This window comes from Adiantum capillus-veneris, chromosome 23, assembly GCF_014529385.1.
Source record: "Adiantum capillus-veneris isolate H3 chromosome 23, ASM1452938v2, whole genome shotgun sequence".
NCBI lineage: Eukaryota > Viridiplantae > Streptophyta > Polypodiopsida > Polypodiales > Pteridaceae > Adiantum > Adiantum capillus-veneris.
In genome coordinates, this window is record NC_140953.1 from 16156434 (window position 1) to 16228522 (window position 72089).

At 42.2% G+C, this 72089-nt stretch overlaps 1 protein-coding gene and 1 pseudogene across 1 annotated transcript; one reads left to right on the plus strand and one right to left on the minus strand.

Annotated features, from left to right (window-relative positions):
- Nucleotides 1–16296: 16296 nt before the first annotated feature.
- Nucleotides 16297–17037, minus strand: LOC147427457 (uncharacterized). The gene has a single exon (XM_086496403.1). The coding sequence runs from the start codon at nucleotides 17035–17037 to the stop codon at nucleotides 16297–16299; it is 741 nt and encodes a 246-aa protein (XP_086352529.1).
- A 4911-nt stretch (nucleotides 17038–21948) lies between these two features.
- LOC147427458 (uncharacterized) lies at nucleotides 21949–25301 on the plus strand (annotated as a pseudogene).
- The last annotated feature ends 46788 nt before the right edge of the window (nucleotides 25302–72089 follow it).

Genomic DNA, 72089 nt, shown 5'->3' on the forward strand with positions numbered 1-72089 from the left:
AATCTATAAAAAGTCTTCTCTTGAGGAAAAAATGCAACAAAGGAGCTTTTGCTAACATTTTTGCATGACCGATTGGTGTTGTGCATATAAGAGGGCATGTGCAAGGGTTCTGTGTGGAAAAATTGAAATTCTGAAAGCTTGGACATCATATGTGTATGATGTCTCAAGAGGCATATGGAGATCAAATTTGAAAAATTTGAATGCACTAAAGTGTTCAGAAGGGGTTTTATCCTAAGTACACATCGAGACTAGAGTTTTGACCAACTCTTGACACCCAAAAGAAAAAAGACGGAGTGTTAAAAAAAAGAGAGACAAACTTGTGATTTTGAGCCCATTTTTGCAAGTAAATTAGTAGAAGTTCTAAAACTAGTGCTAGAGACTTGGGGATGACCATATATTCATCAACAGATATCATACGTGTATGATGTTTGAAGGGTGGATCTGGTAGTAAAAATGAACTTTTGACATTATACCCATCGTCTGCATGTTGTGTTGAGCACACACACCAAGTTTCACTTCATTTGGGCACATAGATTGAGGAATGGGAGAATTTTACTCTTTTAAGAGATTTCCTTGTCAAAAGTGATGATTTTGTGCATTTTTGAGTCCCAAAATTTACTGTGAGCACATATTCTTGTTGTACACATCAATGGGCACCTTGGGTAGAAAGAGTAGTCCATTCTGACCACCTAGACATCATACACGTATGATGTATTAGAGGCCAGATTTTGGGTCAAAAGTTACATCTGAGTGCACCCTTGTGATCTATAGAATTTAGGAAGCATATATGCCAAATTTCATTGAATTTGAAGCATTTTTGGGCTTATAAAGACCACCAAACACATCTAGACAAAGTGAGTTCTTGAATTGATCACATCTTGCACAAAATGTGTAGGATTTCAATTTTGAAGCTTGATGTGAGTTGCCACTATAATGAGGAACCTCTGATATGAATTTCACTTCATTTTGACCATTTAGACATCATACGCATATGATGTCTAAATGGAACTTTTAGGGACCAAAATTGACATTTGAGCTTAACAGGGTGTTTAGCACCGCAAAACAAGCTTACATACCAAATTTCATCCAATTCTGAGAACATAGACATTCATTATACACGTATGATGTCTCAAGGCAAGGTTTGAAAGTCCAATTGCACTTTTGACCACATAGGAGGTTGGGGAATAATGTGTTAAGCTTGTTTGCCAAATTTCAACTCATTTGGATACATACTTTTGCATTTAAGGAGGTTTTTGCAAATATAAGAAGATAAAGGTAAAAAACCAGTGATTTTGAGCAAAATTATGACATCTAAAATTTGAAGTGACCACATATTCTTGTTGTATGCATCAAGGAGCACCTTCGGTAGAAATCTAAGTGAAATCTGAGCCAAAAGACATCATACGCATATGATGTCTTAGAGGCCAACCAAATCAGACATCTGAGGATACCCTAGTGTCCTTCAACATAAAAGCAGTCCCTAGCCAAAATTTCATTGCATTTGGAGCACATATGGGTTAAAAAGTACCAAAAGATAGTAATTGGGCAAGGTTCATGCTTCTATTGACCATAACTTGCACAAAAAGTGTTCAAATTTAATTTTGAAAGTTGCTGAGAGTTGCTTGAGTGATAGAGATTCTTTGGGATAAAATTCACTTTGTTTTGCCACAAAAGACATCATACACGTATGATGTCTCAAGACCCAAATTAGAGATCAAATTTTACATCTGAGCTCACAAAAGTGTTTTCCATCACAAAATAGGCATAGAGACCAAGTTTCATTCAATTTGGTTCACTTCTGGCTTAGTTAACCTCCCCAGGAAGTTGCAAGCAACCAAACAGAAAAGACGAGCGATAGACCTAACTAAAAGTGTCAGAATCACAAACTGAGACTTGGAGCCGTTAGAGTATATCAAGGAGAGTCTACATTTAAAGTTTGGAGCAATTATGAACTAGTAAACATCATATGTGTATGAAGTCTCCATGCACAGATTGACTGTTTTGGCCATAACTTGAGCTTCTAGTATCGAATTCACAAACCTTTTTTATAAAAAAAAAGCTCCAAAGTAGCTCTACAAGATTCAATATGACCCCTTGAACAACAATCAAAGATCCTATGGGTTATTCATTATTGATCAATATCCAAAAAAACGTCGTTTAAGGCCTCAAAATTCATCTGGAAGTTAGGGGTGTCTAAAAGTGACATATTGAGAGAATTGTGAGGAAATGGTGGCGGTTTTGGACATAGTTCAACTTTTTCGTAACCAAATCACTTGAGCACATTGAAATAAGTCTCCTTGCATCAACCTAGAGGTGTTAAGCCCATAGATCATGTCTACTTTAGATTTGAACTCAGCTTACACAAGCTTTAGGATCCCAACAATAGAGGAGTATCTGCCCATAACGGATCTTCCAAACTTGCAGTTGTTGATAAAGACCAATCTTGTTGAGAGAGTTTGGATAACAGATAATGAGAGTGAAGGATTGTATAGATACAACAATGATAGTGAGGTCAATCTTTATAGGTGCTCAAAGTCATACCTAGGAGAGCTGACGGATTACAAGCTTTTATATGTCTATACATAGGGAGTCAACTCTCAATGGAAATCCATAGTTGTTGATAATTATAGACAAGAATACAGAGTTGTAGAAATGGGTGGATATTTGGTCAATGAAGGACCACAGATACCTCCACCAAACATGAGGATTCTACAATAATTTCAAAAAGAAGCCACCTGGATTCCCTTCTAGAGTGATAACGAGAGATGAATTGATCATAGAGATGGTAGACATGCCTCCTGAAGTGAATCTCCCCAATAGACCAAAATCCAAGAGAACGACCAATCCCTTCAAAGAAGAACCTAGCCATAGTGGAAGGCTTGAAACAAGAGAAGGATTGGGAGAGTCTATGATCAAACTTGTAGATAATCAACGGGTTAGACCATCTCACATCCAGAAATGGGTAAATAGGAAATACTTCGGGGATAAAGATTTGAGAGATCACGTAGCGGCTTTCTGAAGAGTAATCAAAGCATAGGAAGGTTTATATTTTGCAACACAGTTTGCGGGATTTTGACTAACTCTGGAAGATGACGTAGCTACATGGTTCGACTCAGTTGAAAGACATGATTATGAGACTCTAGATTAGCTATTTGAAGAATTCATCGAAGAATTCTTGCAGAAAGGCATAGCTCACAATACGGTCTCACAAATCCACATATTCAAATAGAAAGAGAATGAATCAGTATGCAAAGCGGAATTATGGCTCAAGAGATACATCAACTTCTGTGTGAGAGCTAAACTACCTACACATGCACGATTGATGCTGATATTTATCCAGGGAATGAGACATGCGGGTCTTCAAATGGATCTGCATTTAATAAGGACCTTGATGCTAAACGCATTGAGCAAAGAATCTCTTTACCTAGTGGATAACTATGAGTAATATAAAGAAAAGGATTGTAAAAGTCAAGAGGACGACACATCCTCTCAGCACAGTGATTCACAGATGAGTGAGTACTCCCATTGCAAAACCAACGGCACTTGTCGATCAAGAAAAGTTTATCGACAAAATGGTCAAGAGGTTAAATTTTCTTGTAAATTTTGATCCAACGGAGCTTAAGTGGTGCAAAATTGAGAGAAAATGGACAAATCATACAAGAAAAGAGTGTTACTATAGCATGTTTATGCTTGGGAGAGGTATGTACAACCTATTCCAGTAGCACCTTCTCCACCTAGATACATTAAAGGGAATGCGCCAGGACTAGTATAAGTTTCAAGGCCATAGCCTGTCTTAGGAAAACAACCTCCGTTGCCAGGTACCAAAAGACCTGTAGACATGAGATACATGCCGATGATGGAAGCATCCAATAAACAAAAACTAGTACCAACTACAATGTGTTATAACAAACAAAGCGGGTACTACCCTTTAAAGCGATAGAAGATGAGGAAATCACATGGAATGGTGAGGCCGCTACAACCTCTACCTCCTGTGTTTCGACTTGAAGAAAGAAGGTATGAGATGGACGAAAGGACATTGCGGTTCATTGTGAATAGAGGCTTAGCAAGGTCAAAGCCTATTTATAGCCAAGAGGAAACTTCTTAACGAGAGGTAGATTTTCACAAAAGCCGTGACAACCAGTTTGGTCAAACAATTTCCTCAGACGGAGATCACACAAGTAAATGCCTATTGTCTTGATCCCCGACTGTCCAAAAAACCCAAACCGACTCAGAAAGATCACAATGAATGTCTCAGGAATCATTTAGCTACCTAGTAGCTCAAAAAATAAAAACGTTGTACCAGTTCAACTAGTTACAAGAACGCATGCTCAAAAGGAAGCTGAGGAGAACTCAAAGACATAGAAAATGAAAACTAACACGAGTCCAGAGACGAGTGAACCAAAGACCAACGCACCTAGTCAAAATACCAAGAACAAACAAAATAGTTGGAAAGCTAGAAAGGCTAGGATGAAAGCACGTAAGGAAGGAGAGAAGAAATCCCTAGCTGAGGAGCTCACCTAGGCTAAAGAGAAGACGTGCTAGGTCCGAGCCATGCGGTCAAGGGGGCCCTATATTAGCAAGGCAGGGCCTTTATAGCGCATGGTTGGGTGGAGAGTTGTAGGCTCTAATCCCCTCTATATCATATTGGTGCCAGAGCTCAGGGAAGGGGGAGTTATGGAGGAGGGGAAACTTGCCTTGCATGGCTGTGCATGCGCTCATGTGTTCATGTGTTCTCTCTCTCTCTCTCTCTCTGTCTCTCTCTCTCTCTCTCTCTCTCTCTCTCTCTCTCTCTCTCTCTCTCTCTCTCTCTCTCTCTCTCTCTCTCTCTCTCTCTAAGTTCCATGGAGACGGGTCGTGGGCAAGATCCCTTGGAGGGAGGACCAGCCAAGGAGGATCTGTTAAAGCCGCGGGCATGTGCCCTAAGCAAGAGATGGAGGGGTTGTGAAGGCTGCAGGGGAATCCCCCCTTGGATACATAGAGCTCAATCGAGGATTGTCAAAAAGAGATCCGTGGGACCAGTTTCTTGAAAGGGAAGGTATTCCATGGTGACATGAGGCATTTACAACAAGGCTGGCTCCAAAGAGGAGTGCCCTGGCGATTTGGAGCTTTTTCAATTCTGTAGCATGTGGAGAAGAAAACCCAAAACGGCCCTGCGAGCATATTTTCCCTATGCAGGCATCGACTGCAAAAGTCCACCATGGCTGCAAGGGTTGGCTGCATATTATTAGCAAAGGGGTACCCTATTTTGCGCATCCCTCCCCAATTTATGAGGCTTTTCCACAGTTCAGGGCAGCAGGATATAGAAAGCATGCATGCAAGAGCGAGGACCACATGCATGCAAGTGTTGAGGACTGAGGGAAGGATCGATGTGATCTGCAATGCCATCTAAGAGCTACAAAGAATTGTTGAGGTGCAATTTTCTATTACAATGTCAATTTCAACAAAGCAATCAAGGAATACACAAGTAATGCAACAAAGCCAAAGATAGAACATCAAATTTCTGTAATTTATCCAAAATAACAGAGATCTTGAGTATTTTCCAAAGGCATCACATGGTCATAGTTGCCCACTCAAGGTAATTGAAAGGATGCATGAAGACGTGTTGCACCAACCACGGACACGCAATACTTGGACTGTAAATTGGGCAAGGACCTAGGCAAGAAGTGGACACAATTACTTCATGAGGTATGCACTGATTTTGATTTTGTGATAATTTGCTGAATAGTTATGACATGCAACAAGTGTGTGCTGCCATGGATTTTTTTTCCATGTGCAATTTTAGTATTGCAAGCACAAGCAAGCCTTGTGGAAGTTACCATAAGCACTAACTTTTTGCTAAATATACTATTTGCAAAGATCAAAGCTAGGTTTGCAGATCACAATCAAGCAAGGCTTTGTGTTTTTGATGGCCTATAAAGGCACTTGTTTAAGCTACTATGTAGACCACTTAGACAAACAGGGTTGTTTAATGCGAGAAAGCTCTCTAGCAAGGGTTTCTAGCAGTGAAGTTTCTCTCAGCATAGCTCTCAAGGAGGACAGATCTTATACCTTTCAAGACAGATCGGTAAGTACAGTGAATTAGCAATTTTACTTCCGCATTTTAATACTTTTTGCATAATTATTCAAATTAAAGCATGACAAGGGTGTGGTGATGCAAAGGCAAGGCCTTTGTTACACCTGAGGTGAGAGGTGCCAACGGTTGGGCATCATGACTCTTTATTGTTCAAGTAGCAGGTAGAATTGGGCACCTTAGTATCTCCTTAATATATCCGTTTGTGCTATCGAGCGAAGGGGAAAAGAAAGGCTTTGTGGAGCATGGCTCCCTACCTATATTTATGCATGGGGGACATTGTTCCTCAACATAAATTATAGCTTGCAAGAATGCATGCAACATCTATACTTAAAGCACATGGGACATACATGAACATCCATAGCTAGGAGCCCACTCCATTGTCAAACATCATGCTATAGGATGCTATAACTTTTGATGTCACAAGCAGTCAGTAAGTATGTTAACTTTGAGTTTCAATTTTGAACTTATTCAGTTTTGCAGGAATTTTCATAATGCCAACTTGACAAGAAAATGTTGCTTCAATCAAGCAGTGTTTGGCAATAGATGACACTTGATAGCTAAGTTGTAGATGCCATCTCTATCAATATTGGGAAATCTCATGATTTTAAATAAGATGCATGATTCGGAAAGGTCAATTCTCTATGAAATTTTGACAAGGTTGATTCTTTCCTGCTTGGCCATATGTATGCCGATAGGAACACATATTAGCTCTATGAGCACTCAGGATAAATTCTGTTTCATCTTTTTGATGAACTTATGAGAAGGTAGGCTTCACTTCAAGGAATCTTGCATAGAAGGTTCCAAATTTTGGACTATGCTAGTATCATATGGACTTCAAGAAGCTTGGCACAATCTCTATTTGATTTTCCCTTACAGGTCGGTATGACCCAAGCCATGATGGCATGTAGGGTATAGCTCTCAATTTCTCATCATATACGGCTACGAGCCATTTTCAAGTGATGGATACTCATCCCAGAGGGGCAAAAAGGTTAGTAGATTTCAAGGTATGCTTGTTTTTTCTGCAATTTAACCTTTCATTTCAAAAAGATTTATCTACTATGCAATGCAAAGTGCTTTGCCAAACTTCATGTGAAGCAAGGATTTTGTTATGTGCCAAGAAACTTGCTAGGAGATAGGACGTAGCTAAGTAGATAGTATAGTAGCTTACATAATGGAGAGAGAGAAATTTTCACACTTGAGAGATTATAGAGTAGAGAGAGAGAGAGAGAGAGAGAGAGAGAGAGAGAGAGAGAGAGAGAGAGAGAGAGAGAGAGAGAGAGAGAGCACATGATATATGTGGTTCACCCAATGTGGGCTACATCCATGGGAAAGGAGCCACTCACAATGGATTTAGTACTTCAAATAAGAAGTAGGTTACAAAGGAATTATACCCTTAATAGAGCTCCCGCTTGCTTCACTCTCACCACCTCACACCCACCTTGTTACATCAACTTCACGATGCACCACAATGATTCACCTCTTCAATCCATTTTGTGTGTAGAAAAGGCCTCCTTTTATAGGAAAAAGGACTGCCCTCTCCCAGAGAGGCAACCGTGTGTATCTACCGTTGTGTGGACAAGTCTAAGTTGAATTCTTGCATGCGCCCATTTGTGGCCGTCCTTGAGAAGACGAGTCCGATTTAAAATTGGCCACCGGCCACATCGATCATTGACTATTGGCCATCGGCCAACTGACCAACTGACTGGTAGTTTTCCGACCAGTTTTCGGCCACCGTCCGGCCATAATATTTCGGCAAAAAGGAATATTACGACGAGTGATTTTTCTTCATGCACGATGGCCTCTCCTCATAATGAAGGCCTTACATATGTGCGTTTTTAATATTGAAAATTACAAGGGGTAAATTAGGTTCCATACTTAACAGAACTATCACTTGACTTTAGGTTAAGGATAAAATGGCATACATATTAGAATTAAGTGGATATAAGCTCACAGTTGAATCTAGCAACAATGCACTGTGATGTATCCATACTAGTGTAATCGTGCAAGGCATGTACCACAATAGCTCACAAGGTTGAGACTGTTATTGAAGCGAAGGGTTTACCAATCCATTTTTTTGATATGCATGCATGGAATGCAAATATGATGGCAGTACGTCTACTCCATCATTGTATACGCTTTCGCAATAACATCTGCTACTTTGTCCAAGATGATTGAGACTGATGGATGGGCTTCCGAACGTTGTATATGTATACATCGGTGAGCACTTTCCATTATTGGCTCTATGCACAAGGTGCAACCAATCCCACTAATAGTTTTTATGGGTAGTAGTAGGCATGGCCTAGATATCCAACAGGTGATTCATGGAAAGACATGCATTAAGAGAGACTCTACACAGGTAGTCTCTTCTGCAACCACGTGGAAAAATCCTGTATGACTATTTTTCTTTGGGGTATTTGACATCTTTCTCCTCGGTTCATAAAGAAAAAATATTATCTCATGAATTATTTGTGAATACAATTCCATATGCAGAAGATTTGTTGCTTAGTTGCAGCATCAATTATGTCTCTAGGAGTGGTTTTGTTAGGAGTATGACTCAGCTAATACACAATCACTCTGTAGGTGTTGAGAGGCATGATTTGAGCTCAAAACAACTGTAATTTCAAGGAAAGAAGTCTATAATCTACCCACGTTAGTGGAAAAATTCAACTTTATGAGTTGAATCCAAAAACTTTCGACCACAGTTGACTACGTTTGTCACCGTTGGATGCTAGTTTGAGCAATTTCCATGGAAAGTCTAACCTAGCAGTCTGACATTGCAGAAGCTAACCAAGGGGTTCGGATTGCAAAGGAAACACCCAAAAGCTAACCAAGGGGTTTAAATTGCAAAGGCAACACCTAGGGTTACCAGTTCCTATTGCCTGTTTTTCACTAATCTTTCCTTTAGTGGTTAAGAGGTAACCGATAACTACATCTTCGAGGATCATTTATGGTAAGTCACCTTTCTAGTTGTATTTTTTAGGTTTGAAAAGTGTACATAACTATAGGTAAGTGAACGTTATATTCAACCTCCTGCATATGATTTGGTTTATTTCCATTTTTGCATATGTTTTGCTTGAATTTTCAAGTCAGATGAATAAGCTTGAATACTTTCATCCATTTCTTCTCTTCAGAGAGATGACAAGGTCATGAAAGAGCCAATAATTTTGGGCCATAGTGCCCAAAATACATTTTTGCATTACACAATTGTGGACCCATTTGTAGGGTTTGATTTGGTGCATGTAGTCACATGGGATACAACATGGTCTAGAAACTCACGGAGTTCGGTCTAGCCAGTGTGGAGCAAGGTTAATGAGGGTCCTCTCACGCATGTCACATCATATTTGAGATTAACTCCACACACAAGCACATCTCGTAATTGAAGGATGTTCTTTTTTCGAACATCCTTACTTGAGACATATTCTACATGTGGAGAATATGAGTCTCTGGGACTAACATTGACGCCTACTATTTCTATTATTTGTCACAATGAAGTCCCTAAGTGTTGGTCAAATCTATTTATAAGACCGATTTATGCACCACATATCAGGAACAATTTCAATGGCCAAAAATTGTCGGATACATAGTTAGACTTGTTAAGGTACAAGTGTTGTTAAACAACTTCAACGGGCAGTCGTTTATACATGTAGCAAGTCTCTGTTCTATTGATGAGCATGTTTCATTGGTACCTAGGTGTGATTGATTTTCACATTCTGTTATGGTCCAATGTCAAGAATGTACATGGATATGCATGTTCGGATATATTTTTGCTCAATGCATGCACACTAGGTGTTATGGGCCCTAGTGTTTAGCAAAGGCTGATTTTGAACGGCATGCACATTCATGACATAGATCTAACAATCACCAATAGAGGTTATGGATTGGTTTGCATGATTGTTGATCTTTCAAGCTAACCAAGATGGTTATATTATAACATTGTTGATTTCTTAGCAATGTTGTAAGGAACGATGATCCCTATTTACCAGTCCTTTTGGAAGACTTTCTATAAACCATGGGGAAACACACCTTACTACTGTCAGTATCCAAGGGGATATGCAGATTACACAGTGTAATTTTGTGCTAAAGGATATGCAAAGTACGTACTTTAGCACCAAGCAATCCAATTAGAAAGAAATTTAGTTGCTCTAGTTGGAGTTTGATTACCATAAGCTAAAGCATGTTTGGGACTAGGTTTAGTATGTTCATGTATAAGTCAGGTTCTCAACCTTGAACACTAGTTATGGTGGGGTTGTTTACTGATACAAGAAGATAACAAGTCCAGGACTTCAGCTTGGCTGATGAGTTATGCCAGCATGTTCCTTTCATGGAAAGTGAAAAGAGGTACTCTTTTGAGTACATATTTGTTGTGATAAGTTGTTTAGCATGCTCATGTGAGTTATAAATAGAGTCCACACACTATGTTGGTGGATATAGGCTGGTTATACAAAACGGTTGCAAAGGGACGACAATGTGAACAATCAAGTTGTTAGTCTTGGTTTCATTGAGCCTCTTTTTGAACTGTATTCTGATCAAACGAATAGTTGGATCCATGAAGGATTCCACTATGGAAAACATTAGTGCTCTTATGAAGATATAACCACTTTTATTTTTGAGGACAAAAATGCTTCTCCAAGGGAGGAGTAATGTAAGGACTAGGGTAGGACTAAGTAGGCCAAGGGCCAACATGGAGCCATGCGGTCAAGGCGGCCATATACTATCAAGGCAGGGCCTTTATGAGGCATGGATGGGTGGAGAGTTGTAGGCCCTAGTCCCCTCTGTCTCATAGTACTGGCATGGCTACATCATAGTTGGTCATTGAAAACCATAACTATGAGCTTTTATCCTTTTATTGCCAAACATATGTGCCAATATCCTTGATCCTAAGTCAATGGATAGTACGGTGGCACGGAATAGAAGCCTTGCTTTGCAATAAATGTGTCAAAGCACTTTGCCTTGCACAATAGGTAAATCTTATTCAAATGATTATTGAAAGAAAGAAATACAAGTAGAATTTGAAATTTTCTAACCTTGTCACCCCTCTGAGAACAGTTGCCTTTACTTGAATGTGGCTCGTAGCCATGTATATCGAGAAAGTTAGTCCTATCGGATGTACCTTGTATGCCCTCATGGCTTGGCTCATACCAATCTCCAATAAAAATCAAGTAGATGTGTTGCCAAGTTTCCCCACATTCATATGCTACTAGCATATTCCAAACTTTGGAAGCTTCTAGGAAAAATTCCCTAAAGTGAAGCTTTGCTTCGCATAAGTTCATCTAGGAGATGAGAAGAACGGAGTCTGATTGCTCTTAGCTAATAGGTGCCTTGGGTTGACACACAAATGTCAAAGCAAAAGAGAATTGACATTGTCAATCTTTTATAGAGAAACAACCTTGCCAAATCTTGCAACTTATTGAAAACCATGAGATTGCCCAATAGTACAAGAGATAGCTCCTGAAGCCTAGCTATCAAATGTCATCGAGCTGCCAAAATTTGCTTGACCGAAGCAATGTTTGCTTGTCAAGTTGGCATTGTAGAAAATCCTAAAAAATGAAATAAGTTCAAAGTTGAAACTTAACTGTAAGGCACTTTCCAATTTTTGTAACCAGCACCCCTAGCATTAGAAGCTGGAGCATCTTGTGGCATGATTGCACTGTCAATGTACTTTGTGTACTTATTTTGCCTACACTCTAGCAAGTTGTAATTGCTTTGGAGTGATTATGCACCCAATGCATATACATATATATGGAGACATGCTCCCGGAAGCCTTGCTTCTCCTCTCCTCTTGATAGTACAAAGAGGACATATCAAAGAGATACTGGCCAATTTAATACACAAGTCAGTTTGAAGCATCGTTGTATGGAGCCTTTCTCCCTAGTGAAAATTGATGTACAGTGGTGCATCTTATGGCATTGCCATATTAATTAGAGTTATTAGAAATTAATCTTGGCATTTTTTAACCTTGTCGAGGATGGTGCCACACTAAAAGCATAACAAATATTAAAAGTAATTGCATAAACAAAGAATAATGTCCAATACTGCTTGCATGAATATGTTACTAAGTACCTTTGAAAATTTTTCCGAACATGCATGTCAACAATGGGTTGATCATGGCCGTTTTTTACTGCCTCGATTGATTGCAATAAACCTACTTGGGAGCCATGCCCTACAAAATTCAAAATGCTTGACCTTACAAGTCACAGGCCTTGCCTGCACTTGTCTTTGCATGTCAAAGGGTGGAATAAGCCCTGACTTGTAGCCCAACCACATGACGTTGGCTACACAAAATTTTTGCATGAGCAACCTTATATGAAGCCTTGTTGCCTTACAATACAAGTCATAGGCCATCTGTGACTAGCCTATATTTATTGGCAACCTTGATGACCTACATCAACTATGATTGTAATTGGTTTTGATAAAAAAAAGAATTCACTTGTTCAAGGTTGAGGAGCATCGACAAAACCCGATTTAGTCCTATCCATCGTCTCTATCTTGGAGCCCATATGATTCGATTCAAAAAGAAATTTCCTTTTAGCAATAATATATGGAGCGGAGGCTTTCTCCTCTTTGCATGAATCCTTTGCTTGATAGTCCAGCTTCATGCTTTTACCTGGCAACTTCGTGTAAAACTTCCTGCAGCGAACAAGATAGCCGACTTGGTTGGTGCCAAAGTTGTTGTGTATCATAATGCTCGCATGCCTTGCATGTTGTGTATGCTGTTGCTCGCATGCCTTGCATGGCTAGTGCACACCGGCCTTGCTTGATTGGTACGTCTTTGAATTCATAAGCTAGGCGCTCGAGTTCAAATCCTACTATTGGTGCATGAGATGGTCTCATTTTAGTTTTTGAGCTTCCACTTTCCCATTGGTGTCGGCGGCTGGTGGAGTGTCGAGCCGTGCACAAAATTGTCGAACAAAGTTGATCAACTTTTGCCATGGGCTAATGCCCTTAATTGGGTGGGGGTTCCCAAATTAGGGCACCCATCATAAAAATTTGAGGAAAGAAACATGGCGATAGTGCACAGAGACACGAGAGAGAGCAGGAGAGATGGAATCATGTGTAGTTGTCAAATCACATGGCAGCAGAGTAAAAAACTTCTCTCTCACCATTGCGCACCCATCATGCCCACCCATGCTCCCTATCGTGATGGGTGATTCCCCCACTTCTTGTGCGCAAGTAGCGGTTCTCACCTCTCTGTTTCATAATCCCCCATGCAAGCCATGCAAGCCATGTTCCCTGCATCAACATTTTTCCATGAAAACCTTGACACGCTAGTGAGAGGGAGAGGCCTTGATAAGAGTAGGAGAGGGAAAGAGAGAACACTCAAGAATACATGCCTCCACATTGCTTCTCCCCTCCTCCATGGCTGCCCACTCCACCACTCTCTATGTAATGGAATTGGCCTATTAACTTGAGAGTAGTGGAAATTAATGAGAGTACTTTTGAGAAATTACTTTGTGAGAGTAGTGTATGAACATAATTGATGGTAGCAACATAAACATAGCATTTGATTAACTTGGCATGAACAATACTTTTGCAAGAGATAGAATTTAGAGAACATCACAACATTGGAGGACCGGATTTATGTGAAGCCGGTCCCCCCCTCCAATAGGCATTTGTCCCATCAAGAGAGACTTATTACAATACAAGCTTTGTGTTCCTTGTGACCTAGGTGATGCAATGAAGATGGAAAGATTCATGCATCACGAGCATAACATAAACTTTGAGGAAATCATTAACTATCCCAAGCCTCAGTCCCAAGACCTCAAACACCTTCAAAGGTGGAGAGAGCTAGCAGGGAATGACAGTAGGGAAGAGGAAGAAGAAACATTTAATAGGAGAAAGAATTAGTCCCTCACTTATCATCACTCTTCTTGCTAGCATACATAATAGCATAGTAATGAAGATAGAGAAGATGGCAAGCTTAAGCATTGAAGCATGGATCTTGGTTGGATTTGCACTCGATAGCCAAGAGTGTTGGTCTAGGCTCTCAACCTCTCTACTTGCTTGGAGAAGAAGAGGGAGCTCTTGCACTTTGCACTTAACACAATGAGAGTTTGTGTGAGTGTGTGTGGGAGAGTATACCCCCCTAAGCAAGCCCCCTACTAGCTTTGATCTACCCCCGCTTGTAGATCATGCTTGAAGCTCATTGGACCCCTCCAAACCTAGCCAATCATAAGCAGGAGTCATACCAAGCAACAAGGGTAGCCTTGGGACAAGTTTCCCCCTTCCCCCTTTGAGAGAGAGGACTAGATAAATGCAAAGAAAGTTAATTAAATCTCCTAAATTATCATTGGACCCCTTGGGTGGCCAACCAATAGGCTTCAGGCATACCATGATGGCAACATGAGGAGGAACTTGACAAGTGACCCCTTTGCTTTCTTTGTACTAGGCATGCCTTGTGTGAGTGTGTGCTCTCTCATCCCCCCTCATGTAGGGCTTGCCCCCTCCTTGTAGGGATTGGCATTGACTTTTGCACACCTCAAGCCACACAACCTTGGGCTTGGTTCCCACCACAAGTTTGGCCCTTAAGCCCCTCAAGCTTGGGCCACGGGTTCCCACCTCAAGTACAACCCTAGCATCTCAAGCATGACAAGCACCTCAAGCATCCTAGTCATCAATCAACTCAAGCACCTTAGTCATCAAGCATGACAAGCACCTAAGGCTCAAGGGGGTAGAGCATAAGATTGTTCTTAAGGAAGGGCGTCGGCCTAAAGCACAGAAGCTGAGAAGACTAGGGGAAATCCAAAAGGAGGCCCTTTCGCAGGAGATCAATAAGTTACTGGATGCACGCATCATATACCCTATGAAAGAGTCAAAGTGGGTCTCACCAGTGGTCATAACCCCTAAGAAGAATGGGAAACTACAAGCAATTGAATGCTGCGACCAAGAAGAATCACTATTAGTTTCCATTTGGGGATGGCCGTGAAGCAAGCACAACTAGGCAAGCAAATGATCAATTTTGCAAGTTTGCAACAAAGCCAGCGAGCAAAGCCCTTAAGGTTCTTTCACACATACACACACACACACACACACACACACACACACACACACACACACACACACACACACACACACACACACACACACACACACACACACACACACACACACACACACACACACACACACACACAGACACACACAGAGAACTTTAAAGTTGAAATGAAATAAAACTAGATGAAATTATACCTTTTCACAAAAATGTTGCTCTGTAGATGTCAAAATGAGATGAAATTATATTTTTTCATAGAAATGAGCAAATGATCAATTTTGCAAGTTTGCAACAAAGCCGGTGAGCAAGGCTCTTAAGGTTCTTTTTCAGAGAGAGAGAGAGTCAAAGAGAGAGAGAGAGAGAGAGAGAGAGAGAGAGAGAGAGAGAGAGAGAGAGAGAGAGAGAGAGAGAGAGAGAGAGAGAGAGAGAGAGTTGAAATGAAATAAAACTAGATGAAATTATACCTTTTCACAAAAATGTTGCTCTGTAGATGTCAAAATGAGATGAAATTATATTTTTTCATAAAAATGAGCAAATGATCAATTTTGCAAGTTTGCAACAAAGCCGGTGAGCAAGGCTCTTAAGGTTATTTTTCAGAGAGAGAGAGAGAGAGAGAGAGAGAGAGAGAGAGAGAGAGAGAGAGAGAGAGAGAGAGAGAGAGAGAGAGAGAGAGAGTTGAAATGAAATAAAACTAGATGAAATTATACCTTTTCACAAAAATGTTGCTCTGTAGATGTCAAAATGAGATGAAATTATATTTTTTCATAAAAATGAGCAAATGATCAATTTTGCAAATTTGCAACAAAGCCAGTGAGCACGGCTCTTAAGGTTCTTTCACAGAGAGAGAGTCAAAGAGAGAGAGAGAGAGAGAGAGAGAGAGAGAGAGAGAGAGAGAGAGAGAGAGAGAGAGAGAGAGAGAGAGAGAGAGAGAGAGAGAGAGAGAGAGAGAGAGAGAGAGAGTTGAAATCAAATAAATTTAGATGAAATCATATCTTTTTCACAAAAATGTTGCTATGTAGATGTCAAAATGAATTAAAATTATATGAAATTATATTTTTTTCATAAAAATATTTCTTTGGGTCAACACATTGAAGAACAAAGATTCTTAATTTTAAACCCTTGCAAGATGGACATAAATAATAGACACATTGAAGAACTAAGATATTATTAGTTTTAAACCCTTGCGAGATGGACATAAATAATCGTCACAAAAACCTTTGAGCCTTCAACCTGCTTAGGTTCGTTTAGCATGTGTGAGCATATCATGCACAATATTGGGAGCTATTTTGCTTTGGTGAATATGCATGCTAACGTGCACATCTTGACCAAGAGTTATCAGGAACACATAGTATAAGTGTGAACATGCAAGATATCTTTTCTTCAAAGAAACACGTTCTTGAAATTCCTTGCACGAGCACGATGGATTCTTTCGAACCACAACATCAATCAGCTTTGGATCTGAATCCGCTGAGTTCCACACCTTCAGTTTGAACACCTCTTCAATGCCAATCTTCTTCACCACAGTATCTTCCACATGCATTCTTCGAGTCAATGCATAAGTTACTTGTGTATATGCAAGCTTTGACACACCTGGTCTGTAAGGAAGGCGCTGCCTCTCCTCTACATTTGGGTCACTTGTCAGTGGGGTTGTGGCATCAATGACTGCTTGAATTTGTGTCAATGGAAAACCAAAGTCAAATCCTCCAACCACTAACTTCTTTGCCTCTACTATCTTCATGTGTGTCCCTTTTTCAATCGGCCAAATTGTGGGAAGACTACTAGGAGCATGTAGCACAACCTTACTAATGTTCCAGCAATGTATGACATTTGTGTTGCAAAAGTAGCAAAACTTCTCCTTCTTCCATTGGACCATCTGGCAGTCACTCCAGAAGCACGGTGCTATCTCACCCCCGCGACCAAGTGCATCACATTTCTTTCCAGATGCCCAGTTGCTACACTTGATCCTACTCGCCATCGGCACTCTCCTCAATGCCCACATGGTGGGATGCACTTCCACCTCACATGCCTCAAGATCATGCAATAGGCTTTCAGCATTGTCTCCTACTTTACCCTTTCCATGAATGATAGCTTCTTGTCTGTCTACTGTGACATAGTTGTACTCCGGACGATGGATGCACCTTGCTTCATCTTTGTTGTCCTCTTTATCCAGTGACCTCTTGACCCGAGGGGTCTTCTTTTCACCTTTAAAGTTAATTCGTTGCGAAAACATTGGAGTCCCATAAATTGCATCATCCACTACCTTTGTAGTTTCAACCGGTGATGGTGTTTTGGCATGTCGTGATATTGCTCTATCGATCAACACCTCTAGAGTGGGCCCCGTTCCAATCAGTTTCCCCTCAAAGAAAGCAAGCTGCCTTGCACATTGAATGTACGCATTGACAAGGCCGGTGATGCATGCATCATACATACTAATTTTATGTTTATACCCCTCTCCAGCGAGCCATGAACCATGCTTAGATTCTGAAAGATTAGTCCTTGGCACCAATGCATTGGCTATGGGCTCATTGTCCACAAGCACAACGTTGCCCCAACGACTAGCCCTGTGATGCCACCAACCAAGCCAACTCTCAAGCTTCCGAATTGAGCTATCCAATGCCTTCCCTGTTGTCCACCATGCCCTTATTCGCCTAAAATGCTCAAGTGCATCAGACCTAGTAGATGCATTTCTCCAGCTCTCACACATGTCTAGATGGGTGGCCCTAAAGGGTGATGCAATATATCGATCTGTATGAATTCTGAGGCTTTCCTTCCAATGGAAAAGGCAAGATCTCTCTCGACTAACCATCTCCTTTCCATCATTGAACACAGCTCTCACTGCACGCCAATTTGCACCTGCTTCATCAGCCATGAACCCTGCAAATTGCGGTTTTCTACCACCATGCTCTATCACGACCCTTACTAAGTTCTCCCAGAACATAATCTGCACCACCTCGTCCTCCTCTCTAAACTCACAAGTGGCAATTGTAAGCAGCTCTGCAACACTGCACAAACATGGTGAAATGGAAATTAGCCACAAAATTTACATCACTGAGCTAGGTCAAATCAATACTTACAAGTGATCATAGACATGCGCCCCCATGGTATGCTAGCCACCCTCAATTCTCTGCACGTGATCAAAACAGACCCAAGATTTCCTAAGATCACTGGTACCAACAGTGTCCATCCTTTTCACTATGCTAATCCCCGATCCTTCACCGGTTGTGGACATTTTGAATAGAAAGCATCTCTCGTCCCTTGAATTTGCTTGTAGTGGGAATCGAGAACCATGAAAGAATTCAAAATGACATTTTCTCTTCAACTCAAGAATTGCCTCAAACCCATCACCTGCAGGTCTATTTGCTCGTCTACTTTGCACTACCATTTGTTTCAACCTGTCAAGTAGAACCATGATAGATTAGCACAAATCAATGTCAAGTTGTCAAGAGTAGTACAATTAGTTGAACCTACTTCTTAAGGTTCACCAATGCATCCATTTCTCTTGACATCTCTCTCAACTCCTGCTCAGACATAAACTCAGATGGTCCCTTGTCCTGATCTGTGAAAGCACGAAGTACCATTTCCTTTCCAATTATCATTTGTACTCTCCTTGGCCCTGCACTATGATCCATGCTAACAACCTGAGACACAAGCTTACGAACATTCCTGAGTGAACTCCTGCACATTCCTTTGCGAACATCATGAGAGTGTTCCCCATAGTGGATAAAAAGTCGAGAATGTGATGTGCCTTTGGGCATAAAGTAGTAAGCAATGGCAGGACATGTCCCAATGCAAAGAGGGGTATGCTTGCAAAAGAAACACTCTATATTACCAAAGCTCCCGCAAGCATAGCTACCAACTATGGGAGACTTAAGAATCTGACCACACCAATGAAGCTTGTTGGCTGACCCTGTCCTTGCAAAGAATGGACAACGCTCATTCACACATTTCAGTGAACCACCACACATGCTTTTGCGAAGAGTCAAGTCATTGAGGGCCCTTGTCTGAGTTTGAGGTTTGGTCCAGAGGTTACCGTCGTACTTCTGCTCCATGCCCTCCATTTGACATCCATCCACCAATTCAAAGATTGTGTTATTTGGGATTTTTGCAGGCAGCTCACGGACCCTCCCCAACAGCGTGCACTTTGCTATAACTCTACGGAGAATGTCATTTGGAGTCAACTGTCTGACAATCTCGAAGGATGATATATTAGATGACAAATCATCATCCTCCACTTCAATTGGCTTTGCACTACCCGGGGTTGGATTGTTAAAAAGTTTGTTTGAAGGAGTGTTGTCTCTAATTTCCTCCTCCAAAATACTGCACCAAACAGAAGAAATAGGTCAACAAGAAATCCAATAAATCATGGATTTACAAGTGTGTACCAACTAACATTGGGGAAAGATTGGAGGCACCAAGCTCCCACTCTACTTTGGTAGAATGCAAGCTTGCAATATAGTATTGTGACAAATCACAGCTGAGAAGAAAGTAGCTATCATCATCAAGCCCCAGTCTCCTTTGCAAAACAGACACTGGTTGCAGAACCCCATCACACTCTGCCAATACCTGCAACTGAACCGTTCCAATTTCACTGGAGCTTGCTCGAGAGACCAGATTTCGATGCATAGATGAGGTAGAAACAATTGCTACCCCATCGAGAAAAGGGACTTCAATTGCAGCACCATTGAGGTCTCCCAATAAGATTTTGGCAGTGCACCTATAATCAAATATCTAATTTTTTGCATAAAAATGAAAAAATTAATTTTAGAAAAACCAGCGAACAGGCCAGTGCTCCAAAAAATACACAAAATTCACTACATGCTTCTTAAAATACACTACATGCCTCTTAGAATACACTACAGGCCAGGGACCCGCTATTAACTAAGGCGGGTCAAGTAATTAAGGCGGCTATATCAAGTAAAATCAAGTAATCAAGTAATTAAGGCGGGTCGTTGGTCTGTCCAGGGGGAAGCTAGTCGCACAGGGCTACGTACATTCTATGAAGGAAGGATCTCGTAAGCAAGGTATGACATCCCCTGAGTGACATCGCAGGGCAAGGTCAAGGAGAACTGCAGAAAAGAATTACAGGTCACTCAAGAGGACGGGCGAAGAAACGTGGCCGCCCAAGGGTTTTTTCCTACAAGGTGTTCCCACGAGCTCTCAATACATCCCTCACCCAGCCTCGTCCCATTTGCTTGCAAGAGGAGGCGCTGCTCCCTGCCTTGCTTTGCACTCATGCCTTTACCAGTTTCCCTATTGGACAGAGGATGCCCTCCCTCCCTTTGCACATGCTCTACGAATTTCCTTCTCTACGAATTTCCTTCTCTATCGGACAGGCTCTACGAATTTCCTTCTCGCATCCCTGCTCCTGCCTTGCAATACGCGCCCAGCTGACTTGCAATACGCAGCTATCTGCCTTGCAATACGTGCCTAGCTACCTTGGCTCCACAAACTGCAGAGAAAACAGAACCAGCCCTGCCATGTCATCGCCATCATCTTCGACAAAGACAAAGAAATTGTAGTCTTCCATGGCAGAGCGCACAGATTAGGTCAAAGCTCACGTCATCATTTGACGAAGCAGAGCTCAGGTGGCCGCCCAGGGTAGGTGATCATTTGACGAAGCAAAGTTGCAAATAGAGTAGGCAAACAGGTGGAGATTGGGTGGAGATGAAGAAGGCATTTCTCATGCCATGCAGCCCCCTCAAGGCGTTTTCACCACGCAGCAAAGTGAGTCAGCCATCATGAATTTCTTTGCTTGTTCAAGTGCGCTCAACGCACTTGAACAAGCATTGAAATTCATGCTCAATTTTCTAACCTTAAAACTCAGCAAAATCAGCATACTCGGTTTTTGAAAGTTCACTTCCCATGTTCTGTGTGTCTGATGAGGCCGACTCAGAACCTCAAAGCGCCATCGTGTGCACCTTAGCCTTCGTATACTTCTCTGCAGCATGGCTTTTCTTGCCTCCATTAATTCGAGTGAGCGTAGGTTTGCATATCTCAGATGACTTTAAGCACATTTAGAATGTAGTTATGGATCTCTTGATCAGCTGGTAAAGAGGGTAAGTTATCTATTTATGCTATGCTCTATTAAGATCACCAGACTCCAGTTGTGTTGAAAGGATATTGCAAATCGAAGGCTGCATCAGTCGTATCTAGTTCTTACCAATGTTCGCAAAATGCTAATGCTAATCAGAGCATTGTGGTCAAACTATGGCTATGGTTTGCAGGATAGCAATGGCTTGCATTTAGATAGGAATAAAATGTTATAAACTATGACCTGGTAGCTTATAAACTATGACATGGTAGCTTAAAAACATGCATCTCTGCGAGAAGTGATTAGTGAATAATCTTTGATTGTTCAAGTGCGCTGAGCGCATTTGAACAATCAAAGACATCCCAGACGTTTTTGCAGTCTGTCCACCTTGGAAAGGCGCCATGGAGCAACGAAGGGTTGTCCGACATTAGGTTTTACCTATGACCTTCTTCCATTGTCTTGATGCCTTGATGACTTGGAGGTTTGATGCCGATGAAAATGAGCTTGGGTCTTTGAGTGTTTGATGATCTGTGTTTTTTAGTCGTAGTTTTCTTTTGCTCATACCAATGCATCTATTGCTAGCTGGAGGAATTTGAATGGGCTGGATACAATGGACCAGTTCTCAAAATTGCACCCTATCTCAAAAAGCCACCCTATTTTAATTATATTTACAGTGGAGCCGCCCTGTTTTACCTTTTCCGTGATGACGGGTCAGCCTCGACTTTGTGACAGGCACTTGTGTGTGTAGGGGGCAATGACTTTGTGACAATCACTTGTGTGTGTGGGCCAATGGTCTTGAACGACTTGACAAGCACTGTGTGGTTAGCTTTGGTATTGTCGGGTTATACTAACTAGATGTCATGGGTGACAAGGTCAGTTTGCATGAAAGCTAAATGTTGCTTAGTTGTTGAATCCGAACTTCCAATGGTTAAAAAGAGGAAAATTTTACAGGCTGTTAGCAGAGCAGGTAGCTCAAGGACTTCCTCAAGAAGGGGTGATTTTCTCAATACACTAGATCAAGCTACCACATCCCTCCAAGGAAGCAATCCTGACCACGAAGATGAGGTGTCCCCAGAGAAGCATGCCGACCCTATTGATGTTGTCATGGAAGCGATTCCTAACCCAGACCAAGTTGTGGGTGTTGTTGTTGGAACTGACGATGGCTCAGGGGAGCAGGATGAATTTTCCGAAGAAGCCCAAGAATTAGTAGCTGCTAGTGTAGCTGGGCCTGACCAGGCGGATGATGATGGTCAGTTTGAGAGTGTCTCCACCTAGGCCACTACCTTAGACCCGGCTACCACAAGAAAGAAAAAGATAGAGATCTATGGAAAAATTTTGGAAACTTCAACGCCACAGGCATTTTTGGAGAGGATCAAAGTGAAGCACGTCCAACCACCCCCTATGGTCCCACTGTGTAGAATGCTTCCAACGGAGGCAATTAGGAAGATTAGCCCACTTACAGAGAGGACTGTGTCAAGGAGCTTCAAGAAAATGGGTGGCTATATTCCCAGCAAAGGGGCCTTCACTGTCAGTATCTATGATTTGGAGGGAGAACAGACTTTGTTAATAGATTCAATGCATGAGAGTTGGGATGATGGGTGGAAGGAATTGAACCAGAGGTACGAGGAGGAATTGCTTCAGAGCAAGGAGTGGGGTCCCTATCTTACAGGCAGAATGTTGCATATCTTGGATGGGAACAGCAGACATCGAGCATGGATGGCTTGCATAGCTGAGGGTAAGATCATATTTAGCCATTTTGAATTTCCTGAATAGCTGATTGTAAAACTTGTATTGATTTGTCCTCAGCACAATCCTCTGGAACAAGCAAGCATTGTAGTGTTTTATGCAATTTTCTAGAGTTTAGGAAGCAAGATGTTGGAGAATTACTTTTCTCCCTGTCACGCTTAAACAAGTAAGCTCCATTGGTCTTTACTGTGAATGAATTGCCATTAATAAATTTACTGTGAATGAACTGCCATTAATAAATTTCTTTTTCTTTGATGTTTGTCTGACATAGGATAAACGAGTTTGCCTTTGTGCCAACCACATTTGGGGATAGACTCTTCCAGCTTAGGAAGCTAGGTGAGTCTAACAAGAGCACACTTTTGTCCTACCTGGAAGAAGAGGACAAAGCATGGGTGGAATCAGAGATGAGGATTCAAGGTGGTCGGGGTAAGAAGAGCTGATTTTCATTGCCCATTCAAATCATGACCTGGCTAATCTTCAAGGATGACATGGAACAAAAAATTGAAGAGCAGTCAAAGGGGCTTCTTATTGATGACAAAGGTAGCCGTGACAAGATTATAAGGAACGTGGAGACACTTTATTGAGGTAAGACATCAAAGTTTGCAAGGATTGCAGACCCAAGCAATGGGGAGCAGTATTGGAATGCTGTGTTGTCATTGCCTTGGCATGAGCCATCCACCCACATTGCCATGAGCCATCCACCCACATTGCCACTGAGGAGAAACTGAACATGATAGGATCATCAATGATTAGCGATGCTAATAAAGCTCAGATTGTGCGCATGCTGGATAACCACAATGCAAACCAGAGAACTTTGGAGGGACTCCCAAATGACAAAGCTAAGGTTCGTGATTGGCTGCATATATATTTCTTTTGGTTGCAATTGGCAGACCATGGTCGTATACTCATACAAGAGATAAGGGAAGTCGATCATGTGCCTCCACCTCCTGAATCTCGTTGGAACTCATACGTACAACTATGTAGAATGAGGTTCTTTCGAAAGGCTTTCAAGACTAATGAGGGGGAATAAAGTTTTCTAATGAGCCTGATGATCTTCAGCCCGGCCTGAAGACAGCTGCAACATGGGTGCTTTACAGGTGCAACTTCTTTCTTTTGTTGTTTCTTCCATTTACTATATTGGTGTAGAGGCTCATTTCATCTGTTTGATCTCTTGTAGATGGCTCCAAAAAGAGCATGCTGAGAAACATATAGCAGAAATACCTGCCATGGAGTACGTTTGGAAACAGGAGGACCAACCGGTTTACATGTACCAAGATGTGAAACTTGGTAGGGTAAGTATAGCTCTTTGATGATTCAATGAGCTCCTCTTGCAAATAATGTTTTCATGGCCCATGACAAGTGCACATTTAATGTAGCATCTGAGTGAGGTGGAGACAAGGCAGTGCCCTTGGTGGCTGGACTTGCTTGGTCAATGGGCACCAGAGGAGGAATTAGAGTTGTATGACTTGCACAAGACACAATTGCAAATGGGGACAACAAAACATCAAGAGCGAGGGGGGGACTCAATATCTCACTTTGCCTCCACTGGGTCAGCAGTATCTAGGAGTAGTGGCAAGAGGCCTCCAATGCCAGTAAACCTCGGCAAAGAAATAGTTAATAAATACTTGGTGGCACAACAGCAGCCTGAAATGGAAAGGACAATCACCTTAGGAGCGTCCAGCAGCAAGGGCACTTATGTTCCACCTAAATTGAAACCAGCAGGTAAGGCTAAAAGATAGAAATGTCTTTGGTACTATCAAATACGTGGCGGCGCCTAAAAGAAGAGTTGTGTGCAGGCAATGTGTTTTGCTTTCATGTTCAGGTGGAGGACTTGTGGAAGGCAATGACTAAACCAATCGAGAGAGAGGAGCTGACCTCTAGTGTATCTGAGGCACTGACTATTGTCTGCAGCGTAGGGAGGATTAAAGGGAAGCAAGTAGACAACTGTGTTGATCTAATAATTGTTGACTTTCCTTCTAATGTAGCGGTGGAAGGATTTTCCCAGAAGAAGGTTCTGGGGTGGAACAGGCTTGGCCCAATGACATTTGAGAGCACTTTCAAGCTGGCAGACCTCTACCTTTCTGACTTGGGATATCTAGTTTGCTTGTATCCAATGGAGGAAGGAGTGTCTATTGAGCGCATAGAGACCAGATTGGGGTTTGCAATGTTTCGATGACAGATTGTCCATTGCACTCCACCAATTGGAACCAAAATCGGGCACATTGTCATGCATGTGAGTCTCCCTCCATTTGGTTTGGGTTGTTGTTTGTGGCCAAGTATTGAGTGATATATCTTCTTATGATTTGGAGTGGTTGTGCTTTTAGGTGTCTTGTTTAATGCTATCGGTCTTTGTGAGATCATCCACCCCAATCACAACTCTTGATGTACATGAGGACCAACTAGCAAAGATGGACCTGGGCGAGGGTTTTCAATCAGCAAAGGACATAATATATGATGTGTAGGAACCTAATTGATGCTTTGAATCTATGCATAGGACATTTAATCTTGAAAGAATGTGCATGAAGGTAACAATGTGTAATTTTATGGCTGCTCTATCATGCAGGGTTCCCCTTGAGGATATTTCAGTATGCAAGGGAAAGCCTTGGCGAGGTGGGACTCAGCGTGGCAAGAAGTTGGCAAAGTACATAATATCCTTGTTTAGTTGCATTGAAGACACAGTGCTTGACATCTTTGCAGGCACGGGAACGTTTGGGTTGGCTGCTGCCTTCATGGGTCGCCATGTTTTGATGTTTGAAGGAGACGACTGGATCTATTCTAGACTCCTTCTTCCTTATCGGAGTATTGAATTGTAGTTGACATGTTGGAAATGTTTTTCATTGGTATATGGTTGAAATTGTTGTGTACACATAAGGCTATATGCACCGGATTTGTTCTAGACTCCTTCCTTATCGGAGTATTGAACTATAGCTGACATGCTGTATGTTTTGCATTGGTGTTTGGTTGAAATTTTTTGCTCACATAAGGCTATATGCATATTGTTGTGTTCGAGATAATCTCTACATTTTGCTGCCAGGTTTTATTGAGTCTACTTTGTGCATCACGTTGAGAAATTTTTTGAAAATTGTAGTGTTCTACATCAGGTTGCTCAAGGTTAATTCAATTAGTTTCCTGCTAAACAGTGAAGTGAAGTTGAGAGTGAAGTATTCTCTGTCATCATTGATGAATCCTAGCCCTCAAGCTCCAGAAGATGTGGTTTGTACATTGAATCTAGTTTCTAAGGGATCTCTTTAGTGTGAAATTGGATTCTTCTTTTTCATATCGCCAGCTTTGTCCAATTAATGCCTACATGTCGTAACAACGCCTCAAACAAGAAGAGAAGTGGGCTTGTAAAGGTGCAAGATTCCCGAGCTTTACATCAATTGGGATAGTCTAAGTGGGACTTGAACCCCAATCTTGAGGATGCATGGTGTGTGTGAGTGGGGCATGTTTCCTCGCTAGGAAACTTGATAAGAAAAACAATGCATTGTGAAACAAGCAGCGGGATTGCCCAAAAGTTAAACATTTGTTCTTAGATACATTATCGATAGTTTACGATATGAGTAAAAGATTGATGTAATTGGAGAAGTTATGGCCATGGGTGCTTTTCAAACCTATGTATGGCATTAAAAAATGAGCAAATTATCGAACAAAATTTCTTTAGAAGATATAGCTGGGAAAGTTAGGGCTAACAAAATGCAGAGATTATCTCAAACACAACACATGCAAATTGAGTCTACTTTGTGTATCAGGTTGATTTTTTTTTTGAAAATTGTAGTGTTATGCGTCAGGTTGCTCAAGGTTAATTCAATTAGTTTCCTGTTGAACAGTGGTGTGGCTATTTGAAGCATCAAGCTGTAGCTCCTCTTTGATGAAAATGGGTCACGATTAGAGGCTCGCTAATGCCTGCATACATGCATATTCTTGTCAATGCAGAACCTGGCCCTTCATCCAACGATGGCTGGGGGAACGTTAGCTTCCTATCCTCACCCAGGAAGCAGAAGGAATTGGTTGGACTTGTCCTTTCCTCACCCCTTCACTAAGACTCGAGAATAATAAAATACTACCTGACAAAACATCACAAACCAAACACTAGCTGTTAAACTTCAGCCGACTCCTACATGTTTGTCGATTATGTAGTCAACCTCACCTGTCTCAATTATGGAACCTCACACTACGACTGATTGTTGTATGAATTCCAGTTGTTTCTCCTCCATAGGATGCATTTGGCCTTTTGATTTCCCGCACTTGTCCTTTGCACCGAATGACATTCTTTTGATGTTTCAACTGCAAGACAAATTACTTCATAGGATCTTCCTTTGCTGCCTTCTTTGAAACTTTGAGCCATTTTGCTGCCCGCCCAACACCCGCTATCTCAAACTAGAAAGAATATTTGGATCAGCAAGAATATTCGTAAATTCGGATCAACAAGAATATTTGCAATTGGATTATAAATTCGTGCAACCCCACTTCCACAAGTATACAAACCCGCAACCCGACCTTTGCCAACAAAGTGCAGAATCATCTCTCTGTTTTGCATACACACTGTAGGGAAACAAATAGAGAAAGTTCAGGGTTTTTTTTTTGGGGGGTTTGCTATACTTTGGGCGCTTTTACCTTTGGTTTAACCAATTATTCATGGCCTTGTCAATTTGCCTCTGTACATTGTGTGGATGATGTCTTGCACTATAACACCCTCTATGACACCAAATCTTGTATGCTAACTGCTCACCTATTTTATTGTTGTCGTAAAAAGTGATTTGCACTCTACTCCCTGCTCACTTCATGTGGCTCGCTTCATACTCACACCCTTTCCATTTCAAGATGAAATCCTAAACCAGGTGGCTGGGCACAAGAGATACTCGATTATGGATGGCTTTTCGGGGTACTTTCAGATAGGGATTGCACTCAAAGACCAGCTGAAGACCACATTTATATCTCCATGGGGTTGTTTCGCTTACCGCAGGATGCCGTTTGGATTGGTGAATGCATATGCCACCTTCCAAGATTGGATGAACAGGGTATTTGGTCCATACTTGGGCTATTTTATCAGGGTCTTCATGGATGATATAGGTTGTTATAGTTCAAGGTTGGAGCACCTATTGAAGTTGCAATTATGCTTTCAAAGGTTTGATGAAGAAGGAGGTCAGTTAAACCCCAAGAAGTGCAAGCTAGCATAGCCTTGAGCACAGCTGTTGGGTCATGTGGTGTCGCAAAACGGTATAGAGGCTGATCCTGAGAAGGTGAAAGCATTGGTGTTGATGGAGCCACCATCAGATGCTCAAGGTTTGACTTTGTTTGTTCATAAGCTGAAGTATCTATCACGTTTCTTTTGGATGTTGTCGCAATATGTGCATCCTCTTCAAAAGAGGGCTCAATAGGTTCATGGTTATGAGTGGGATGGAGAAACTCAGGAAGCTTTTGATAGGGTTAAAGAAATTTTGTGTCAGTTGCCAGCGATGTGTCCTCCCAATCGAGAGGACGACTTATATGTGGATATGACGGTGGGCACAATTGCTATTGGAGCGGTTCTACTTCAAAAGGTAGAGAGAAGCTACATGCCGATATACTTTGAAAGCAGGGTGATTAGCCCAGGAGAGGCTACCTACACCAAGGCAAAGCAGTGGGTGATGGATCTAGTCTTCGCTTGCATGAAGTTCAAGATGAATTTAATTGTACACAAGTTTTTTGTGTTAATAGCTAATAATCTATTGCCAGAGGTAGTGCTACATTTGAAGCCAGGAAGGAGGATTATGAAGTGGGTGTTGGAGCTGCAAGAGTTCGAGTTCGAGTTCAAGGTAGATCACACGAGTCGGTCTCACTTGGTAGACATTCTTGTCAGCAAGGCTGTCGATTTGCTGGCCTATCCAAGAGTGGTGCCAGATGAAGCTAAGGAGGAGCCGTATTTGGAGGATGCTTTTACAATGTGGTTCGATGGACAGTATCAAAGGGTAGTACAGAAGGAAGGAGGAGGTATGGTGATACACGACCCACAAGGTAAAGCTATGTTTTTGAAGGTGTATGATCTGGAGGATGTCCATACCAATAATGAGGCAGAGTATCTCACTCAGCATTTGGGTTTAAATCAGTGTATAGAGTTCGGCATTTCAAGGTTGGTAGTGAAGGGAGATGCGTTGTTAGTCATCAAGCAACTGTTTGTCTAATGGCAGTTAAAGCGAGATTCTTTGAAGCATTGGTTCTTTTCCATCAAGAAGATGCTAAAGTCTTTTGAAGAAGTTCAATTCAAGCATGTGAGAAGAGAGCAGAACCAAGAGGCGGATTAGTTAGCAAGTAGCAAAGTGCAGGTGCTTGTTGCAGGTCTATGTGTGGCCCCAACCACTTATGCAGGTAGGGAGACTCTAAAGGAGATTGAAGGGTTTTTGAGTGTAGGGCAATGTTCAGAGGGTTTGTCCAAGCTGCAGAAGAGAAGAGTGGTGCAAAAGGCCCGTAAATTCACACTGGTAGGTGAGGATCTCATGAACTATGGGCGTGACAGAGTGCTTAGAAGGGTGCTGTATAAAGAAGAGATAGGAATGGTGCTGGAGCAATCCCACGAAGAAAGTGGACATCAGGGAAAAGACCAGGTTGTGTTTTGAGTGCTTAGAGAAAGATTTTGGTGGCCTTCCATCATGAACGACGTACATTACTGGTGCAAGACGTGCCATGAGTGTCAGACTATAGGTGAAAGACGACTGATAGAGAAGGACAAGGTGCCATCATCGCACAAAGTGCTTTTGAGAAGTGGGGTCTGGATGCCATAGGCCCTCTCCCAAAGTCTATAAGCCATAAGAAGTACGTGGTGGTAGCCATTGACTACCACCAGAAGGTGCCATCATCGCACAAAGTGCTTTTGAGAAGTGGGGTCTGGATGCCATAGGCCCTCTCCCAAAGTTTATAAGCCATAAGAAGTACGTGGTGGTAGCCATTGACTACCACCAGAAGGTGCCATCATCGCAAAAAGTGCTTTTGAGAAGTGGGGTCTGGATGCCATAGGCCCTCTCCCAAAGTCTATAAGCCATAAGAAGTACGTGGTGGTAGCCATTGACTACCTTACAAGGTGGGTCGAGGCCAAAGCTGTGAAGGAAGTAAATGCTAATGTGGTGGCTCAGTTTGTGTTCGATAACATTTATTTCCGTTTTGGTGTTCCATGGGTATTAGTTTCTGATAGGGGTCAGGGGTTTAGAAGCAAGCTCATGAGTGCATTAGTGGAAAAGCTAAAGCTTCAACATCGATTTTCCCCACCCTATCACCCCCAATGCAATGGTCTAGTTGAGAGTGCTAATGGAAAAATAGTCCAAATGTTAACAAAGTATGTGTATAAGCAGGAGGGTAAATGGGAAACAAATCTAGAAAAGTGTCTGTGGGCGTATAGGACGTCCTATAAGCTAGCTACAAACTTCACTTCATTCGAGCTAGTTTATGGTAAGGAGGCTGTGTTGCCGGTGCATGCACAGTTAGGTGCTTTGAAGGGTATGTGGCGTGTCAATGCCACTCAGCAAAAAGTTCTACAAGATTGATAGCCAGTTTGGAGGCTTTGCTGATGGAAAGAGAGGCAGCAGCGGACTACTATGTGAAGCAGAGAGAGAAGTGGGTTGCCAAGTTCAATCAGAACCTACCAGACAAGAAGATAGAAGAAGGAGACCTGGTCATGAATTACGAAAGCTACCTAGATTTCACATTCCAGAAGAAGTTCAAGAAGAAGTGGATAGGTCCATATAAAGTGCAAAAGGCCTTTCCGAATGGGACCTATTAGCTAGTAAGAGCAAATGGCAAGCTTCTCAGGAACAGGGTGAACGCTGTGCGGCTCAAATTATACTTTGAGAGAAATCTAGTGCCTGAGGTGCAGCAAATTGTAGTCAAGGGGGGTGGGCAACCCACCTAAATCATGCAGTGTGCGAGGGAAAAAAAAAACAAAGCTTTTGTGCATAGCATGTACATAGGGTTGCGGTCTTTCTAAGTGCTTTCAATTTTCAGTTTGGTGTGCCAGTTTTGAAGTTCTATACATATGCTTTTGGTCGAACATAAATGTTTGATGAAGGGGCTGGGCAATGATGGTGCAACCAAAGTCGGTCCGAGCTAAAAAGTGGTCTATGCCAGGCAGAGGCAGTAGGCAGGTGCAATGCAGAAGGCTAAGGCAAGAACCAAGGTCCTGGGCAGCCAAAGGGAAGCGGGAATGTTGCTCAAGGAAGCTTTTTAGGCCAAAAAAGATCCAAGTTAGCTCAATTGGGATGGTTGATTAAGGTGTACGTAGTGCAAAGTCAGAGCTCTAGAATGTGTGTTTGATGTGCTCTAGAATCCGGTCCAGACGGCTTGTCAAACGGAGCCCCGGTGCTCAAGATATTGCAGTGCAAAGATATAAGGTGTAGCAAATCCCCGACGGATAGGGAGCTAGGGACAGGTGGCCCAGGCACATGTCAGTGGGGATAGATGCGTAGAACTTGAATTATGGAGCATGCCCATCTTCTCGGATTGCTGATCGGGACTCTGGTTAGCAAGTTATGGTTAGTTGAAATTTTTTCGGGGGCCAGGTCTGAGCCTATTTGCACGTATCGGAGGATTCGCGTATCTGGAGGATGCCCGTATTGGAGGATTCCCATACCTGGAGCTAGCCAGGTGTTTGGTGGATGGTATGCTTCATGTGGAGCTAGGAGGAATTGACAGAATCCCAATCGGAGCTCGGAGCGGGGAGTTATTGCAAGTAAAAGTCGGTAGTTGGCAATGAAAGCGGGGTGCCAGATGATTTTTTTAGTTTTTTGCATGCATTGTTCAAAGGCACACCAAGGCCGAAGTGTGATGAGGTTTAGGTGGTTTGGAGCTGGCAAGGGGTTCTTCCCACTGAGCTTGACAAACTGCTCATTAAGCATGTGAACAGGGAGGTGCGACAGGTTAAAAAAGGCCAAAAAATTTGGGCATTGTGGGGTTCTTTTGGTGGAGTATTTTCATGAAAAGGGACTTTTTTTGGAGGAGATAGTCTATCATGCTACCACGTGGCATGGGTTTAATCCCACATGTGCATGGTGGTCATTCAGTTTTGGGCTATATGGGTTGGGCCATATGGCCCTCTTGAGTTACAAGGTGAAGAGTGGGGAGTTTAGACTCCCGTGAGCTATGGCGTGAGAGTGTGGTGGCGCTTCCAGCGCTGTGCGCGAGTGGGGGGTGGAGCCCGGCGGTGTTTTGGCCAGGAAGGGTGGCACAGGTGGTGCGTGCCCGCGTGGGTGGTGGACGACCGATTGTTCACACTGATGACGTGGCAGGCGCCTTGTGCGGGCCAGTTCACACGCCGCAAGGCTTTTTTTAAAGAGAAAGTGCAAGGCACCATTAGCGACATCACTAATGGTCCAACGCCCAAAAAGGGAGGTGAGTCCCGTGGGAGTAGAGAAAACCAGAGAGGGAGAAGTGTCGGGCGGTCAAAGGTGAGCCAAGTGGGAGGTCCCGCGACCAATGGAAGAAGAGAGAGAATGAGAGTCACAAAATCAACAAAGAGGCCAGTCCCGTGGGCAGTGAGTAGGAAAGAGAGAGAAGGCCCGAGGAAGACCTCCATGTGGACCAAACAAAGAGGAGTGGGCCATTCCAAAGCTGGCCAAGCAAGGTCAAAGGTAAGTGGGCCACCCAAAGGCCGGGACCAAAGAGAAGGAGAGGAGAGAGAAAAGAGAGAGAGAGGAGGCAGGTATGAACCGGACAAGAGGTGGTCAAAGGGTAAAAAGAGGTGCAGTGCAAAGCTAAGCTCCCCAGAAGGGGTAAAAAATGAGAGAGAAAAAAAAGAAGAAGCCTATGGGGCGATAGCGACCTCGCCAATGCCCCCCCCCCCCCCCCCCCCCCCCCAAGTGCAAAGAGAGAAAGAAAGAGAGAGTAGAGGAAAAAAGTAAAGCGGTTTACCCCTTCCAAAAGATGACAAATCAAGGTGCCATATGGACCAATTAAAGTGTAAATTCCAAAATTGAAGGCCACCCCCATAAAAGTCAAATTTTAATCAAATTAGTGGCTTTTTTCCGGGATTGTTTTGTGCCGTTTGAAGCCTCCAAAGTAGAGTTCTCTGACAAGCTAACCCCTTTGTAACTTTTTCTTGAAAATGGCCATAGTGATGGTAGTGCAAGCCTGTGTACATGCCATTTGAAATGCAATCAAGCCACTGTTGCCCCATCTTACTGTTGTTTCCCCTGTCCCCTTCTCTTTCTCCTGCTTTCATGTTTCCCCTCGGTACTGGCAATGCGGATGTGAGTGCCCCCCCCGGACTGACGGTGTTTTGTGTGAGAGAGTGAGATTGAGTGGCTGTGTGCATGTGTAAGGGTGGAGACAGACCGTGGCAGTAGGTGTGCTTTATGTGGTGGATTTGTGGAGTGTGTGAGGAGTGGAAATTGAACAGGCAGTGGTCTGCTAGTGTAAAGTGTGTTTTTCGAGAGGATAGGGGTGCTGTGGATACCCTGAGCTATAGAGAGGCCCTTGTGTTTGTGCCGGGCATGTTCCCCCATTCCCCCTCTGCAACGAGCCAACCCAATCAAGCTTTTCAGCTAATAGTGTTGTGTGAAGCCCAGCTTACACAAAGCTATGCTTGAGGGTCAACCTCCATCAAAGTGTGCAAAGTTGGCATCAAAATGAGCGCCTTGGTATGTGGTAGAGTTCTCCCTCTTGCCTCAAGGTCCAAAGCTTCCTGTAGAGGTCGCCATCTCCATGCTTTTCCCTCACGTAGTTGCTGTCTGAGAGAGAGCTCACTGCCTTGCTTTGCAAATTCACACCATTTAAAAGGTGTGGCCATTAAGAAAGCCTCAAAAGTTGACGTATTTAAAAAGTGTGGCCATTAAACAAGCCTCAAAGGTTGAAGTACAATAAGAGGGTGGTCATCCCGCCTCTAAGCCGACAATTGAGCATTAAAAGAAAATCCGTCCCTAGGCCAGCGAGCGAGCGTAAAAAATACTTACTCCATTGGCCTAGCGGTAGTAAGTTGTCTCGTCCAATCGCCACAATTTTTGGCCGATCCTCTTTAACCGAGATAATTGCGGTGATTAATCAAAAACCATCAAAGGCCACGCATCATTAATGACTATCCTCTACCACTGCAAGGAGCTCGGAAATACCATTCAATTCAATTCGACGGTGACCAGTAACGTAAAATTGCCAATTGTATTACCATTATTTCTGGGATACAAGAGATTGGACGCCACAAAACTTGACCAACTCACAGACCAACCATCTGACTACTCATTCTTTCGGCAATTTCCTAGCGCATCGCCATTCCTTACCTGATGCCAACATAATTTCTCATCTAGTACATTTCATATCTATTATTTATTTTACTCTCTTTTACTTATTATGCATATTGTATCTGTAAATATTGCCATATAGCGCTTTTAAGCATTATTATTTAAAAACACAAAAAAAGAGAAAAATATAAAAAGCACGCAACCATGGCACACCTTCCACAAGCACCCACAATTGCTAAACAACTTGCCAATCTACAACAATCCCTCACATATGAACGCATGCAAAGGGAAGAACTTGAAGATAAATTATTGCATTCTGCACACACAGAATCTGCACCAGCACCCAAGCAAAAAAAAATTAGTAGAAAAGCCTTCACTTTCAAGGATTTTGATGGCAGTAAAGATGCTAGCACGGTTCTAGCATGGGTTAGTAAGATAGATGACTATTTTGATGATGAAGACTTTCCAGAACATGATGTGGGACGGGTGTCTAACCTCACTCCTATCTTATTGCAGACATAGCGAGAACCATGAATAAATTGTCAATCCATGGGATGAAGCTGACTCGACTAGTGCATAGAGGCTACAAGAGGCTGTCAATCTCTTGGAAAACAACAAACAACTTGCATCTAACTCAGGCTACACTCAAATGACAAAAATCACCAAAAGCCAATCTGTTGGACGCATGTCTAACCTTACTATCCTATCTTATTGCAGTATTAGCGAGAACCACGATTAAATTATCAATCCATGGAATGAAGCTGATTCGACTAGTGCATTGAGGCTACAAGAGGTTGTCAATCTCTCGGCAAACAACTAACAACTCGCATCTAACTTAAGCTACACTCAAATGACTGAAATCACCAATAGCCAATCGCTCATCGACAAACAAATCACATCCGTTACAGCATCAGATGACATCCAAGCCTAACGGAACTTCTAGGACATGTTTATAAGACCTAAGCACACATGCTTATGGTCTAAAACCCCACTTTAGGTCAAGTTCCAAAATCGCGATTATTAACAGCAAAATGGATTTTTGACCTAGTCGTTTTTCGACCCAGAATGCATCTAAATGCTTAGCAATGATGCCCCAATACCTTGCCTATGCTTAATTTTTGATTTGAAAGTGTAAATTCCTAGTTATGATGAAATTAGGCCGTGGGTCGGCGACGCCAAAAACTACGAATTACTGTAATGTGTTTACGTCAATGCGTAGAGCTCTTACCTGCGGTTGCAATGCAACAAACGTGAATGCAATGTGACAACTGGGGAGAGAGTAGGAAGCGTGAGAAGGAGAGGAGTGAGCGCCGTTATCTCACGTTGTGTATTTCATTATCCAAAACTTAATAGTAACTTACAAAAATTGGCTTTTATACCTTAGTCAAAGTTTTTGGTGGTCAAAACTAATAATCTGGGAGTTCTACCAAAGATGGGTAATGACAGGTTGATACAATCTGGAAGCTTGTAGCCTTGGCTCATTAATTATAGAGTTTATCCAAGAAAATAGGAGTTAAAATATTCTCAATTTATCAAAATAATAAGTGTTTTACAATGAGAACTCCAAAAAATGGTATCCGTGTTAGCTTGCTGCTAACATTCCCCCCCTCCTTGCCTGTGTTGTCCCTTGACACAGCTTTATGCACTGAAGTAGTCTTCGGGCTGGCGGCTAGCAAGGCGGTCTTTGAGCGCACTTAGTGCCTTTTGTATCTGATCTTTATTTCTTTATCTGGAACTTGCAAAAAATGCATAGTTACTTTGTTCTTCAGCTCCACTGTTGAGTAGCCCACAAACCTTGATGTGAGGTTGCTGGTCACTGGCGCAAGTATCTTCGTTCGCCAAGTGAAGAATCCCATGTAGAATGCTTCCTCGAATGCCAGCATATTGTGTGAAGGTAGAAACATGCATCTGGCGTAGAATCCATGGATGACTTCTTCGGAAGGTTAGCCACTGAGATCATAGCACAAACCTTTGTTACCCTCGAGGAATGACATCCAAGGGGTGCCTGCTTGCTCTGGCTCATTGAACACTTCGATGCATGTGAGAAGCATTCGGAAAATCTTATATAGCATAGCACATGACAAATCTGGTAGACTTTTAAAGAATGACATGGCACCCTTTAGGGATTTCACCATGTATTCTTCAATCGTTGGTCCCTTTTTTGGAGCAGGAAATCTGAGGTAATTCACCCAAGTTGGCCGCTTATGTAGTAGTGCCTCATGTGCTATCCAAGTCTTTACTCTTGGTACAAGATAGAAAGTTCGATCTTTTTGCAGGGATGCAGGTGCTCTTAGGAACAGAATCAAGTATCTTGGGTTTTTGTTCAGTGAGTTCAACCTCCATTTCGGGTGTTCTTTGTCTGCGCTCTCAACTTGCATGTCTGTGTAAAGTCTTTCTTTTACTTGTAGCAACTCAACTTTAATCAGAGGGTAGGGTAGGTATTTTTGGTTCCATTGTGCATTTATTTGATTGGGAGTGGGTTGTGTGACATTGACAGAATGAAGTACTCTCAGCTCACAATCCATTGTTGCCTTCCACTGCTCATCTACCTCTTGTGTAACTTTTTCTTTCAGTGCATCTTCTTCAGCCTTTGAGAGTTGGACCATGGGCACTATGTCTTCTGTAATGGGTACCTTAAAATCTTCCTCGCCACTCAGCTTTACTGTGTACCGTGTCTCCATTTTAGCAAATGATACTGAGGGTATTTCTATCTGAGGCTGCTCCGAAGTGCCTGCCTCTTCTTGCGTTTCCGACCTTCCCTCTCTCAGTAGTTGGTTGACTCTTTTCAAGTTCAGCTATCTCCTTCAGCAATTCATTTTCTCTTTGGACTTGCATCAAGGCCAGGTATCTGCACTGAGATTGCTCTAACTTCAGCTCTAGCTCGAGGTCTTTATTTTTCTTTTCTAGTTCCTCGTAGACCTCGTCTGTACCTTTGATCGAGGCGACAACTGGATTTTCTCGTATTTACCGCAAGAATATCACCTGATCATTGATTCTTTGTTTTGAGTACTGTAGAGAAGCATTGGCTACATCTAGCTATACCTGGATTTTTTGAGCTGATAGGGTGGTAGTGAGAAGTTCATTTTTAACTTTTGTCAGCTGATCATCCTTGGATTTGCATGCATCTGAGATTTTGGTAAGCAGCTCACCCAGCTCCTCCATTTCTTTTTGTTGCTTATCTCTAGCGAGTTGATGTTTTTCAGCTTCTGCTCTCAGCTCCTGCACGTGCCTTTGTAGATCGGTGATGACATTAAGTTTGTTGTCTAACTCCCCTTGGAGTGCATCGAGAACCATCTCTAACTCTTTGGCCCGTGTGCTACGGCCAAGTGCTGCTGAACGAAGCCTTTCTATCATCTCCTGCATTTGCTTAGCATATTCGTTAACCTGCAGGATGACTTCGTCATTGGATTGCCAGTCTTCATTGTGTGCCAGATGTCTTGATGTTTTTGCAGCCTCATGGGTGTCTGTTGATTGTGTCAGGATGGCTAGTTGCTGTTGTTCTTGTAGCTGTGGTTGTTCTTTTTCCGTGGAGGTAGAGTGTGGTTCCTCTGCCTTTTCTTGTTGTGCTGCGGTAGAGGGTGGTTCCTCTACCTTTTTCTCCTTTGGCTTCTCAAACTGTGTGGTGTCCTCTTTTGTTGCAAGACTTGCTACCTTTTCTGTCTCTAGCTCTTTCTCTATTGGCTGCTCTTGAGTAGATCCAACTCTCGTTGTGTAGATTCAGCTTCTTGTGAAGATTTAGCTGCCTCTTTGTGTTCTGGTTCTTGTGTAGATTCATCTGCCTTTTCATGTTCAGCTTCTGCTTCTTTTGTTGGCTCATTTGCTATGTCTTTAAGTGTCGGTGATGGTGGTGGGCTCGGTATTGGATGATGTTGGTGTTCAGAGAAGGAGAAGAGATGTGGGGAGACACATCACCTTGGGCATGTTGTGCTTCTCCTTGTGCAGTGGTCTCCTGTGCATGCTCTTGATGTTCTTCCACCTCTTTTGCCTTCTTTGCCGCTTCTTCAGCTTCCTTTAGCTTTAAAGATTCTACTTCTTGGTACATCCGTTCCAGTACTTAAACGGGTTCTTCAGCTTGCTTCCTGGTGTGATGCTTGGTCCTTGGTCCCTTAAGTCCACTAGGCACCCATTTTTTTGGGTCCTTTCCTTGTGCTTGTCGGATGCATTGGTATGAGTGTTTCTCTCTTTCAAACCGGGCTTGCTTTTGCACATGCTCTTCTTGGTGTGCTGCCACGACTTTTCTCTTCATTTCCGTAAGCTGTGCTTTTGGTACCCAAATTTTCCTGACTCCTTGCATGCTACTTGTAGCATTTTCTTGTCGAGGGGATGGAGAAGATTGATTATTTTGTGGTTTGGTCTACTGATTGCTTCCTTTCCATTCCTCCTTGCTTGGTGCAATTGGAACAATGAGTTGCTCGCCTTTAGGTGATAGCTTGAGCTGATTTGTATCCCAATCTGGTACTAGTTTGTATGTCCGCATCCAGGGAATTCCAAGAATCATCATTTCATTCATGTGTTCATGTGGTAAGCATACAAACTGATGAGGACATGGACATCCATGTACTGTCACGTTCAAGTTGACTACTCCCAATGTTGGGGTTTGGTTCTGTTGTATCCTTTGATTTTCGCTATTCCTGTTGTCAATGCTTGTGTATAGGTATGTCGCACGTGTCAATGCAAGGAACTTGCCGATACACCGTGTGCGAGCCACAAATGGCTCCAAGCACACAGCAAGCTTAAACTAGTAAGCTCAAAGAAGGCGATGGTGTGTCACTCACCGCTTTACGCTTGCTTCGTGGAGGATTCCTCTCCGCGAAGAAGAAGGAGCCGCCTCTTCGCCGCGCTCAACCGCTTCGCCGCCACCGTGCCATCGTCGCAATGCTCGATCGCACTCTCTCTCTCTCTCACGCATACACACACACACACACACACACACACACACACACACACACACACACACACACACACACACACACACACACACAAGGAGATGAAGAAGAAGAAGATGGAGATGGAGCAAGAGCACTCTTCTATTGCACAAATGAGAGAATGAGTGAATTTTAGGTTTAGTTGACTTTTATATGAGCTCGCCCCATTCACACTTGGGCGCCCATTCTTAGCCAACTAATCCCTTGAATGTTCCAGTTAGAGTGTGTTTGGAGTTGATAACAACATACAAGTGCCCACCTAGCCAAGGCGCCCGTTGGGTCATCCGGCCAAAGTTTTGATGTGGTCACATTATTTTTCTGATGTTTAATACATCAAACCCTGTAAAAGCCTAATGTTAATTGTCTATGTCAAGTCTGAGTCAAAGATGTAATTTTTCCAGTGATGTATATAAAGGTCCATGAGAAGTTGGCCGCCGGCCACTTTAGAAAGCCCTAGGTATATAATACACTAAGGTTAGTGGGAAAGGGGGGATCATTTTTTGAAGATAAGTGACTATTGCGTTACGCACAGAGAGCTACCTCTTTGCTCCAACTTGTAATCATCGCTTCTGTGGCTACGGTAATCCAAATTCAGTTTTGTTTCTTACATTGTGTTCCTCTTACTCTGCTCTGTCATTCAAGTGTAAACATTCAAGATTCGGTGAAGGTTTCAGACGCATCCGTTTAGGCCTTAAATCGCTGTTTTGAGTGTTTATATACATATTTTATGTTGTTTTGACCCTAGGAGAGGCTTTAGGGACCTAAAAACGAGCCTTTAAGATCATCCGTTTACTATTTTTGCGTACTGTGGGACGAACGATCGCGATTGTTGTAACTCTCGAGAATTCTGTGAGAGTGATAGGATATGTTCTTGATAGTCCCTTGTAGCTTCCCTTCAAGTTTCATGCGATTCCGATATGATTTTCATGGTGAACGGGCGTGATGACTGTAGAGCTGTGTAGAGGGATATAGACAGATTACTTGGCTTTACTGCGATCGATTTTCTTGTAGAGTTAGTAGTTGCACCTCTTTGAGTTCACTTCATTAGGGTTGACATCCTAGTGAGTTTCCATGCCTCATCCGAGTCGCTTCCCCTGTATCGATAATTTTATGTTGATGCTTGAGAGCTATGATATGGACGTCCGTTGCGGCAACCCGCAAACATTGGCACCGCTGCTGGGGAATGAATCTTAGGTGATGAGTGACCGAGTGCGTATTCAGAGTTTTCTTATTGATCCAAAAGATAATTTCCATTCCATTTACATTTCAGTGAAGCATCTAGACAGGGGTTTAGTGCTTAGTGGAGTCTAGGGTTGGTGGACTGGCTAGATCTACTCTTGAGAGATATAGGGAGTTGTGAGTGAGGTTGCTTTAAACATATTTACTCTTTAAATTTCTGTGTATTGATTGAGTATTGATCCATCATCTGTTTTTTATCGTGTTTGTTTTGTTTGATTCATTTTCTTATGTTCTTTCATTTCTGTACTTAGGAGTAGGATAAGTAAATGACATTCTAGTCAGATTTGGGACAAAAGTCAGAGCCAAAAAACCAAAAAAACCATAACTTTGGCAAAAGGACCATAAGACTCTGAAATTAGAAAATATGAATAAACAGAGCTGAAATTGATTCAAATCACAAAGTGATAGCACCAAACACTGGGAAATACTTGTCAGAGAGAGCCTGTAAAATTTCATCAGATTTGGCTCCGGAACTACGATCGCGATCGGTTACCTTAGTGTCAGAATTGTACAAGATTTGACATGTGCCTTCCTGATAAGATTCTAAACAATTTTGTCTAAAGCAACCACACCCAAAAACATCAAAAAACAAGAAAATCAGGCCACTTGGACAAAACCAGCTTGACAGACCCAGAAAGTGCAAAATCTTGACTTTTGGTGATCCAAATGCAAAAAGACTTGGGGGATAGCCTTAGAACACCTGTGTCTACAAGCACACCAAAATTGGTCTGATTTGGCCTCAAAACTACGATGGCAATTGGTGTACCTCAGTGCCAGAATTGTACAAGATTTGACATGTGCCTTCCTGATAAGATTCTGAACAAGTTTGTCTAAAACAACCACACCCAAAAACATCAAAAATCAAGGAAATCAGGCCACTTGGGTAAAACTAGCCTAGCAGACCCAAAAACTGTAAAATCTTGACTTTTGGTGATCCAAATGCAAAAGACTAGGGGGATAGCCTTAAAACATTAGTGTCTACAAGCATGCCAAATTTGGTCTAATTTGGGCTCAAAACTACGATCGCGATCGGTGTACCTAAGTGCCAGATTTTGACCAGATTTTACCCACACATACACCTAGGTTATATAAGATACCAGGAGTTTTCAAAATTAAAAAAAGTGACCAAAATAGCCAAAAACAGCAGACAGACAGAAAACCACTGCAGCAGACCAAGATCTGGTAAAAACTTGACTTTTTCTTGTCCAAATTCAAAAAGATTTGGGGAGTAGACTGTACACATCATTGTCTACCATATCCACAAGTTTCATCCAATTTGGGCTCCAAAGTACGATCGCGATCGGTGTACCATAGTGACATTTTGAGTTGAGACTTGGTGAGTAGGTAGCTGATGACTAGACAAACAATTTTCTCAAAAGAACCAGGGTCAAAAAACCAAAAGACAGATGTCAAATAGGGCAAACACTGATCACTGATCCTTCAGACCAAAATTTTGAGAAAATTCAAGTTTTTGTGATCCAAATGCAAAGTGGGTTTGGGAATAGACTAATCATACCCATGTCTATCAACTCCTAAAATTTCATGCAAAAAGGAGTTGGAACTACGATCGCGATCGGTGTACCCCGGTGACATTTTGGATTGAAAATTTATGAGTAGGTAGCTGACATCTAGTGCAACATATTTTCCAAAAGGAGCAAGGTCAAAAAAGCTAAAGAAAGTGGTCAAAAGTCCCAGTTACACAATCAGGCCAATAACTGCAAAACCACCTGAGGTTTGGTTTTTCATTGGTCAAAACATCTCCAAATTCAAAAATACAAAGACACTTGGTATCAAGACATCAAGGGCTAGATACTGTGCAAAAATCTTCCAAATCTGTGACATGGGGTCAACGATCGCGATCGGTGTACCTCTACATAGTGGGGGTATCTGACTTCATAAGTTTGTAGACCTACTTGAGTACATCCCAAATCTCAAGTTTGAGTGAAAAATACCCTCTGGAAGCCAAGATACAAGCCAAAGTTCCTATGTTCTGGTCCTGAGAATGTTTTGAGTGTTGTTTCAAGTGCAGTTCACTAAAAGTGCTCTAACTTTTGATAGGCAACTCCAAACTGAGTCACGTATAGCTAGGAAGAAAGCTTGTGGGCAGTAGCTAAATTTTTAGAGCTGAATTTTTGTAGGTTTCCTAAATCCAAACTTTTAGGGTACCCATAACCAATTTCCAGAGACCAAAAAAGTGACTTTTTAGAGACTTGACCAGGGTCAAGACCAGGGGCAAAAAGGGATTGTGTGCACTAAGCCAAGGTGTTCTTATCAAGGATCATCTTGAGAGTATTGAGTGAGGCTTAAACATGAAAACTCATCCATCATTAGGGTTTCCCACTCAACTCAGAGCTATGACACCTACACAAACAGCCAGAAATACTGCAACACCTATAACAAGAGTGTTGAGACAAGACCATGAGGCTTATCAATCATATCAAGCCAAACCTCAAGGCATGGCTCATGGATATTTGTCAAGTGATCATGTAGTTCACTGGAAGCCAAACCAATCAACTAAAATGTGGGAGTTTGAAAGAGCAAAAGTGAAAATTGCTGGAGACTTTAGAGGAGAAGCATCCTCTAATCAACAAACCCAACGTGAGGTTCATCAAAACCAATGAAGCCACGAGAGTTCTAACGGATTACACTTATGATAGCCTTTATAGGTTACCTATTGGGGATCAAAACAACTTCTATAGATGTTTAAATTCCATCATTGAAGAGTTGACAAACTATAAGAACCTCTATGCCTTCACATACACAGATGACCAGGGAGTGCAAGTTCTAATGGTAGATAAGTATGGAGGAGAGTACAAACTTATCAGCCCAATTGAGCTAGAAAGATATACATACATGGGTACTCCAATCTCTGCTTACTACTTTCAACCGAGTGTAAGCGTACCAGGGTTTTTTGAGACTGATTTGCAAGAAGCTAACATTGAAACTATGGGATCAAATGGACCTCAAACATCCAAAATAGCTATTCACGAGAGTGTAGCTCCTACCTCATTGAGTGGAACAAGAGACCACCAATTAGACTTAAAAATACATCAACATTTCCAAAACATGTCTCGAAAGGGATTCCACCAGGATTTGCTCCAAGACAAGAAGAAGGAACCAGGGATGTCTTTGTGAGAGACCCCAACATGCTAAGATACATGGATGAACCAGAACCAATGAGACCATATCAATTGGCCAAATGTGTCAAGAAGAAGTATGACGGATAAAGGGATCCATACGTACATGCATCCTTGTTCAAACAAGTGTTAACACTAGGTTGGTAACCTAACAGGACATAAAAGTGTCCTTTCAGGGTTTTGAAAAAAACCTCCAAAACCATAGTAGATCCACTCATTTTGTAAAATCCTTTCATGAGGTTATAGTTCAAGGCCTACTACACATGGAAAAAATAAGAAACTTGTAAAATTTCTCATCTTTTGGTCACACCAAGCCTCCAAAGTTGATGAACCAGTACATTTTCATCAAAACAGTGATTTCTTACGTTTTTTTGCATAAAAATAAGATTAGGGATTTTTGTAGGACGTGAGATAAATTCCCTAGTTAACTTCAATGGGTTGGTGATCAGAACATATGATTTCTTCTCACTCACTATTTTTTGTTTTGCCAAAAGAATTAGGTACAAAAAAGTTGAATTTTTACCATTCTGCAAACCTATCATCAAAGTTTCTATAGCCACACTCAATACAAATAATATATGCATGTTTTCTTAGTTCCCTATTGTCCTTTAGGTTCATAAGGAGCCATGGAGCATGTCAAAAGAATAATACATCTCTTACCAAGGGGAATCTTGGGGACAAAGATGAAGTGCTAAATACAGCAAACATGAAAAAACTGGGTTCAACATTATGAGTTGTAGAATCCCATAGAAACTATTCAATATCTAGCCAAATTTGATCCTTATGACTAGATATGGTTACTACCTACAAAATGCATGTAGTTTTCACAAGAAACTAACAATATTAAAAAAGCTATACTTAATATACTAGAATGTTTCATTTTCTTCTATAATTGAAAAAATCAACCATCGTTGTCTACTATGCAAAATAGGGTATTAGGTGCCCCAAAACTCAAGGAATATTAGCTTTAAGTTACAATATGCGACATAGAGAATCAAAACTGCATTTGGATATCATGAAAGCCACCAAAAAAATCATAGAAGAGCTAAAATTGGCTAAAAAATAGGATTTGACAATTTTTGTAATTTGGTCATAACTTACAACTTTAACATTTATTTCTCCCTAGAAGCATCAGGACATGTTGAGGACTACTAAAGATAGTTCTCTAGCATTATAGACCTCACAAACATGAATTCTAGAGTGGTATAGTTGCAAAAAGTTGAAAAAAGCCAAAAACAAGACCCGTTTTTTCACACAGTTTAGGTTGTGAAATGTTGTGCAAGGACAAGGTTAAAGATGGAATTGATATTCCAAAAAAATGTCAAGTTTTTTTCAGCTCATGAGACAACTTTCTAGACAGATAGCACCTCCAAATCCATTTTGAAACTCTTGACATAATTCAAGGAAAATGGTCACTTCACAGGACATAAAAGTGTCCCAGGACATAAAAGTGTCCCATTACCAACCTAGTGTTAAGAGCCGAACAAGTATTTTATTTTCATACACAGTATGAGGGATTTGGCTTAACCTTGGAAGGGATAGCATTGAATTGGTTCCAACCATTGGACAAAAATTCCTTCTCAAACGTTGAACAACTGTTGCAAGAATTTGTTGTGGAGTTCTCTAAAAGGGGAATCAAGCATAACACAGTGTCCCAAATCTATGCATTCAAGCAAAAAGAAGACGAGAGAGTGAAGGAAGCATCGCTACACTTCAAACAATATATAGAGAGATGATCGGAACGCGAGTTACCACAGGATGAAAGATTATCAATTCTCTTCATAGAGGGTTTGAAAAATGAAACTCTCAAGAAAGATTTGCACTTAAAAGGATGTACTTCCTTTGAACAAGTCACAAGAGAAGCGTTATACCTAGTTGACAATTGTAAAGCCTATGGCAAGGAAATTGGTGATACAAAGATCACTATGGATAATGCTCCTTTAGCATCTAGTGAAACCAACACAAGGCAAGTGGTTATGTCTCAATTAATGACCAACCTAGATGAGCTAGCAGTGCAAGTAGCACAACGAATAAAATGGTGTGCCATTGAGCAAAAATGGACCAATCATGAGATGAGTGAGTGCTACTATAATCAAACGTACACGAGGGGGATACTATTTGGACATCAAATAGAAAAACAAATGCCATTACCAAATCATCCATTATTTCAAAATAGGGTTGTATCAAGGGCTTCACAAAGAGCTGAGGTATCACAACCTAGGCTAGGGAAAGAACCTATGAGAAAACTCTATTCATTGAATGAGGACCCTCTGATGTTCATAGCCAATCAAGAGCGTAGACCAGAGACCATTCTGGCTAAGGAAGAACGACCATCAATTGTGCCACCAGTGACTCAACAAGATGGACCATGCTACAAGTGTGGAGGTAATCATTGGGCCAAGAATTGTTCTCGTGTAGAGATAATTGGATATTGTTTGGAGTGTGCCATGACACACGTTGTTCCTAATTGTCCAAAACACCCAAATAAACAAGGGAAAACAACAATGAATGTTGTGGGAGTGTTACCTTCTCCAAGTGGATCAGAGGCAGAACCCAAAATTCCTGTGAAGGTAGTGACTAGAGCACAAGCAAAAGAAAATGCTGAGGACCAAGCTAATGAGGAGAAAGATCAACAACCCAAACAAGGGGAAACAACTTGTGTGTCAGTGAGGACTGGGAGAAAATCCTAGAAAGCCAAAAGAGATAGAATTAAAGCAAAAACAATTACAAATCAAACTGCACTACAAACAGAATTACAAGAGACCATTAGGAAAAATATGAACCCTCTAGGGGCCCTTTGGGATTAAGGTTAATTAGAGGCCAGCCAATGAGAAGAGGGTGGTGGACACACTCTATGCCCTCAAAAATGTAGGGGGACAAAGTAGTCTTACACTTTTTAAATGGGCTCTTACCTAGTGAGAAGGTGGGGTGGGGGGGGGGAGGGGGGGGGTGGGCCATATGGAACCTCCAACTTCCCTCCTTTTTGATCCGGTTTTGAAAAAATCCCAAAAATTTGAAATTTTTCAAAAATTTCAAAACTCAAATTTCATCTTCTGAAAACCCCCCTAAAACTATTTTATGGTCAAAAAAGCATTTTTTGATCTCAAAAAGTCAAAACGTGCATCCAAAAACCCTAAAATTCAAAATTTTAAAAAAACTTTTAAAAAATCTTTTTTTGCTATCCAGAGCTCCCCCAAAATTAGTTATTAGGCAAAAAGGGATTTTCTCTCTTTAGAACCCCTTTTCCAACCCCTCCTTGGTTGCAACCATCACACTCATCCTCTACTCCAACACTCTCTCTCTTTACACCATCTCCATTGCTGCAGCAAGGAAGCTCCTCTCTCCTCCCCTACCACCTTCCATTGCCACACCAAGCAAGGCTTATCCACCTTCTCCTCCCAGTGCCACACCAAGCAAGGCTTATCCACCTTCTCCTCCCAGTGCCACACCAAGCAAGGGTTGTCCACCTTCTCCTCCCATTGCCACAAGGGTTGACCATTTTCTCATATCACTTTATCACACCTACATTGTAGCAACAAGCAAGGTTCTTCTCCTCCTCCTAGTTTGCTTTGCTCAACCATGGCCAACTCTACTTCGCAAAGGCGACCAAAGGATGAGGTCACAGCACTTGCATGCCACAACACTAGAGGTGTAGATGATGAGTGGGTGCCACAAGAGTTCACCAAAGGTGCTTGGGTATACATGCAACCATCTGCTGTTGGCCCTCATCGTGTGCGGAATCGTGCAAACTTGGATCTTCATTGGAAAGGAAAGCTCCTTGGCTTCAAGAACCGCAAAGACAAGGGGACCATAGCCATTGTGCAACATGTTTTCTCAATGTCAACCATGCACTTGCAACAACCACCTCGATTTCCAACACATTGTAAGTACATGTTTTGAGAATACAAAGCTAGGTGTGAAATCACAGTGTAATGTTATTATGGATTCATACTTAACATTTGTCATGCATTTATAGTCATATTTCCATCCACGTTGGTGGAGGAGCAGCCACTACATAGTCTCTCCGGCACATTCAATGCTATACATGCGGATATTGGAGCAATAATGTTCCCGCATCTTTGCCCAACCAAACTGGTTCAAAGAAGGATTTTCTTCTATTCTCACTCCTATATTGTCCCTACTTCTACACAAGCATTTGGAACGCTTGAACCCATCAAAGTAACTTCCTTATTAAGTATGGAGTGGCCAGTCCTAGATTTGTGGTCGGTAGCATCTTTCAAGAAAAAGATGATAATGGATTTCCAAAACTCTTTGAAATACTCTAAAGCTTCTAGGTCTGTGGGCTTGAGCTGGTGTTTGCCTATTCATTGTTTTGTGCACATTTTTAAAGAGTTTGGATTTGTGGAGACTACCACAATGCTTGTATGTAAAGATGCGCATTACGAGGAATTAGGAAGGCTTTTAGAAGAGGACTGGGGTTTTGTGGAGGGCATGCACAACGGGGACCGGTACCGTTGTAAGGTTGGAGCTTCAGGTATTGGAATGCGCTATTTGAAATCCCGCACCTCCTTGTACATACGATTTCACTATGATCGTTGGACGTGCAAGCTTGGAGTGTGGACTCCCTTACAGAGTGTAGACGGCGCTATTGCAAGCTTTGACATTGCAGTGAAGATGCCCAACGATGCTTTGGAGGCAGTCCAAGTGAACAAGCATTGGACTCTCAGTAATGTTCGAGAACATTTGGTTATTATGGGTTTTGAGGCCCTTCAACAAGCACAATTTCGTTTACAAGGTCACAAGGTGAGAATCCTTCCACCACATTTTCAATACATCATGGTTTGTCGATCATTAGATGCTTATTGTTATGAATGTCCGCAGATTGGGAAGAGAATGGAAGACAAATTGAAGGTCGAGGAGGACTGGGGGATAGATGGAACTATGCTATCGATCTTATAACTTTGTAACTCTTGCAATTTTCATATTGATCCCCGCTGTAATCAACATGATTTGCTTCAGCAAATCATGCCTTTGAATATAATTTTTTGCATTGGGATGACAAATCATTTTTTGGTGAAAGTGCCTTTTTTTTTTTAATGTCTTAAAAAAAGGGTACATTATAAAAGGGGGGCCACCTAACTCATTCACTATTTTCACTTTTGCAACTCCTGAGCTCCTCCACTCTCTATCCACACCCCAGGCTAAACATGGATGCTGCCACAGCCTCTGCATCTGTACCCACATCCACCCCTTTGTCACGCTTCATCCTCTTCCTCGAGGACACCAAATACAAAGGGAAGTTGGACCTCCACACCTTTTTTACTCGTCTCCCTGACCTTGACGCCACAGTTGCCCTTCACATGGATGCATTTGAGGAGATTTCTGCGTTCATGGAGGAGCACATCATAAAATATTCTGTATCTATCCCCCCACATGCAGGGATCTGGGTGCCTTGCGATCTTTTGTGCTATATACACAAAGGTGATCGTCCATTCGCCAAGCGGTTGCAACGATTCCAAGAAATTGCAACCAATGCAGGCCATTACTTGGACGAGTAAGCCCCTGGGGTGTCAGCGCTCAAGAAGCGCAAGTTGGGGGTGGAGTACCTTTCTTGGCTCGCAACATTTATCTTCTTGGTGAGCGAGGAACCTGATTTGGAGGAGCTCCGCTTACCACACCTTCAAGTTGGGTCCTTTATCAAGGACACCAAGGAGCAGTAGGTTATCCCCATGAACCCTGCAGCGGAAGGAAAAGCACACCAACTGGAGTACCCTAGGGGTCTTGAGGAAGTGGTTGAGAAATCCATAGTTGCGGCTGGCCCTAGTGACACTCCAGTGCCACTACCACTGACGGATGTGGCTATCCCATAGGTAGAAAGTAGCCGCTTCTCCTCAGTGTTAGTGAATAGGGAGGAGTTTGTGTTCCTGCATGATTTGGAAAAAGCATTTGGCCTGCGCATGGATGAATGCTTGAGCGTGCTATGCAACAACAGCAAATGTCCCTTAGACAATACGCCAGATGCCCTAGAAAGCAAGCTCTTGCCAGATGGGGACTCTGTTGCTGACACTATTGCAGTTGTATGTGCGGAGGTCCTGGCAGCAGAGCAGTTGCACGTGGCTGATGAAGATTTCCAAGCCACGCAAGCCAAGGTTGAGGCTGCTAGGATGCCTATGCCATTATGCAACCTCCCATCTGATGATCCAAAGCTTGTATCTGTGGTGCATGGGACCATTGACTTGGATGCAAAGGGCAACAGGGAGGAGGATGACAAGGAGCAAGAGGTAAACTATACCTAATTTTCATGTTACTATTTTATCCTTCGTTGTCTCTTTTCTCAACCTTCATCGGTTTATGACAGGATGTTGTGGAGGTTGATGATTTTGTTGCAAGGACGGGTGGCAAGCGGACGGGCTTTGGACCTCAAGCTTCCCTTGCGCATTACCTCGGACAACTCCCCCCTGGCGATGTGGCCATTATCCATAATGAATTTACTCCCCAAGCCCATTTTATGACTTGGTCGTTAAAAGCTTTGAGCAAGTTTTTGTGTTTGAGTACCATTGCTCAAACTGCGCATCAAGTGTTCCTAGTGCGTAGATCCCTTGTATGCACAGCGTTTGGCACTGGCTTTCGTGGTAAAGTGCTTGCCCAGATAGGGATACATGCTTCCATTGGCTCAACTGACCCAAATGCCATAGCGCAGTCCCTCTTGACTGGGGAGTTGCCTTACGCGCAAAATAGGAGCCAGGAAATGGTCAAAAAAATTCTGAACTCCTCAGATACATGATGTAAAATCACCGTGCTAGAAGGAATAAAAAATATTTGAAATTGTCTCTCTATATTGCAAATTCTTTTCAATATGATTTGTCAATCTTGAAAATTGTTTCAATTGGTGATATGAATTGTTTTTTGACTTTGTTATTTCAAGGTATGTAATTGCAGTCAAATTGAGTATAATTGTGATTTTTAAGTACCCTAGGGGGTTAGATTAGCCTATAAGTTGCAAAAAATGCCTGGCCACAAGGGCGCGCAAATGGCCCATCCATCAGTTTTGGATGGGCCATTTGCGCGCCCTTGTGGCCAGGCATTTTTTGCAGCTTATAGGCTAATCTAACCCCCTAGGGTACTTAAAAAGCACAAATTTATTGCAATGGATTGGTTTTGCAGCATTCATTTAAATGCAACCTTTTTATGGCAATTCCAGTATATGTTCACACTCAAGGACACTAGAAAAGCTCAAATCAATTATGAAATGAAGTTTCCAGCAAACTATCACTTGCTTTAGTTCTACCTACTACACCCTTGCACCAAAAAGTCAAATTACATTGAACACTTGGTTTCCCAATATGTTATTTGTTTTGATATCCTATAAGGAATTCAAAGCTTGAAATGACAAAAAAAAAGGTGTCCATAAGGATCCATATAAAATATTGATGCAAAACCAATCCATTGCAATAAATTTGTGCTTTTTAAGTACCCTAGGGGGTATATTGGCCTATAAGGGGCTAAAAAAGGCCTGGCCACAAGGGCGCGCAAATGGCCCATCCATCAATTTTGGATGGGCCATTTGCGCGCCCTTGTGGCCATGCATTTTTTTGCCCCTTATAGGCCAATCTACCCCCTAGGGTACTTAAAAAGCACAAATTTATTGCAATGGATTGGTTTTGCATCATTCATTTAAATGCAACCTTTTTATGGCAATTCCAGTATATGTTTACACTCAAGGACACTTGAAAAGCTCAAATCAATTATAAAATGAAGTTTCCAGCAAACTATCACTTGCTCTACCTACTACACCCTTGCACCAAAAAGTCAAATTACATTGGACACTTGGTTTCACAATATGTTATTAGTTTTGATATCCTATAAGGAATTCAAAGCTTGAAATGACCAAAAAAAGGTGTCCATAAGGACCCATATAAAATATTGATGCAAAACCAATAGGTTTTAGTAAATTTGGTTATTTTAAGTACCCTTGGGGGTAGATAAGGCTACAAGGGGCAAAAAAAGGCCTGGCCACAAGGGCGCGCAAATGGCCCATCCATCAGTTTTGGATGGGCCATTTGCGCGCCCTTGTGGCCAGGCCTTTTTCTGCCCCTTGTAGGCTTATCTACCCCTAAGGTTACTTAAAATGCACAAATTTACTGAAATTGACTACAATTACATACAGAACTTGAAATTACAAAGATAATAGATAGAGTAGACACAACTGTTGATCATATTGTCATTGGAAAGTCAAATCATTACAAAGATAAGGGTGTGCAATACAAAAAGAGGGGTAACTTCGGCTAATGCTTGAAGTCTCGTCGCAATCGTCGTGCAAGTTGCATATCTTTTGGCTGTATTGTCACTCGCTTTGCATGAATGGCACATAGGTTGGTATCTTCCAACACTGAAATGATGTGGGCCTCTGCAGCTTCTTGAATAGCCTCTAGCGCTATTGCTTGCATTCTATACTGATTTCCATAGCTTTGAAGCACTTCCTTCACAGTGCGAGCAAAGGGGGCACGTCGAATCAAGAGCTCCGTCGTCTTCTGGTAGTGGCGGATTTATGCAAATGCCCTTGCTATTTTTTGGCGCCGCTGCGGTTGTCTTGGGGGCACTTGCACATTTGCTGGCGGGCGGCGTGAAGGCTTCTTGAAAAACTTAGACTTGCGTCTGTTTACATGCTTAGGGGCTGGTTCTGCAGCCTGTTCTGATTCTTCCTCTTCCCTTGGTTGCCGATCTTGTCGTGTGGGGAGAGCTCCCTTGCCTTGAGGCAATGTCTTCCCCCCAACGGCCACCCGGTGTGTGCGTGGTATGTTTTCTCGCAGCCATGGTGGCTCACTCTCTGATTCGGTGTCTGTATTGACCACCCGAGTCCTGGATGGTCCTGCTTGTGATTGGGGGCGCGACGGCTGCTCCCTATCGGACTCTGATGTTTGCTGGCCCTCTGCTTCTCTCCAGCGCTGGGCACGTTGCTTCATTCTCTTTCTAGGTGTTATGTCTTGAGGAGGTGGAGATTCAACAGTCCTTGATGACTCTCGTGCCCTACCACCATGCCCACTACCAGAAGAGTTCCTGGAACAGCCAGGTGTTCGTGGCCGTTTTCTTGTGCCTTTAAGCCATGACGGCTTCTCACATCCTTGGAGGGTGTTTTTGTTGGCAGGCAGATGCTCTTTCGCGGTTTGTTTGGTGCGCGCCATTTCGTTGGTAAGAGCTCACCTGTTCTTAAGAAATGAGTGATTTATGAGAGCATGCAATATTTATAAGGGCCCATTTAAAAAGGGCCCTGTTCACACTAATTTTTTAAAAGAAGTATTATTTTTTAAATAAACATGTCGCTAAGAGTTGGACCCTGCGTTCACGTTTAGTGACTCGCGCAATATCCACTTTGATCCTTGTCGCACTCTGCATCGCCGCCATGCAGCATGCTTGGTGGGACCTTGCGACATTTGCCACTTGTTGCTATGCTCTTGACGACTCCATTTGCGCACTTCAATAGCAATCTTGGATTGTCGTGCATGCTCCATTGTGAGCTTACGAGCAAATGTTGTGCGAAAAAACCAGTTGAACATCTCCTCCAAATAATTGGATTGCACCATTCCACCACCATGTCGAGTATTTTTGAAGTACACTCCCCTTGCTCGATAATGGGACTTCTCCATGCCTTGAGTGCTAAAAATTTCAAGCGATCCATACTTGTGCATAAAAAATGCACCATGCACAAACAAGATATGCTGTTCACATGAGCAAACGATCCACATTAGTAAATAAAAACAATCCCTTGTAATGAATACACCATGAATGACTTACCATGTAATGTGTGATGTTATTTTCACCCCAAGAAAGGGTGAAGACCTTGGTAAAATCCGCCAAAGCTTCTTGAAATGATTGCCATTGTTCTTCTGTTGTGCTGTTAAGGCTCATAAGCTTGACCATTTTATCAAAATGGGCCCAAACTTGCTTGCGCTTGTTTGCAAGCTCGCCATTTGAATCATTGTCAGTAGTAGCTTTGCATAACTCCTTCCAAAGCTCCCAAAGGTTACCTGCCTGCTGGTTGGAGCTGCTTTGAGCATCATATCGACTTGGCTTTCCTTGGGAAACTTTCTTCAAAAAGTGTCTAGATTTTTGTCCACTCATTGACACTTGTTGAGAAATTTCATGGGCCTCCCCTGTGTTCTTTGCAGCAACTATGGACACATTTCCACCATGATAGCCAATGGAATTCAAGAGTACCTCCACTCTTTCGATCGCTTCCTGGGACTTTTCCAACGGTTTCATTGTGAAAGCATAGTCAATGTGGAGCTTCAATAGCCTATCAAAAATACGCATGAATGCGTGTAATGTACAAAAATGTACATTCGATAGAGGAAATCGAAATATTGGATTCCAAGTGTGGTCCTTTTGATCACGGTCTGGGGCATTGAGCATGGGACATCTCAGAATAGACGCTTCCCATTCTCTACCTTCATCTCCGACATCATGACAATCTAACCCTTGTTCTCCATGCCCTTGCCATGGAAGCATGTAACTGGCCTTTGCAGTGCTCTTATGTGATTTTTGTCCATTAGGTTTGTACCCTCGAGTGCAAAATGGACAAGGCATGAGAGAAGAAGCCCCTTGTTTGCAGCCAAGCAAACACTTTATGGTCTTCAAATCCCCACCTAAGTGCCACTCCACATCATAACTACCAAAGCCCTCAATCTCCAACTTCTGACCTGCAATTTGGGAGTGTATTACTTCTGTGATCCATGGAGTTCTCTCAAAAATCCACGAAAGTACTCCATTGGTCTCTTTGGGCACCTCAATAGCACCCAACCACCAAATGTCTTTCTCTGATTGCACGCTAAAAGATAGGGTGGGATATGGCTCGACTGAATCCCTTCGCTTGGTTTGCAGAAGGGCCTCGTTCATTAGAGTGACACTTAGCCTCTCTAACCTTCGGCCTTTCACTATTTGACACTCATCGAGTTTTAGCACAAAAGCGACTTTTGTGCCAAGCACTACAAAATAAATAGTGCTAAGACCTTAAACTTCAGCTTCTATGAAAAGAATAATACCAAAGAAAAAAGTAAAGTGTGTCACCTTCTTCAGGTAACTCGTAAAATCTAAGCATGGCTTCTTGAAGCCTTCTAAGATCCACAAAAATATTGTTCCACATTGTGTAAGGAAAGCCCTTATTCGAAGGCCTTATGGATTGTTTCTTACCTTTTCCCCTTGTCTTTGTTGCGCACGAAGCATAAAGGGAAGTTGGCATTGTGTCCTCAATGTGTAGGTATGTCCCAATGCGGGAGAACACATCTTCGTTTGTGGCCTTCTTTGCGAGCTTGACCTTGTGAGGAACGGGAAATAGGTTTTCCACAATGCCATGTTCTTTGAGGGCATCCTTTAGGAGTTGAAAAATAGCCTGATAGGCTTTGGTGCTGATTCCAGCCTCATCACAAGCTTGTTGAACGTCATCATCATTAACCACATTTCTTAATTTACGCATAAGGTCCTTGGTGGCTGCATCCTTAATGTGCTTACCTCCAAGTGATTGTAAGATAGAAATAACGTCCTCGGTATTGAGACAACTAGTGAGAAGGTTGACTCGATTATCTTGGCTTGTTCCACCGCATGCCTCCTGGATGAAGTTTCTAGCAACAAATAAACATAAATGTTAGAAAATAGTGTGAAGTAAGAATGCAGCATGCAAGTAAAGACCAAATCACCTTGTGGCTGTAACTCGTCATTTGCGTGCTCCTCCGGAATGTGCAAGAGTTTCAATGGATGAATACGGGCGTTTGCGTTCCCTTGCACCAAGGGGTGTTTCTTTCAAGTATGTGATGGTGTTGGTAAGCTTTTGGATGTGGGACTCCTTTTCTTGCATTTGTTGTTCAAGACTTTTAACTACCCTCTCCGAAGAGGCAACACTCTCTTGTAATGCCGTCGTCTTGAGGTGAAGAGCTTGACATTCGTGCATCCACATATGCAAAGAAGCACCTGCACCCATACACAGCCGCTTGCAATAGCCTAACAAGCCTGCTTCTCCCCTCCCAAGAAATTGAAGAAATGTGGAAAGGCTATTAAACGGTGGATGGAAGCGGCTTATAGGATCATAAGGGTACAAATGGCCATCCACCCAAATGTCAACATTGGTCTCACAAGCGGTGCGACGTTCCTATGATGACCTTTGATCACCTTCACTAGTGGTCTTCGGTGCAAATGCCGTGGGTAAGCGAATATGTATGCTTTTGGTGTGCGGAGTACGTGGTGGTGGAAGCAAACCATTTGTGATGTCCGTGAGCACCATGGAAGTTGTTGCGTGAGGAAGCAAATGATGAAAAGAGAGAGGGGGAAGGGTAGAGAGGCCGAGCAGGATGGGAGGAGAGAAGGAGGGAGGGAGGGGAGGGAGAGATTGGGGAGGAGGAGGAAGGTAGGGGCAGAGAGGGAGAGGAGAGGGAGAGGGAGAGAGGAGGGAGGAGGGAGGAGGGAGGAGGATGAGAGAACAAAATGTTTATTACTTTTTGGGGGAAAAGATTTTTGAAAAAATGGACTTTCTAAGCTTGTGGGTTAAAAAATGGGTCAAAAAATGATTTTTGGATATGTATATATGTTGGGAGGGAGTTTTAAGTAAAAAACAAATAAAAATGAAATTGTTTAAAAAAAGTCAAATTTTGACTCTTTTTGACCAACGGAATTGCTGATGTGGACACACCCCTATGCTTCCTTCACTTTAAAAAAGGCTAGAGAGAGAAAGCAACCTTTTAGGTCCACATCCTACATTTGTCTAAAAAAAAGGCTAGAAAAGCCTACTCAAAACTACCTTCTTCAATGCCCTTGCCCCCTAAACCCCACACAACATTAGCCTTAATCCCTAAAAATTAGGATTCCTTACAAGGCCCATGCAAGGTTCATATTTCTCCTAATGCAAAGGAGCAGTTAAAACAAGAACGGGAAAACAAAACGGTGGTGAGTGATAAGAAACTAAGGAAGGCATCTTCCGAAGGATCTGTGTTGGTAGACAAAGTCCTAGAGCCATTAGATGCTGCACTTGAAGCATACGAGGCTAGATTGAAACCCAACTAAACCCTAGAGCAACGAGGGATGAAATATCCTCATGCTGAGGTAGAGACTGAGAGGTTGAAAATGTGTAAGGAATTGGTAAAAACTGCACAGGAAATGATGGAGCCTGAAGCACCAATTCCACCTCGAGAAGAAAAACCAAAAAGTGTTGGATTTGAAATGCCTAAGGCAAAGGTTGTTGAAACATTAACTCAAAGAAACATTGAGCTAGAATCACAAAAGGATGTGCAAGCAAAGACTGCAACACAAGAAACCAACAACCTAGAAATTCAACTAGATGATCAAGTAGTGGCTAACACCACTAATGATGCAAGGTCAAGATCATAATTTATGGCACCTATCCCAGAGATAGATGAGCCATGGCCAAATGAATTGTGGGAAGCAATTAGAAGTGCAAAAGATGGAAGTGCGACTTTCCAATCTGCACCCATAACTGAGGTCAATACAAGGCATGAAGTCTATCAGGGAGACATTCAATCTCTAAATGGAGATGCAGGGAAGAAAGTTTCAATTGAAAGAAAACCGGAGTCCTTGAAGACCTTACCCTCATACATAGGAGAACATGAGGCAGACTCAGAGACTAGAGTGGTGCCATCTCAGAGAAAAGCCATATCCAAGATGATGGATACAAACATTATGCAAGAGTTGATGTCAGCTCCAATACAGTGCACCATTAATCTATCTGAACTGCTTAAGATTAGACCACATGTATGGGATGAAGTAGGCAACAATTTGGGGAAGATGGGATTAAAGATACCTCTTCAAGATCTATCCTCAAATGAACAATCAAACAAAACTCAACAAGAAAGTGCAAACGCTAAACCTGTGCCAATAAACAAGGTGGGGGAATATTGCGAAGGAGAAGAAGGAAACACCACCTTACCTGTGGAATACAAAGGATTTAAAACACTGGCTATACTTGATAGTGGGGCTGGAGTAGCCATAGCCACCAAAGACATTTGGAAAAAATGGGGTAGACCAGCGCTTAGGAAAACTAGAATGAAGCTGCAACTTGCAGATGGATACACGGAAAAAACTCTGGGTATCTTAGAGAAAATTATTGTGACTTCTCGTGGAATTGAATATGAACATACATTTGCAATAGTAGATTTTGGAAAAGGGAACAATTTTGATATCATTTTAGGAAGAACTTTCATGCGTCAACTTAAGATGGTTCAAGATTGGGGCTATGACTATATCTACTTGAGACATAAAAAGATCACCACAAAAATAATCATAAAAGACCATAGCTATAGAGATGTGAATAGAACTCCGTTAGAAGAAATTGACTCTTCTATAGTCAATGGGAAAGAGATATTTGTGTGGCTACAAACAAAACAAGAACTTTGGATGTGTGGTGCTTCGAAGTGTGGAAGCTCAGTGAAGGAGGATTGCATCCTAGAAAGATCAATGGACGATGAAGCTTACATACCGGAACCCTTTCCAGATAAATTATTTGAGCCATTTGGATGGACTCAAATATTGGTAACCTTGTATGTGTGTGTAAATGAGCTAACTCCAACCAAGTTTTGTAATGAAGAAGGCTACGACCTAGTTTCATGTTTTATGTTGAAAGTTTTGAAGGAAGCTAATGAAGTTTGTGAGTGTGAAAGCAACAAAAGTGAGATAGATAGCTACATCCTGGAGCATGAGGCAAAATTGAAAACGAAGGAAGCACAGCAACCACAAGAATATGTCATTATTGACATACCTGAAGAAACAAAAAAAGCTGTTTCAAAGAAGCCGACTCCAAAAAAAGTGCAAATGAAAGTAGAAGAAGGAGAAAAGCTTCCAAGTTCAACGGAAAATCTTCAACAAACGCAAGATCAAAAGGAGAACAGGGACAAGGAAGAAGATGGTCTATCTCCTACGATGATCAAATTCAATTTATGCGAACAAACAGGGCTCAAGGTTACATGTTCGGCCGCAATAGATCCAGAAGCAACACAGAATCTAATGACTTATGGAACGTGGATCATGATGGGAAAGCCACCAACCAATGATCTAGAAGAAACAGTTTACACAAGTTCAAAAATGCCGATTCCTAGCTTTGGAGTGGCAGAAGCTGTACTCAAATTGAGTACCTGAGAGTATAAGGATACTTTCCACATAATTGACTCCCATCACATCAAGGAGAGTCTAATCTTGACAGAAAGTTGGAGGAACATCTTCTTTCGACAACAATCAAAATCCGCAACAACAACACCATCAAAAGCCCCAAAAGCACCTCAATTCAATGCAAAAAAGGAGCAACCAACCGTCACAGAAAAAGGTAAAGCAAAGGTAAACACTGAAGTATATCAACCTCGCCAGACAACTTTACCTTCAACGAGCTTCCATCAAATTTCCCACGAAGCCTCTACATCAAGAGCCACACCATCAACAATGCAATGGAAACCAAAGCAAAAAGTCTATCAATCAAAGTTTCCATCACAAAAAAGCATCCAGAAGAAGCCGAAGAATGTCAACCAAGTGTTGGTATCCAAAGAGCACATCCAAGTCAGAGACCCAGTTTGGATACATGAAACACGGGTTTAACCACAACAACAAAAGGTGACAGGGTGGATAGCATCAAATGAGACAATCAGTGCTCAAGGCTACTTCCAAGGAAACCCTAATGTTTGGGCCAAAAAGCCTAAAGTAACAGCCTGGACCTACCCACCTCAACCAATGAGTTCTACAAGGAACAAGACGTGCTATCAACAAAATAAAAACAACTCAAGCAGGAGAAAGAAAAACAAAAAAGGACAGAAGAAAAGACCTTCCAAGAAAACAACACAACAAGTATGGGTACCAAAGTGAAACTTCAACGAAGCTACCCAACACAAACAGATGCAGCACCGGATGGTTCCCATCAAGCTACTTGAAGCACAAGGATTCTATGAAGGTAACACCCAAATATGGTTACCCAAAGTAGTTGCTCAACCTAGAGCCACTAAGACCAACCAAGTAGCGAAGGACCCCACACAAAGACAACCAACAACAATGTAACATTTAATGGCCTAAAATCTTATGTGTAGCGGAAATTAGCATGAATATAGTGGGCATTTCATTAGAATAGATTCCTAATGAGAATTACAAGAGTGCTTGGGTGGAGAGAGCAACAAAAAGCATAACACCTAGTTAGATAGCATCGACAATACTTTCAAAAGAGAGAGCAATTAAGCTATTGACAACAGTTGAGGACCGGATTTGCATGGAGCCGGTCCCCCCTCCAAAAGGCTTTGTATTATGGTTTCTCCCATCAAGAGAGACATTGTACAATACAATTCTTTGTGTTCCTTCAAGACTAGCTAGTGCAATGAAGATGGAAGCTTCATACACCAAGCAAAACACTTAATCAAACACAACTTGAATTATCCCCGTTCTCAGACCCAAGACCTCACACACCTTCGAAGATGGTGAGAGCTAGCAGGGTATGAGAGTAGATTGAGAAGAAAAAGAAGTATCTTACGAGAAAGATGTACATCTCCTCACATAATCACTCATATTAGCATAGCTTAGCTTAGTAATTAGCTTGGTAGAGAAGAGGAGCATGCATTGAAGCTTGGCTCTTGGTTGGATTTGCATCCACATGCCAAGAGAGTGTTGATGTAGGCTTCTATCTCACAAGCTTGGAGTAGGTGATGAGCTCTCCATTAAAGCTTGGGAGGAGATAGAGTATTTTCCCTTCACACATGGTCAAGTGTGAGTGTGTGTGTGTCAATGCCAAGCAAAAATCAGCCCCCCCTCTCTCTTGGGCGAGCCCTAGCTGCTAATTAGGTCTGGCTTTTGCCTCATTGGACCTCCCCAGGTCAAGCCAATAGGAATTAAGCAGCATAAGTGATAGCCTTTTGACATGTGTCCCCCTTTCCCCTTTTGTGAGAGCTTTAGGTAATTAAATAATTAAACTAAACTCTCATTGGACCCCTTTGCCTCCTGGCCAATAGGAATCAAGCAAGCCATGGGGCTCCTGAATGCTCATTGGACCCCTTGGGAGACTGCCCAATAGTCTTCTAGGAGACTTAATTCTCATTGGTTTCTTTTATTAAATGTTTTTAAATTAATTAAACTAGATTTACTCTAGCTTAATTCTCATTGGTCCACTTCAAGGGTCTTCCAATAGGAACTGGGCACACCTTGTGGGCATCTGGCCTAGGGAGCTGACATGTGTCCCTCATTCCCTTTGTGTAAAGGGAGCCTGTGTGTGTGTGTGTGGTTTTCTCTCTCATCCCCTAGCTTTGGGGCTCCCCCCCTCCCATGTAGGGATGTGCAAAGACTTTTTAGGGCACACACTAAGCATCCAATTTTCCCTAGGGTTGACCTTTGGACACAACCTTTGAATTTTGGAACCTTAGCATTTTGGAAGTCTTAATGGGCTGAACCTTAGGGTCTTTTTGGCCCATTGTTTCACATGGCTCTTTTTGCAGATGGCCCCCCCTTTGGATCCCTATTTTCCCTCCTTTGGATCCCTACTGTGGCCGGTCTGCTAGCTTAACCAATATTCTAGCTTTTTCTCCCTTGGCACTTCCCCACATTAAATGATCAGTTTAATATGAGAAAATCATTTAGGAGAATTAGATATTGATTATTATGACATTACCTCTCTCTTGAAATCATAGTCGTCCTCGACTATGGTGTAGAGAAGATAAAGCATATGCATGAGTCCTTTTCTTTAGCGGGTAGAGGATCCCTATGTTACCCTACGACATCATTCCATAATGGATGACTAGTCCATTTGGCGCTTGAGAGCCTGAGGCTGCCGCAAGCATGTCTGCACATTAGTCCTATCAGTCTTCCATAGTAGAGTGACAAGCTCTACTTGGTGTTCGGGAGACGTCGTCTCCGCAAACTTGATCTAAGCATGCATACTACTTCATTTTTTTGTGCACAAATAAAGAAAAAGAGAGTCTTATAAGACAAAAATTTTTGTTCATTTTTAACATTTTGTACATTTGCTTACTCTTGGGAGGCATTGTAAGCATTGACAAGGTTTAGGTTATCCTTTAATTGTATGCCTTGCATCCATCTAGCATCTTCAAAAGGATAATTCTTAAACTTAATAAGATATCGTCGGATAGTCTTACCGCCTCTTAATACCTTGTCTTCATGTCGGAGAATGGACTCGGGCTGCAGCACCTCCTCGTGGTCCTCGATCTCCGGTGGATCTTCAATAGTTGGTTCTTGAGGTGGCTCTCCTTTGTAAGGCTTTAATAGGCTCACATGAAAAGCATTGTGTATGAGCCAATGATTGGGCAACTTAAGTTGATAGGCCATCTCATTGATTGGCCTAAGAATCTGGAAGGGACCATAATACCTTTTTGCTAGTTTAGCATAGTACTTTTGGTGGCCCGTAGGATTCTTGCCCGTCGTGTGCCTTAATCGAGCCTTGGGAAACTTTAACAAGACCCAATCGTTTTCTTTAAAGGCTTGGGCTCTTCTGTGCTTGTCAGCAGCAGCCTTTTGCCTTTGCTGTGAGATAGAGATAGCATCCTTAATCTTTTGGAAAGATTCTTGTAGGTCTCGGCTATACTCATCTGCAGCGAAGATCTTCCCATGTACCTTAAGTAGCAAGGGACTTTTTGATCTTCCCTCAATTACCTCGAAAGGTGCTTTTCCTGTGGAAGTATGTACAGTGTTATTGTAAGCATACTCTACTAAGGGTAAGTACTTCTCCCATTGGGATCTTTGATCTACTTCCGTTACATAGGCTTTTAGTAGATCAAGAATGGTTAGGTTAGCTATTTCACTTTGGCCATCAGTTTGTGGATGATAGGCCGAAGAGAAGTTTAGCCTTGTTCCTAAATTCTCAAAGAGACCCTTCCAGAAATTACTGGTCATTCTAGGATCTCTATCCGACACTATGGACATTGGAAAGCCATGGTACTTGAAAATTTGTGAAATGAAGAGGGTTGCCATTTGATGGGCTTTGATAGTCTTTTTGACAGGTATAAAATGAGCTTGTTTACTGAACCTGTCTACTATCGTCCATATTCCCGTATTCCCATGGATAGACTTAGGCAATCCAAAGATAAAATCCATGGATATGCTCTCCCACGGTGAATTAGGGATTGGCAAGGGTTGAAGCAATCCAAGTTGCTTCCCTCTATCAAATTTTGTCTTTTGACATACCACACATTTGGAAACATACTCGTGTATGTTCACTTTCATGGTAGGCCAATAGAAATATGTTTCAATTCCCTTTAGGGTAGACTGAATCCCTCTATGCCCTGCATATGGGGGAGCATGAGATTCATACATTACTTTCTCACGTAGTGAGTTAGTAACGCATAGTCTATTGCCATAGAGAAGATAACCATCTTGTAAAGTAAATGGTTCTTCTTTCTTCCCTAATGCAAGGGCTGAAATCACATCTCTAAAATCGGGATCAATAGCATACTCATCTATCATTGAAGATAGATCATTGTGAGTTGCTATGGAAACCGCATTCACTCTCGGTCGTCTTGAGAGTGCATCGGCTACTTGATTATGCTTGCCAGCAATGTGAGCAATATGAAAATGAAATTGCGAAAGGAAATTTGCCCACCTCATTTGTTTGTCGGAAAGCTTGGTCTGCGTCATGAAGTACTTAAGACTTTGGTGATCCGTTCGCAGAATGAAAGGAGTCCCCAATAAATAGTGCTTCCATGAGTCTAAGGCATGTAGAACTGCAAGGAGTTCTTTTTCGTATATGCCTAGAGCTTGCTCAACAGGGTCGAGCCTTCGACTCTCATAGCCTATGGCGTGCCCTTCTTGGAGTAGAACAGCCCCAAGGCAATCACCACAAGCATCACATTGGACCTCAAATGGTTTTGAGAGATCCGGTAGTGTAAGCACAGGTTGAGAGATAAGCTTTTCTTTAAGCTTTTCGAAAGCATTGTTCTCCTTAGCAGACCACGTATACCTAACATTTTTCTTTGTTAGGTCATGTAATGGTCCCGCAATTTGTGAGAACTTTTCTATGAAGCGTCTATAGTATGCACACATACCTATAAAGCTTCTTAGTTCATGAAGATTCCTTGGTTTAGGCCATCCTTTTATTACCTCTAACTTGGATGGATCCATTTGGATTCCATCTTGAGAGATAATGTGACCTAATATTGAATCTCTTGCAAGAAAAATTCACTTTTCTTTCGATTAACATAAAGTTTATTCTCTCTTAAAACTTGAAATATTACCTGGAGGTGTTGCTTGTGTTCCTCCAATGAATTAGAGTAGATGATAATATCATCAAAGAACACTCCAGTGAAGGTTCGATGAGGCCTGAACAGCTTCTCCATCAAGCGGTTAAATGTGGTTGGTGCATTAGTCAAGCCAAAAGGCATGACAATGTATTCGTAAAGACCAAATGTAGTACGAAATGCGGTCTTTACAATGTCTTGATCAACTATCCTTATTTGATGATAGCCACTTTTTAGGTCAATCCTACTGAAGTAGGTTGATCCTTGTAGCTTATCAAATAGGTCTTCTACCCGTGGAACGGGAAACCTATTCTTGATAGTGATCCTATTTAGTGCTCTATAGTCAACACACATACGATATGTGCCGTCTTTCTTTTGCACTAATAGCACAGGTGAGCAAAATGGAGATGAGCTAGGCCTAACCATGCCCTTCTCAACTAACTCATGCACTTGCCGCATAATCTCCTCTTGTTGAGCTTGAGAAACTCTATAAGGAGGTTTGTTAGGCGGTGAACTTCCTGGAAGAAGTTCAATTGCATGGTCGTCATTACTTCGTTTAGGAGGTAGCTCACAAGGGATGTCGTCAATAAAGACATCTTGAAACCCCTTGAGAAAATTGGATAACTCTAATTCCTTTTGGTTGCTTTTATTTTCTTTTGCTAAATCATTAGGTTCATTTTGAGAATCTTTAACAAAAATCATGTACACGGAAATAGAGCTCTTTATTGACTTGTTGAAAGCTGGTGTATGTACAATGGGGATGGTGTTACCCATCTCCTTAGCATCTATATACATGTCCTTTTCCCTGAACTTAAAGGAGATTCTCCTTTCAGGAAATTTAACATGGGCAGCCAGGCGGTCAAACCATGGTGCCCCTAGGATTACATCCTCATGCTTGAGAGGAGAGATAAAGAAGTCCTCTTTGTCCACATAGCCTTGGACATGAAGCCTCAATTTCCCGATTAAGGGAGTGACTGAAGCTTCTTGCCCCTTGAAGGCACTGTCTGCGGGTAGGATCTAGAATCATTGAATCGATCTCAAACTCAAGGGGAAGTCTATACACTAGGTAAGAACAACACCCTAAAGACTTGAACTACAAAATCAACCTATAACCACTCCGTGCGGTAAACGCGTATGAAGACAGGCCAAAAAATACAGGTGACCGAAACTTGACCCCGATGGTACTAATGTGTAGCTCTACTCGTTGTGGTTCTATAGATATGTTGCACGCTCTATTCCGACACACGAGTTGGAAGAAAACTCACACCGAAGCTCGTAGGAACTTACCACACGTAGAAGCCAATAGCGCGCACTCTTGGTATCTGTGCGTAGCTCTCACCGTTGCTAACACAATGGCGGTGTCGCTTCTCCAATGGCGGCCCCGTAGCTCGCGTAGCAAGAAGATAAGACTCTCTCTCTCTCTCTCTCTCTCTCTCTCTCTCTCTCTCTCTCTCTTAGACACAGTCACGGCGCTGAAAAACTCACTTTGATTAATTGAATCCCCCTTAGGTTACAAAACTTTGGCTTATATACCTCATCCTTGGAGGTGAGAACATCTCTAATTATTTACATCAACAGGTGAAATTACTTCGGGATTACAAGCTGGAAACTCAATTGAGTCCCGTTACTTAATGAATGGCTCAAATCAAAATTAATGTTAGAAAGACATTTATTACAATCAATGGTTACAAAATGATGGGTGTGAGCAAAAATGTGGGTGTGATCCTCTGCTGGCTCAACACTCCCCCCCTCCGCGTTCATGTCGTCCCTGACATGACTTTTAGGCTTGGTCAATAGAGTCCTGTCGTCTTGAGCATCTGCAAATGTGATTCGTAGCGTAGGTTGCCGATGGTCAAGGTTGGGCCGAATATTTTGCTTTCGTGAGTGAAAAAGCCGGTGTAGAAAGCTTCTTCGAATGTTTGCATGTGGAAGCTAGGCAAAAACATAATTCTTTGGTATAAGAGATGTAACACCTTTGGTGATGGCTGCAATGAAAGATCATACATCATATCCGTCACTGTGTCGGCCGTCGATAGTAGACTCGAGGTCGTGGCTTTATCTGGCGCGAACACTTCAATGCATGCTAAGAGAGTTCTGCAGATTTTCTTTAGCATCTGACACGAAAGGTCAAGAGAGACAGTAAAGAGTTTGATGGTGCCCGTTAGGGTTTTCACCATGTAGGCTTTACCTATTCTCTCTCCTGCCTTTGGTCCTGGCATCCTGGGATAATTAAGCCAATTTGGCTTCTTTTCTGCAATCCTGCCATGCTCTTTCCAGTTTCTGACTCTTGGCACCGGGCAGAAGGTTGCCTCCTCCCGAATCTCCTTTGGAGCCTCTACCAAGTAGATGAGGTAGGCTGGGTATTTGTTCAGCCAACCTTTCCTCCATCTAGGTTGAGAATCTACAATCTTCTTTGATTGTTCATCCTTTGTGATGTCGCCTTCGTAAAGAGCGACATACTGCTCCTCCTCTATTCTCTTTTTCGTCTTTATCACTTCAAATTTCATCAGAGGGAAAGGCAGGCTGGGTTGCATCCACTCTTCATGGAGCACTTTTGTGTCTAAACCTTGAAGTCTAATGGAGATGAGGAGTCTCCTTTCCCATTCCATTTCCGCCTTGGCACTTTCCTCTGTTGACTTTTCTATTTGGTCCTGGAGCCTTTGTTCTTCTTCTTCAGAGATTCTTGAAGTTGAGGCCACTTCTTGAACTGGGGCTGGATCTTCAATTGTGGTTGCCTCTCCAGTTTTTGGTAGCTCTATGGCTGCTCCCCCTGCTTCTTCTTGTGGTGTCTCTGTTTCTCTTCTTTGTAGCTCTTGGAGGTCTTGGAGCTGTTTGCGGAGGGCCTCATTTTCTGTCCTTAGTGTTTGGTTTTCTGACGTGAGCCTCTCCTCTGCAGCCAATGATCCCTCCGCCATGTGCAATCTTTGCACTTTCTCTAACCTTAGCTCTCTTTGCAAACTTCTGACCTGATCTTCCAGAGCTGGTACGAGGGCTCCCTCTTGTTCTGTTCCTGCTCTGCTAGCTCTAGGGGTGGTCCTGAGTCTCGTGATTGTCCTTTCTTGAAGTTCGACTCTTTCCCTTAGCTCAATGAGCTCATCCTTGGCTGCCTCCAGCTCATCTTCTATTCGCTCCTTTGCTTCCTGTGAACTTGTTACCTCTCTTGAAGCTTCGGCTAGTTGGAGTATCAAGCCGTCTCTCTCGTTTTCTGCGTCGTAGAGTGATGCTTTATGACTTTCAGATTCAGTCATAGCATTCTCTAACTTCTTCTGCAACTCTGCTTCCTTTTGTTTTGCTGTCTCAATTGCTACTTCCTTTGCTCTGGATCTTTCTTTAATCTTGCTGAGCAGTTCATGCACCATGTGCATGTCTTTTTCATCTTCATCTGTCAACTTGACAGCTCTTTCTGCCACCACCTCTAATGGCTTCGGCTCTTCTAGTATGTTCTGTTCGTCCATTTTCTCTTCACTCTCCATTGTACCCTTTGTCTTTTCCTTCGTCCCTTCCCGATCATCTTGTTTTCGTAGGGATATCCCATAAACTGCCTCCAGGGCCTCTTCTTCACTGTATCCGATCGCTACCAGATCCTCATAATCATCTTTCTTTTGCTGAACTGGATCTATCTCCTTTTCCTTGGTCCCGGCCTCCGGCTTTTCCATAACTTCTGTTTCTATTTCTATTGTGGTCTCCTCCACAATAATTTCCGTCTTCTTCGGGCTTGGTACATCAGTAAAGGAGGGCTGATTGTCCTCAGTCATCTTGGCTTTCCCTTTGTTTGCTTGCCCGTCTTTCTCTCGAAGTTCAGTAGACTCATCTACTTCCTTCTTCTCCTTGTCGTCCTTTTTCAGCTCAGCTTTTAAAAGCTGTACTTCCTCTTCAGTATAAGGATCGACAGGTTGCTGCTCCAGTATGGCCTCCGACTCCTCATAAGCTCTAATATATTGATCATATTGATCAACATGTGGCCTGGCTGAGCTGGTTCCGACTTTAGTGGGGTCTGGCACCCACATTTCTTCAAAGTCCCCCTTTAGAGCTCTTTCCGCTCTGAACTGCTCCACCAGCCTTTCCATTCTTGCGGCTTTTTGACTTTTGGTTTGCTTAGGATCAGCTTTCTTCTTCGCTTTCTTCTTGAGCGGCTCGTCCACAGCCTCTTCAGGTTCTGAAACTATTTCTAGTTTTCGGCGTGCTCTTGTGGACGCCCTCTTGGATACTTCTTGCTGTTCTTTCTCTTCATCGGCTTCTCTAAGCCACTCATTCTGGGAGGGAACCCGTGGCCCTTGATCCCTAGCTCCAATAGCTTCATAAGCTATTCTTGTTAGGATTTCTCCTCCTCCTATGTACTTTGGCTTCTGGTTGTGCATGGCGATTACTTGCTCGTGGATGTATTGAGCACAATTCACCTCTTTTGGCATGTTGCTCTTCAGTGCCCATGTGATGGTTGTCGCAATGGCATGGGGTGGTGTAGTATACTTCTGCGGTCTTTTACTGCACACATGGAGAAACTGGTTGTATAATCGGCAAAGGGTTGCCACTCGTTGATCTGCCATATCTCCGTAGGTTGTATTTTGTTTCTTTGATCCATAGACCTCTATGGCCTCCCTTCTTTCTCTGACAGAACTCCCTTTGTTGTGCAGCTTCAATGCATCTACAATGAGCTGTGGAGTGATCTGTACTTCAACTGTTTCTCCATCCATGGCTGTCAACGTGGCTTTCCCATCCTTCTGAATGGATGTTGCCAACTCATACACTCTTCTTGTGTCTACACCTGATGGTCTCGAGGTGAAGAACCTGTGTAAGTCAGCCTTTTCCAGGTATCTGCTGATGTTCTCTGATCTGCTATAATCCACTAATTCTCGTGGGATCATAGGTACATCGACCGATTGCCCTTGAGGATCTCTGAAAGTCCCCTGGTAGATCTTTATTCCCTCTTTTTCTAATACTGCTTCCTCCACCCAAGTCTTGGTTGGCTTGAGGGTTTCTGTTGGAATATCAAAAGGTTCTGCTTCTGCAAGAGCATCCTTGATGGTTGGTCTTTTTCTCTTAGTTGCCGATGACTTAGCGGAATCCATGGATCCTGTAACTCCAATTTCAGAAGTTAGCGTCTTTTTAGTACTGAAAGCCGAAATGAAGCTTTTAACTATTCAAATGACTTGAAAATTGAAACATGAGCTATTCAGGGCCTAAGGATGCAATGTAGGTGAAAAAATATGCAAACTGGGCTCAAAAACATGCTTGAGACATCATACGCGTATGATGTCTTTTGTGTCAGAATGACTTCATATTGGTTGTGCTTGTAGCTGATAGTGTATACATGAGTATCATATGCTTGGATTTGAGTTTGGATCCCATTTGGTCAAGTTTTGGCCAGTTCAGTCCAGTTCAGGCTCTTGGCAAAATTTTGAAAGGGAAATGGATTTTATGATCCAAATTGGATAAAACTTGGTGGTTCACCTTCAAATGGCATGTAGATCACTTCTGTTTGGTGGTTGAAGCCCTGAGGTGCCAAAATCACATAGTGAGACATCATACGCGTATGATGTCTTTTAGTGCATTTTTGGACCAATTTTCTCTATAAGCTTGGTTTTGGCTTTAGATAGGCTTATTCAGTGGATTTATCAAGTTTGGATAGAATTTGGACTAAAAATGGCTCTGGAGACATCATACGCGTATGATGTCTTTTTCATCAATTTTTCATGGGATTGGTTCTGTGGACTCTCCATGTGCTAGTGAAGGACTGTTTATACTCAAATCTTGGTTTGGACTTGAATATGTTGGATTTGGGACAAAAATAGGCTTTGTATGAAGGATTTTCTCTTAATTGGGCTAATGGGGTGATCCACCTGACCAAATGGTTCCAAACTTCATATGTAGCATGTATTAGATATATATAATGGATATATGATGACAAATGAGCATTTTTTGCTCTGTAAGTGCAAATAGACATCATACGCGTATGATGTCTTTTGTGTCAAAATGGTGCTTTTTGGTTCCAGATAGCTTGTAGATGTGTTAATCAACAATCCTACAAAGTTTCAATGAGTTTGGAGTTATTTTGACAAAATTAGGACCAAAAATCAATTTTATGGCCTACTTTGCGTCTTTTTGGTTTTCCTTGGGTTTTCTAACTCCAATTCTCATGATACTTGGTTCATAGGATGTGATTAACATGTGGAATGAGGCTATGCACTCAAATGTTGAAATGGATGTGAAAATCATGCTGTGAGACATCATACGCGTATGATGTCTTTTCTTGAAATGTTGGTTTTTTTGTGCAAAGAATGCTTTGTGCTAGTGCCCTAAGCCCTGCTAACTAGTTTTCAACTTAAAAAGTCATCAGTTTAGCTAAAAAGCCCCCTTATAGGCATTTCAGTCTCCGAAGTCGTCTTTTTGCCTTGGAGTTGAATTTCTTCAACTTTTCTTCTCAAGAGTTGCATTTCCAGCTCATTGGATATGTTGTGAAGCCACCTATTTGGTTGAACTTGACTTTGGCTCCCCGTTCTCCATCTTTCTCCATTTGGTTGCCCGAAAGCGTCTTTTTCACCATCGGTAAGTGAATCAGCTTTCTTTTGGGTTTTGCTTGCAAACATAAGTCATCCATGTATATTTGAAGCTGCTTGTGAAGTTTCATGTCATTTGGTCGTCAATTTTAGCCGTTATGCCAAAATGACGCTTTGTGTGTCCGCAGCCGAATCGGTTGTTCCGACCTACTTTTGGTGATCCAAACCCGGAGATACTCCATGGTTGCATTGCCCTCGATGTTGTTAAGCTTCCTGAGAAGTTTTGTGTCGTTCCGACAACTTTTTTCTGTTTGCCTCTTGTAGGCTCTGTTGACCTAGGGTTTTTTCAGTCGTTCTTTCTCGAGCTTTGAGTGTTAGAAACTCATCTCCTATACTAGGGTAACCCACCTCTAAGTTCTTGCAAGGTTTGGTTAGGCGGTTGTGCCCCTACCTAGCGTTCTTCCCCATTCCCCGTCTGCTCTTGTTTCTTGGTTTTGGTGAGTTTTGGCGAAAAAAGTTAACGATAAGCATCAAAAGCTTATGGCAACGAGTCTACCTCTCATGTTTGGTGTCCTCTGAGCTCTCGTAACAGTCATAGAAGGCGGTAGAAGGTCGGATGCTCCTGTGTGCTCTTTGCTCTCTCCAAGAAGGTAATAGTGGAAATGAGCTTGATAGTGAAGTGAAAAATACTTAACTTCGGGCTTCCCGGATCACTTGTTACCAAATTTGACATGTGCTCCTATCTCGTCGTGAAATGCACTTTAGGATTTGAAATTTCTCAATTTGGACTCCTTTTGACCTGTTTCTGAGAAATCTGTCCACTTTGCCAAAATATTGTCATTTCGGGCTTTCCGCAACTTTTTCAGAATTGTACCCAATTTTTACCATGGGTTGCCCTTGTCATTAGGACCATCACCGTCTATTCTTTTCTTTTTTCCGATCTCATTTCACCTGCTTTTTTATTTTTCTTTTATTTTTATTAAGAAAATCATAAAAAATAAAGGAAAATAGCAAATTGAAGCCAAAAAATTCCAAACATACAAGATAAATAGCTGGTAACCCTGTGTATATGAATATATACTTATTTGTGATTTCTGGACTTGGATTACCACTTTTTTCCACTTTTTAGCTCCAAAAACACTCTTATTTAGTGATATTTACACATCTAGAGACCCAAATTCATCATTTGATCTCTTCTTGTTGCAAAACAAGGTATATAAGGGCATAAATATTATCAATATCCACAATCAAACATAAAAAATTGCAAAATCATGTAAGACACTGCCCTTGTAATATAATTTTTGTTTTTCTTTGTTTTTCCCGCTTGTAGCTGCTTTGTAGCTCCTGTATACCTCCCCCCCTCCTAGTCTGAGTCCTCTCGGACGACTATGAAGTGTCTGTGGGTGAAGCATTGTAGTTGTTTTGGTCATAAGTTCCCAATGCAATTGTAGAGCGATGATACAACAGTCTTTCCAATAAAGCTGCTCTTTGTTTGATTGAAGGATTGGTGGTCGGGTTTTGGGTTGGTTTTGGCACTTCGGTAGTAGAATCAGTAGATGGGTTCTTCGTTACCTTGTTGTCTTTTTTCACAATCCAAATCTGCTTCCGCTTTGCTTGTGCTTGCCACAAACTCTTTGCGACCCAAACCTGCTTTGTTCTGTGTGTTGATTTCCTCGCCTTGAAATACCTAGGAGTTTCCGTTGATTGTATTGAAGGGAGTTCCTGTTTACAAATCTTTGGGATCCAAATTTGCTTGCTATAGCTTTGTGCTGTCATGAACTTCTTTGGAATCCAGATCTGTTTCACTGTCCTTGATTGTCTGGAATCACTCTGTTGTCTGGTAGTGAAGACTCTGTTTTCCACCTTTGTGTTCTCTGGCACAGCCTTTTTTGGTCTCCATACCAACTTTGACTCCGTTTTTTTCCAAGGTTGAGCTGTTATATTATTGCTTGTCTTCCTTATCCACTGTTGAGAATTCCTCGTCGAAGAGTAATCCGGTTGTATAGAAACTTTTGGTTGCCATTGCTTCTTCTTTTTCTATGGTTGTTGTTTATCTTTGTCTTTGGATTCGTCCTTTGGAGTTGGCTCTTCTCCT

Bases quoted from the DNA above. Each gene is read 5' to 3' on its own strand.
- LOC147427457 (XM_086496403.1), bottom strand. From the start codon at position 17,037: ATGGCGAGTAGGATCAAGTGTAGCAACTGGGCATCTGGAAAGAAATGT.